Source organism: Arachis stenosperma, chromosome 4 (genome assembly GCF_014773155.1).
Source record: "Arachis stenosperma cultivar V10309 chromosome 4, arast.V10309.gnm1.PFL2, whole genome shotgun sequence".
Taxonomy (NCBI): domain Eukaryota; kingdom Viridiplantae; phylum Streptophyta; class Magnoliopsida; order Fabales; family Fabaceae; genus Arachis; species Arachis stenosperma.
In genome coordinates, this window is record NC_080380.1 from 7,851,572 (window position 1) to 7,923,660 (window position 72,089).

Sequence of the window (72,089 nt, forward strand, 5' to 3'; positions counted from 1 at the left end):
TTTATATACAAATAATATTATGTAATTAAGTTTTTTCAATTTATATCAATCAATTTTTTTAAAGTTATTTTGTTTATTTTAATTTTAAATTTTTAATCATAAATTTTTAACCCTAAATTTTAAATTATAAATATAAATACCAAAGTTGACTAATATTAGTTAACTAAAAAATATATCATTTTTTTATATAAATACATGATGATTTATCTAGTAGATAATATTTTTTATGTATAAAAAATATTTTTTATTTGCAAAACTAATAATTTTGATGACCTAGAAATAATACAAGAGTTCAACTGACACATTCACTAAGACACATATTAAAGATATTATTAGTAAAGTTTTTAATAAATGTACATTAAAAATGAAATTTTTTATTTTTTAAAAAATTTAATTTATATGTATCCGAAAATATAAGTTAATATTATTATTAATGAAAGATTTTAACTTTTTATTTTAATAAATACACAATAATTACATTAAAAACTTAACTTTGAATATTTTTCTATAATAATTTTTTTATTAATAATTTTAATTTATAGTCTTAAGATACATGTTAGCTATTTTTTTTTATACCAATTTTGTTATTCTTAGCTAAGCCCATAATGCAAATTGTTTTGGATAACCCATCTCTATTTCCCAAGCTCCAAAAGAAATGGTAAAAAGCTAAAAACAAGGCAAGTTGTATTGTTTTGCCTTGTACTAATTGGTATGGTCTATAAATTGTTACCACTTACCACACCACACTGTCCCTTCAATGATCAGAGATATTTTTTTCTTGGGACATGAAAAATGTTACTTCTTTCTAGACACCATAAACATAAAGGAGCACTAAAAACCACATTTTCTTCCTTCTTTCTTTCTTTTCATTTACCATTCCCTTAAATGCAAAACCAGACCCTATTTAATGACCCCTTATGTGTGTGAATATGAAGTGCCTTTGTCATTTGTACCAGTTCACTATTCTCAGTCCTCACACCCTCAAACTTTGACCACTTGGCACAATCTAAGCTCCACACACCATTAGTACTATCTTACAAAAACTTAAATGTATAATTGAAACCTGTGTCTATTTAAGTGGTGAAGAATTTAGTGGTTGGTGTTCATCTCCATTGTTTTCTTTTGCATTGTTAGTGTCTAGAGAAAATGAGTTATTTGGGTGTAGGTGTTAGTCCTGGAACAGTTCCAGTGTACCATAGCACAAACCTGAAATTGTTGGATAAGAGGATCAAGATAGCTGAGTTGGTGTTAAGGTTTATGATTCTTGGTCTTGGAGTTGTTGCAGTTGTTCTTATTGGAACTGATTCACAAGTGAAGGTGTTTTTCTCTTTTGAGAAGGAAGCTAAATTCACTGATGTTAAGGCTTTGGTGTAAGTATCTATTAATCTATGTTCTTATGTTAATTTCTAGCAATAAAAGTGTTGCATGTTTTGTTGTCCTAATTCATTAGTTTTTGATGGATTAAAAAACTTTGCAGATTTTTGGTAGTTGCTAATGGTTTGGCTGCTGGATACTCTTTGATTCAAGGACTGCGTTGTGTTGTGAGTTTGGTTAGGGGAAGTGTTCTCTTCAACAAGCCCTTAGCTTGGGCCATTTTTTCTGCTGATCAGGTACCCTTTTATATTTGAAAGATCACATCCTATTTTGTTTTTTTGTTGTCTTAAAACACAAGATTATCAAGATTCTTGCATCAACATCTTGCTTTTTCCTCAAGCATTTTGTTGCCATGTTGATTAATATCACTTATTTTTTTATAAATTCATGCAAAGGCATAATAAAAAAGTAATTTGTCATTATGTCCATAGTGATATAACATGAGTGACAATATATTTTTTTTTGTTTTATAATTTTAAGTTTTCTAGGTTCCACAAGTTTAGGTAAACTTTCAAGTTTGATAGGCTTAATTTAAAAAGGAAGTTTTATTTGTTTGCTCTGCACATCAACTTGGTGTATGAATTATGAAATGAGGTGGTGAACCCATGTGAAATTAATTAGGCAAAACTGTCATAGGACATAGTGTGAATTATTTGATTGACTTTTCTTATTGACTTCCAATACAAGAAATATGATCTGATTTAATATGCTATGGAGACTCAAAGAGAGTAGGGTCAGTTTGGAAAATATCATAGACAAGAGACTCTGTTTCTCTTAACCTTTCAATTTTTCAGTTTTCACACTTAATGTTTTAGAAGAAGTTTGATTTAATCTTTACAAATAAAAAAATTATTAATTTGAAAGGAGTTAGGATAACATATCAGAAAAATACATAGTGAAATGTAAGAGGTAATGATGACCCACAAAATTGAGGTGTTTGAATATCAATCATGAAATATTAATGTATGGCCCATTGAGGGACCACTTTGGTTTTAGGTACCATATATCATAACATAAGATATACTTAACCTCAAGGTTTGGTATGTCACAAATGCCTTCTGATTGTTTAGATTTTTAATATGTGGTTGGGAATTTCCAAAGCAATTACATTTCATGGGTATGGTAGATGTGCCCTGCCCCACAACTTGTATAGACTTTTATTGTACAAATATTTTTCTCTCTTCTAAATACATCATTCCCAATTCCCAAAGAATAGGTCCCCATACAGTGTTACCAATTATAAGAAATTTACCATCTCAATTATTTTTACACACATTTAATAGATAAAAAAGTGAATGAATAAATATGTTTACACTTTGATAAAATTGTGAAAGAATAGGGAAAGCAAAGAAAAGAACTTTTATTGATTGTTGATTGATTGAATTGTATTGTAATGTTATTGTAAACTATGAGGGTAAAACTAAATATATATAGAGCATTGTCTTATAAAAGATAAAAACAAATAAAGATAAGATAAGAACAACTAAAGATAAGATAATAAAGACTAAAATTGTAATTGAATTTATGTATTCTGGGTGAAAGAGTAGTTTAATACACTTTACACACATTGATATTACTAGAAATTAATATATTTTGGGTATGTATGCAGATAATGGCATATGTAACAGTTTCAGCAGTGGCGGGTGCAGGGCAATCAGCAGTGTTTGCAAAGGAGGGGCAGCAAGAACTGCAATGGATGAAAGTATGCAACATGTATGAGAAATTCTGTAACCAAGTTGGAGAAGGAGTGGCTAGTGCTGTTGTAGCTTGCATCAGCATGGTGCTCCTCTCTTGCATTTCTTCTTTCACTCTCTTCCGTTTGTATGGTCCTAACAAAACCAAATCTGCTGCTTGGTAATAATAATGCATCACTTTGCAACTAAGAAGTAACCTAGCTAGCTACCTCTCTTTTGGACCATTACAACAGTTATTTATGTAATTTAGGAAAGAAAATTGTTTTTCTTTTTCTTTTGTGTACACCTCTTTGTATATTTTTCATTTTTTGGTATAATATCAAAAGATTAAAAATGTACAAAAGAGATGTACACAATCGTAGTGCATGTAACATTCTTCTTTTTGTGTATATGTATGGATCTAGTTGTGGTGAATGATGTTGTTATTTGATAATATGAAAGGATATTTTACTGGTCAAGGGCTTAATTATTTATGCCATTTAAGTTGAAGGTTGTTCACTTCTTTGTTATGTGCGTGGAAGGTTAATAATCAAGAGACATGATTCTGAATTAGAATATATGTGATAGATGCTAGTTTAAGTAATTTTGATATTTCGTTCTAAAATATCAATGGAGCATATATGTCTATGATCAATACATAGCTACTCATGCCAATCTTCACTTTTTAACACTAAAAGTTCTTATTTGCTTTCTACTTTCTTTTCTTTCACTTTTATTGTTTTGCCAGATTATTAATAAATTAAAGGATTTTAGAGAAAAAAAAAATCTTAATCAAAGGAAAGAAGAAAGTAAGAAAGCCAAATTTTGTGGTGAATGTTATTAATGTGCACAATTTGTAAATGATATGGCATATAATTTGTGGGTATCTAAATCCGGATGAGCTAGCGAATGATGCTTAGCACACAAAATCTTGTTTAAAATTTTCTGTCTCATTTCAAATTTTCAAGAAAGTTTTAAGCAAGAAATTTATTAAATAACTAAATAGCAAGTGTAAACAGTGTAAAAATTAGTCTTACCTTAAAAAAATGGTAAGAAAAAGTAAAAAATATAGTTTTCAAATTCAGTTCGATTTGGTCGGTTTGACAAAAAACCTGCTCACCCGGTTACTTGGTCAGGCCAAAGCCACTCATTGGACCGCTTATGTTTCAGACCCGGACCGGATCATGTTTAATTTTCTTTTGGGGGGATAAAAATGGAAACGACGTCGTTTCGAAGCCAACCTCCCACCCCAAATGTCCTAATTCCAATGTTCTGAAAATCGGACTGGACTGACTGGTCGAACCGGTTCAATCGGGAACCAATAAAAAAAATGGTCCGGTTCAGTATATAAAACCGCAAAATTAAAAACCACTGAACCGGCCGGTTACCGACAGGTCGGACCGGACCGGAACCCGGACGGTTTACTGAAAACGACGTCGATTCCATCCTTGAAAGGGAAAAATCCACGCGTTATCCTTATCCCCAATTCCCCCCTTCTTCAACTCCTTCCTTCAGGCAAAGAGCAAATTGCCCTAGCCTCCCCCAATGAAAGCAAACACTAGCCTCCACCAATAGTTGTCCCCGTCTGTCGGAGTGAGAGACTGCTGCCGCCGTCTGTCGCACTCAAGAACTTCCGTCTTCGTTCTCTCGGGCCTCTCGCCGGATCCTCCACGTCGGGTGCTCGCATCTCGCCGTTCTCCTCTGTGCTCGGCTGCTCGCGCCTCCCTTCGCCAGTGAGTGCTCGAGCTGTGCGTGTAGGTTGCTGCTCGTTGTCCGTGGTTGTCTCTGCTCGATTCTGCCTCCCAGTCTCACTCGAGTCTCGTCTCAGTCACTGGCATCTCGTGGTTCGTCTGTCTCGTCGCCGGCGGCAGAAGCAGCTCGTGGGGGTGTCTCTTGCTTCGTCGCCTTCCGTGGGGTGGTCGCCGACTCGCCGTCGACCGTTGGTGAGTCCCTGCACCATCGCTTCCCTCTCTTTTTCAGATTTTTCTTCTCCCTGTATTTTTGCATGTTGCTGAATTGCTAATCAAATTTGCCTTGTTGCTAATCTAAATGTTGCTGTAAATTGGGACTTTACTTGGATTTGTTAAATTTGTTGCTGTAACTTGAATTTGTTGCTTCTCAGTCACAGAATCAGAACAGAATACTCAGTCAGTGCTTGGTTGATTGGGTTGAAAACGGTTGAATCTTTTCACTGTTTCTTCAGTACTTTTTGTTGTTGTTAATCATTGTGATGAGCTTTATTAAAATTGGGTTGAAAACTGTTGAATCTTTTTTCATTTTTCATTGTTCTTAACTTCTGTTCTTATTAAAAAATTTGTAATTGGTGATCTTTTGATTTATTATATGCTTCATGTTTTTAATTTCACTCTACTTCTAGGCTTTGAAATCAGTTTATGATAACTGTGATGCAATTATTTTGTTGGATAACTGATGTAATTATTGAGTTCAAGAGATTGAGTTTTTGATTTGCAAGGTGATTTTTGGTTGATTTCTTATTTAATTTGGTAATGGTGTTTATGATTGGGGTTATCTGGTTTTCATTCTTTTTGAATTCGGTAACAGTGTGATTACTTGTTGCTGTTTGTAATGTTTGTTGCTGAATGATGATTGTTCTTTCTTGCCTCTGTTTAGTAATGTTTATTGAAATTTTGTACTTTTTCAATGCATATTTGTATGTGTTATTAGTCAAAGTCATGTCAAGGCCATGCAAATTTATTCAATGTAGTTAAGCATTGCTTGCCTAGTCCAGTATGTATGCTCTCTGGTTCCCTAGAGTAAACATTTTGCGAATTCATGAATATTACAATGTTTCTTAGAGACAAATTCACAGGGGGAGCATTGTATAATCTCATGTTAACAACAGAGACAAAAACTCACCTCACTACACTATATAATCATGCATCTAAGCTCATATCTATTTCCAGTTAGTTTGTAGTTTTGTACTATACATGATTTGTACATATCATTGTAAAAGAAAAAATAACACTGGTTACAATTGTTTGTTGAAAATGTGCAAACTTAAGTCATGAAAGTTGTTCGTATGATGTGAGATCTCAATGAATAAGTACCTTTGCATTGTATTCAATGATTATGTTGTCTGAATGACAGTATTGTATGAGACAAAAAATGGGACGTTATATTTTAGGATGTTTATTTATAATTTATTTATTATTTTATTTTAAAACGGTTTTTCCGGTTGAACCACGGTTAGACCGGTTGGACCAATAAATCAGTGAACCAGTAGCTAGAGCGGTTCGATGACCGGTCCGGTTCTCAGAACCTTGCCTAATTCTGCAGTGCCGTGATCACTCACGACCAAGCCTCAACGTCTCTCTTCTCTAGGGTCTCTTTCGCGCCACTCTCTCCCTCAAGCTTTCTCACCTCTCTCACGCCACTCTTGTCTCTGGTGTCTCACTTCTCTGGCAGTCACCGTTTCAGACTCAAGCTCGTCGCGCTGTGTCCTCACCGTCTCAAGCTCAGTCGCCGCCGTTCTGCGCTCGCTTCGACGGCGGCAGAACCAGACGGAACTAGTATCTGGTCCCTCGGGTGGTGGTCGTTGTCGTCTTCTTGCTTCTGCCGCCAGTTCAGTTGGTCAGCTTCCTTCCTTCGCCGTCAGTTGGTCCGTGGCAGGTGCTGAGGTGAGCTTCCTTCGGCCCTGTTATTTCTTTTTCAATTTTAATTGCTGTATATCATCACTACACCTTGAATTTGTTGCTGAAAGTTGAATTTGTTGCTGGAATAATGATTTAGTTAATTTTTTTTGTTGCTGTAAATCATATTTGTAGGTAAAGATTTTGTTGCTGAAAATTATCATAGTTGATTTGTTGTTGAAAATTATCAATGAGCTGAATTTGTTGCTGAATATATTGCTCAGCAAATTTTTTCGTTGCTGGAAAACATGTTGAATTGATGAAGCATTTTATTGTGACAGATGAGTATGATAGAATACCTATCTTTATTGCTTTTAAATTGTTGCTCTAAGTTGAATTTGTTGCTGAATATCACTTAACTAAATCTTTTATTGTTGTAATTCTTTTATTTCTTTTGTCCCTGCATTCCCCTCTTCTATCTTTTTCAATTTTTCCTTTTCCTTTGTCCCTGTCAATTTGTTGTTGTAAATCATTACTGAACCATCTTTTGTTGCTGTATTGAGTCAAATTTATTGTTGTATTGAGTTGAATTATTGCTGTATTGAGCTAAATTTATTGTTGCTGTTGAGTTTAATTTGTTGCTGTAAATCATCTTTTGAATTATATTTATTTTTTGTTGCTGAAAATCATCGGTGAGTTGAATTTGTTGTTGAAAATGGTCACCAAGATGAATTTATTACTGTAAGAATAGATAGTTTCTGTGTAGAGACTCATTGTCTTAGTCTTAGCCTTTAATTGTAATAAGAAGAGTTGATTTAATATTGAATATTGACAATTACATAGGCAATATTGGACTATTTGTATAATGGATATTTGATGGATTGATTTATAAATTAGTTGCATTTATGTTTTTGATTAGTTTGTTAATCATTAATTTACTGAGTGTGTTATGTTTTGCTTTTTTTTTTTAATTTAAATTGAGAAAGTATTTTATATTAGTGACTAGTTTATTATATATGTTTATATAGTTAGTTACGTGAGTTGATACTTGATTATTATTAGTATATGTTTGTAAAGATATGTATTTTAACTTTTGATTTTATTTTTTTTATAATTTTATATTTTTATTTAATTATGACTGAGTCAACCGGAAAAATCAGTGACTCACCGGTTGAATCAGTGATTTAGTGATCTAGTCATATGACCGGGTCAATTATCAGTTCGATTTTGATAACCAATGGTAAAAAATTTATAAAATAAGAGACCCATTAATTTGACATTTTAAAGTTTTGAATTGGATGTGGTATCTACTTATCTTATGTTCTCTTATTTGATTTTTTTTCAAAATCTTTTCGGTGGTCGAGATAATTTCATTTGTACAATTTCTATTTTATATTTTTTATTGTATAAAAGAATTATTTATTTCTCTTATTTTTTATCAATTATTTTAACACTAAAAATAAAAATAAAAGCCGTTAAAGAATTATACAAATATATAATATTATTCTTATTTGGGATTAGGATTCTATTTCATGAATTAAGTTAGAGAAGTTTTTTAGAAAAATAACTTAATTCAAAAGTAAAATTTGATCTTAAATAATTACATAATGTTTTTTTTCTTTTTTCTCTTTTCACCAAGAATAATTAAATGTAAAATCACAATTAGGAGTTTTAATTCGTCCTCGTAATACTGAAAAAAAATTTTGTTTATATATAAAATTTTTTTCAAAAAATAAAAAAGATAATTAAAAAATAAATTAGAACTCCTAATTAATAATTATTGTTGTCTATTACATATTATTTTGGATCTTACTAATACATGTCTTAAAGATATATTTTAATAATATAATAAAATATTTTATTAAAAATTATTAATTTTTTTATTTTTTATATATTAAATACATAAAAAATTTAAATTTTTTTCGAGCTTATTTATATTCAAAACTCCTAATCATTTTTCTTAAACATATTATTGTTGCTCAATACACAATTAAACAATAAACAAACAGAAAAATAGTTATATTCGTTTTTAAAAAATCATTTATTTTTTAAAATGGTCTTCGAAATATTTTTTAATAAAATATATGTCTTTCTAAAATTTTATATTAGTCATTCTGTTATTTATGTTGCTAACAATGTCAAAATTCACTTATATAACACGCTAGATAAAACCAAACTACAATACATACTTGATGATTAGCTATTAAGTACTAGCATAATAAATTTATGCAATTAAATTAAGTTAATTTTAAATTAAAGAAATTTTTAATTTGTGATTGATTTTATAATTTTATAAATTTATTATATTAGCTGTTAATTAAAAATGTTATATATATATATATATATATATATATATATACTGAGGTGTTATTTAATATAGAATAATATTATATATTTAAGTCTTTTTATTAATTAAATTTAACTAAATTGATCTAATAATAAATCAGTATAATTAGTGTTATTTTAAGTTTTATTATTTAAATAAATTAGATTTAGTTCATAAAAAAATTTAGATATATAATATTACTCTTTAATATGTCATATCATGTTATCAACAAACATTTAACTAAAGTAATGAAAAGATTTAAAATCTTTAGAAATCATTTAATATGAGAAAAAAAATTCTATTTTTTTAAAAAAAATTATTTCTAATATATTAAATTATTAATAGAATAGAATTTAAGTTTATAGAGTGTGTAAATAGATTTGGAAATTAGACTCTTTTTATTCTAATATATAAATAAAAAAATAGGAATTAAAATTTTTAGAATAATTCAAATCATTCATTTTTAATGATTTTAAAATAAAAAAAATTTAGTTGTTGAATAAATTTTAATTCCTAACTTTCTAAATTCTTAAAGAATAAATTTAATTAAAAAAATTTGGTGATCAATTTACAAAACGAGTGAACTTTTCGAGAAGGGATTTGACATTTTATTCGACGAAACAAATGAATACTGAATCGATCATCTTCACTTCTCTCCCTCTTCTTCATTTGACCGACCTAACTTAGATCCCTCTCCAACTTTCTGGGCGCGTCCCAATATTTGTTTCCCTCCCAAAACCCTAACTTTTCATCATTTACAGACACCCTCTACCTCCTTATCATCAATCAACTTACCGCGTACCGCCACCTGACCTCTCTTTTTCAGCTTCCCCAACTACAAATTGTTGATCATGTCGGAAAAATTCTCGGCGGTGCTTCGGATTGGGGACCTCAACGATTTCATAGCGCCGTCTCAGGCATGCATAGTATCGCTCAAGGGCTTGAAAGCAAACGCCAACAAGCCCGATTCCGAGGTAACTTCCGCAACTCACTTTTCAATCCTTTTCTTGTTATAGAAAGAAAATAAGTGTTCTTTTGTTTAAAAAAAAGCTCTTTTTCATATTCAGCTGAAACTTTCATTGTTTTTTTCTTTTGGGTCTTTATTCATATATAATTTTCGTTATTGGTGTGACTGTAGGTTTCAGTTGGCAGAAACAAGCAAGTTCAGTCAGAGCCTGTTAAGATTTCTCTAAAGGATTGTTTGGCATGCAGGTTTGTCCTCTCTTAACATTCAGCGAGTGTGAAGTGATTTTTTTTTAGGATTATTATTACTTTTTTTCCCATGACCTTGGACATCTAGCGAACTTTCACTAGGAAAACAATGAAAAGTACAGTAGTTGATGATTGAATTTAGACCTTTCATGACATTTTTGTTCTGTCAGTAATATTATGATTGTGATAGGGCTGTATTGGGATTTCGGACTACGGGATTATGGAATTATCAGTTCACTTTGCATCAAGATGAAAACATTCTATGAATTATGAGAGAACTGATATACAAAGACATAGTAGTTTGTTGTTGGAGATATAACCGTACAGTTCATGCTTAGGAGTCTTAATCTTATAATATAGCTTGAGAGTTGGTATTTGGATTTATGTTAAAGCATTTATTCGTTTTGGCTCTTAGAACAGAATGCAATAAAGGGTGTATTGGATGAAACTATTTTAGAAATTACTTCTAAGACACTAATCCAAGTTGTTCTTTATATCAAAAGCAACTCTTTCCAAATTCTCTAATAAGTCGAAAATTGCAAGTCTGAGAATCAGAACATTCTTAAAAATCCAATGATCAGAATTCCACAATGCCTAAGCAATTTATTTATTATCCAAACAAAACCCTTAGCACCATAAAGAAGTCTTCGATCTTCCATAAAGAATTCATTAAAGCTGAAATTTATATAGAAGGATTAGATATTAGCATTCTAAAATAGACTTATGGGGAAATATCCTGAAGGTTCTGAAGGCCAAACATGAGAATCTGGGTTACACCAAGGGAAAGTTTTATGACTGACCATCCAAGATACCTAATGTCAATAGGTCATACGTGTGGTTATTTTTTAGCATTAAAAAAAATAACATATTCCCCTATGTTTATGGGATGGTTAATAAGGCCAATATGGCTTACATAATGAGTTTTTCTGACAATACAGTGGCTGTGTTACATCTGCGGAGACAGTTATGCTGGAGAAACAAAGTTTGGATGAGTTCTTGTCTAATATTAATAAAGGAAAAGCAGTGATTATGTCGGTTTCTCCCCAGTCAAGGGCCTCTCTTGCAGCTCATTTTGGCATTTCTCCCCTTCAGGTGATGCTTTAGATATTTGCTTTTAGTCTATGAATTGAAGTCTATGAATTATGTGGCTATGCTATTATTTAGACAACCATTTTGAATTCTAGCTTGTTTGGTTTATCTTTGTACCAGACTGCTTTTCTCTTATTCTTTTACTCATGGTTTAAATGTGAAATATTTGCTATTACAGGTTTTCAAGAAGCTGACAAGATTTTTCAAATCATTGGGAGTGAAGGCAGTTTTTGATACAAGTTGCAGTAGAGATTTAACCCTTATTGAATCTTGTATGGAGTTCATGTCAAGGTACAAACAGAGTCAACTGTCTGATGATGAGAAGAATAAGTCGAGCCTACCTATGATTGCTTCTGCATGCCCAGGTATATAAATTTAACTCTCTATTAGTTTTGGTAACAGCTACATTTAAGGCCTGGTTGTTTAATCTAATTAAACGAGACCAATACAAACTTCTAAGAATTATATAAATATTTGTGAAAAGACTAAAAGTTTGAGAGCAGTTCCTATAAGCTAAACAAAGTACCTTATGTAATAGACTCTTACTGAAAACTATATGATAAAAAACATTCCTTTTTCTTATCTCGACCAAATGCAAAACTGTCTCAAGCACGTAGACCTGGATGCTGGACAAAACGATATTGTGATTTGTGAAAGTACTTGGCTTATATTTAATATTACCTGGAGAAGAATTGAAGAAATATTGGATTTGCAATTGTTTTTGGTACTGAATTTGGAAATAGGAACTTTAACTGGGATCTTAAGTTATTAATTCTGTAAATTTTCTGTGTCTTGATCACAAAAGAAAAAATGAAAAATGGCTTCTTTCTTTAGTTACTAGTGGCTTTATGGTATTGCATTTGGAGTTTGAGATAAGGAAGGGGGAACTGAAAATTTTACTTTCAAAGTATTTAGAATAGGTTTTAGTGAGGATTCAAGTAGGAGGGAGAAATGCTAACTGATTGCTGTGATGTGAACATATGTTTTCAGGTTGGATATGCTATGCAGAGAAGCAACTTGGGTCGTTTGTTTTACCAAATATTTCAAAAGTAAAGAGTCCACAACAAACAATTGGAGCCATCATAAAACACTATTTATGCCAAGATATGGGGCTTAGGTAGGGTGTTCACTCAACATAATAAAGTTTCTACTGATGAAAACTGAAAATGTCCTCTGTTATTTTTATGATAATATATGATGTCTTAATTTTTTTCTCATGCTGAAAAAGAAGCCAACTTTTCCAGTTATCTATGTAGTGAAATGCTTGGAAATTTTTTAACAGGCCTGAAGAAATTTACCACGTCACTGTTATGCCTTGTTATGATAAAAAGCTTGAGGCTGCTAGGGATGACTTTGTTTTCCAACCGGAGTCCCATGATGAAGGGAGTGGGAATGAGGATAACACAATGACAGAGGTTGATTCGGTACTCACAACAGGAGAAGTTTTGGAATTGATTCAGGTTAGTATTCTCCATGCATCTCATCAGTTTTGTGAATTCATTCACTTCTATCTAATGATTTGTGAATAATTTTCTGCTCTGTTTCTATTTTGCAGTTAAAAGAAGTTGATTTTCAAAGCTTAGAAGAATCTCCTTTGGATAGACCGTAAGAAACTAAAAACTGCCTCTATCTTTTAGTTTCTTGTGTTTGTGAAATAGTTTAGATGTGATGCACTTTCTTGCAGGTTGACAAATATTAATGAAGAAGGTTACCTTTATGGGGTCCGTGGAAGCTCTGGAGGTTATGCAGAAACAATTTTCCGATATGCCGCTAGAACTTTTTTTGGAAGACAGATTGATGGCCCTCTGAACTTTAGAAATATACGGAATTCAGATTTTCAGGAAGTTACACTTGAGGCAAGTTCTTGTGAAAATATTTATATGGCTTATTTTGTTTATGCTTGAGTATATGAAGGTTGTCAAAGTATTTAAGATATTGCATATTCATGCATAATAACAATTTATGGAATATATATCATTATCTTCATATAGTGATATAAATTGTTTTCTAATGTCTATGCAGGTGGAGGGGAAAACAGTGTTGAGATTTGCTCTCTGTTATGGTTTCCGGAACCTGCAAAATGTTGTCAGAAAAGTTAAAACTGGTAAATGTGACTATCATTTCCTGGAGATCATGGCATGCCCTTCAGGTATTGCATTTTCCCTTTCCATCTCAAATGTTTTTTGATGGAGCCTTTTATTTATATGTTGATTTAACATGCTACTGATTTTAAGCAGGTTGCTTGAATGGCGGAGGTCAAATTAAACCAAAGAAAGGGCAATCTCCCAAAGAATTGAGCCAGTTGTTGGAAACTATTTACATGGAAAATGTAAGAACTGTTGCAAACTTGCTGTTAGTTTTCATGAATGATATAATTGTGGGGCATTGAAATTTAAGTTTTTTCTGCATTTTTCTCCTTACAACATTTCTGAATCAGTGAATGACTCAATTTCTGTATATGCTAGGTTTGTGTAGCAGAACCATTCGATAACCCCATCGTAAGAGGCTTATATGACAAGTGGCTCGAGCAGCCTGGCTCCAATAAAGCCAAGAGACACCTTTACACGCAGTACCATCCCGTCGAGAAAAGTATTACCTCTCAATTGCATAATTGGTGAGAAAATTTCAGAAGTGAAGTTTTGAACAGAAATGGGGTTGAAAGGAACAGGACCTTTTTCCCAGTATTTTTTCTTCAATTAATCTTGTGGTATCAGAAGGTTCAATGGGTCATCATCATCCAATTTTGGTAGTGGGCAGTTTTTTTTTTTCTTATGTATATATGGTTTACACCCTCCATATTTATACCAACCCCAGTCACCACCAGTGAGTTTTGTATTGTATACCCTTCATCTCAAGTCTTAACCCAATTTGATTGCAAATGGAAAAATCACTGAGATATTTGTTTAGTTTTTTTCCCCTGGAGCCACTATTATTTGTGGGATCCAGGTTTGTCAATAATTTCAATGTGTAGATAACTAAACACACTGTTTTGTGTGTTGTTCCAACACATCTGCCGGTTCATTCCATGTATTAACTTCTAATGACAGTTGAGTTTAGTAAGGAAGCAAGTAAATCTTGACTATAGAGTCGAATAAGAGGCTATGGGGTTATGTGTTACTCTTTGCTGTAAGCTTCTTTAATTGATATGTACAAAGTTTTATTAAAATTTAAACTGTTTCTAAATAAAGACAATCTTTTTTTCATTCTTTAATACTCACTAATTTGATGAAATTCCTTTACTATGATGCTAAAGTTATTTGCAACTATACGTGTATATAAAAAAAATAGATATACGTTAGAATATAAATTACACATTAAAAATAATGTAATATATATAATAATTAATTTAGTAGATAATTTTTTGTGTATATATAATATTTTTTATTTATTTGAGATAAAAAATTGCATAAATAAGTTTTTGGTTCTGCAAAATATATGGACACGTATTTTTTGGTAAATATAACTTAAGGTATTTAGTTTTGTTTTTTATCGATTTTTTCTAAGGCGCTTTTTAATTTGAATATGGAGGCAACAATGGGGTTGGATTGGGTAATTGGACGGTCCGATTTGTTAAGGGAAAAACGCACGGTCTGAGTTGTGACGTTCCAGACACGTGTCCCGCAACGGTGTTCTTAATTTCAACATAGACCCATGCAAGAGACCTACACCCACCATCCGAACAATTACTTTCACCTTTATACCAAAGAGCAGTCACTCCTTTTTTCTTTCTCCACTGTTTTTTGCTTTGAATACTGAAAAAAAAAATCAAAATGCCAAAGAAACACAAAGATAGAGATGTTGATCGTCCCAAACTTCATATTATACATTATCTCAACTATTCTGATTATGTAAGTTTTTTTTTATTTTTTTAATATTTTATAATTATAATTATTATTGTTAGAAACTTAATTTTTAATTATAATTATTGTTTTTAGGAAGTAAATTATTATTATTATTGTTAGAAAATGATTTTAGGAATATAAATAGAATGATTATTATTTAAAAAAAAAACAGTTTTTTTTATTTTTTAATATTTTTTAATTATAATTATTATTGTTAGGAAGTTAATTATTATTATTGTTGTTAGAAATTGAATTTTGACAAAAGTTCTAAAGATATTCTTAAATTTTATTTTGTTTCAATTTTGTCCTAAAAGTTTTTGATTTGTATCAAATATATCTCTAACGGCTATTTTTTCAAAATATTTAAAATCAATTTAAAAATAATTTCATAAGAACAACCCTCAACGCAAACAAATCAAGCATAATTTTCATACATTATTATTATATTAGTCTTAAATTTTTTGAAAATTTAGCCATTGATAGTATATTTGATGTAAATTAAAAACTTTTCGGACAAAATTAAAAAAATAAAACTTAAGAGTATTATTTAAAATTTTTGTCAAATTTTATAAAGACAAAAAATATACTTTATCTTAACATAGAAGTATAAAAACCTGAAATGTGATATTTCATGTACCAAATGTTTGTTAAATAGGTATTTGTCTTGTAGCGAGTGTAGAAGTGACAAAAATAATTCCCGTTGTAGAATTGATTTGTCACAAAACCCAACTCACAAAGATGACTTGGCCATAATTGTTGTGTTCAAATCCAATTTTAATGGAAGTTGATTTCCGGTGGGTTTATATATAGACAATATCATAAATAAATTATATAAGTTAATATAATAAAAAATAGTTATAATTTAATATTTTGAAAAGTTTAATAAAGCGGTAGCTCATTAACTATATTATATGTTATACTAAAAATTAATTACTCACATAAAATATATATTAAAATATAAAATATATTAAAAATAAATTAAATATTATATATATTATACAAAAATATATAATAATTAATTTAATAACTAATTTTTATGTATATATAATATTTTTACATAAATTATAGTATTAATATGCATAAAAGAACAATCGATACTAAATATAATGTGACTTATTTATTATTCGTTTAGTATTAAATATATTAGCTTATTTTTAATATTTGCTAAATTATTATTTAATTTGATAATTAAATTAGAGAGTTTAATTCGAGTTTATTTTTAAGATTATTTAAAACAGGCAAATCCTTTTTACTTACAGATCAATATTTTGTTATAAAACGATTTTAAGTCTTTTTTTAATTTGTTTTTCTCATATGAATTAAGCAATCAAACATACAATAATAAAATTTTATCTTATTTTATTAAATTCTTTTTTTCTATCCTAATCATCTATCTTTGAATAAATAACAGATGTATAATATTAAAAACTAAAATTTATTAGATATAAATGTCAAATTTTTAATTTTAAAATTTTAATTTGAAATTACATGTTTTAATACTTAAGAGATCAAAATAAATTTAAACTAGTATATTTAAGGATTATCGAATTTATACAAATTTATGCAAATTTATGGAATCTATTCGAATTCATTTTAATTTATTTAAATTTAAATTATTAGTTATTAAACTTACTGGTTTTATTAATCTAAATTCGATAACTTATAAGAATTTAAGAATTAACTCAAAAATTTAACAACTTTTTTTAAAAAAATAAAATCCTTTGATATATATTATAATACGTAAAAGCAAATTATGAATATATTAATCAAAACTTATAAGTATTACTAATTTGGTCTCAAAAGATAAAAAAAATTAACAAAATTATATATGAAAAGAATATTTTTTTATTTGTTAATCTTAAATACACACTTTAATTAAGATAGAACCTTATTCGTAATGAATAAATTATATGGTAAAAAAATACATGTATTAAATACATGATATATATTAAAAATAGTTTTAAACATGAATAAAATTTAAAGACTAATAAAAATAATTAAAAAAAGATAAATAGGTCCGTTTTAGTTTGAAGACACGTAAATTTTTTATTAATTAAAAATATAAAAATATTTCTCATTTTTTAAAACATGAACATTTAAGTTTTTTTGTTCAAAATATATAAAGATAAATAAATCATCTAATAGGACTTAAATGCCTTATTTTTTAAAAAATAAAAAATATTTTTGTATTTTTAATTATTCAAAAATTTACTTGTTTTCGAGATAAAAGATCAATTATCTATTTGTCATTTTCTCAAAAAAAAACTAAGATTGTGAAGTAAAAAATATAATTCAATTAATTCAATCTTAAAGTACAAATAACAATTAATTCAAGCCATTTGACATTTTGATGTAATCCTTGAGAAATGGTTAAGTAAAAAATAAAAAAAATTACATTTAACATAGAAATATAATTTTTATAATGAGACTCCATTTTTTTTAATTTTTTTGTTTGATTTAGATGTGTATATTTCGCTTATATAAAAGCGAAATATTTACATATTTTTCATACATAAAATTATAAAATATAACCAAAATTTTTTATATATATTTTATTATTTTGTTACCGAAATATGAAAATAATATATAAAATAATAAATTTTAAAATTTTACACAAAATTAAATATTTTAAATAAATTAAAAAAGAACAAAATAAAACATTCTAACATTATTTTTCATCGATTTTTTAATAAGTTTTCAATCCCACAATATTCATGATAATATAATATACATGTATTTAAGAGGCCAATTTAAAAAAAAAAAAAAAAAAAGGTTAAACCCACTGGGAACTAAGTTGAGCCGAACTGCCGAAGACTCATGCTTTGGAAAAAAGAAAAAAAAGGCTTGACAAGTCATTGACTCATCAACAATCTAATGTAAATTAGACATTTTCATCCATTCCAAACTAAAAAAAAAAGAAAAAAAAAATCTGTTGCAGGTTTTTTTTAGACTTTTTATATTTTTTTTAGGTTAAGAATGAGACTTAATTTCAAGACCTTTAAATAAAAATGAAAAAATTATGTCATTTAAATTATAATTTATTTATAATTTTTTATAATTATTTATTCACCAAATTTTAACCACATATATTATTTAATATAAATCTCAATGATTATAAAAGTTGAAATATTATATTCTAAGTAAATATAATGGCTTACACGAACATCTTCCAAAAGTATATTTGATTTCTCAACTTTAAATGACATGTTAATTTTTAAAGATATTTTTGTAGGTGATTTTAAAATACTTTTAAATTTTCAAAACTAAAAAAACACGCTATATTTTTTTTTATTTATCAAACATGAAGTATATCTGACAAAAAAAATTGACCAAATCAATCTGCCTATAAGTTATTATGTTACTTTTTATTTCATTTTCAACTAAGTGTTTTCTTTTTAATTGTTTTTCTATAATTTTATAACTTATTTTTTGACGGTAATGTTTATAATATATTTTCTTTAAGTCAATTTTGGATGCAGTTCGATCATATGTTTTAATGTTGTCAAATTTTTTCATTTGACTCCATTTCAATTTATTTTCATTCCAATTTTGACATTCAACATTATATCAGGAAAAGGATGAAATATACATGCACCTCACATAGACACCAAAGCAATACGTGTACCTCACATTAGTACTAGTACTAAATATTGCACTTAAGATGGTATTCACTGCACCTGACTTTTTAGTTGATATGTGTTTTAAAAATTTATAATAAAATTATTATTAGAGTTAAGTATGATTTTAATTTTTTAAGATATAAATTAAATATTTTTTATTTTAAATCTCTTTTTTTATTATAAAATCGTCTATAAAATTTAATTTTATTTTAAAATCGTCTATTATTTTAGTAACCAAAACTGTACAGAAGTAACGACGGAAACGAAAATAGAGACAAATTGTGGATCGTTTTTTCTTTTTTTTTATATATTTTCAGTAGCAGAAATATTTTTTTATTATAAATAATTTGGTCCAAAATATTTTAATATTTAAATAAAAATAACAATTTTAAAATTTGATTTTAAACCTTAAAAATGATTTTATATATAAAAAAAATTGGAGATGAAAAAATGTTTGATATATATAAAACCAAAATCGTACTTAACACTTATTATTACTATAAATTTTAATTTTTTTTTTTACATTTATAACTTTAACATCAACCGTTAGAAGAGACAAATTTGCTAGATCAAATAAATATTTAATTAAAAATTACTATTTTATTTAATTGTGGTTATTTAATGTTCTTTTAACACATTTGCTTTTTTTTTTATAGCGATAACTCGATTTGCATTTAATTTTGGATAACAACGGTTAGAAATAAAATTTTCACTTAACCATTAAAAGTATGAATTCATTTTATTAATAAGTAAAATGCAAGATATTTATTTATTTATTTAATTAAAATAATCATATTAATAAATCATTTTAACCTTAAATTATGTTAATATATACTTTATTTTGATTTTTGTTTTAAACATTCTTTCTATATAAATAAAAAAAAAATAGATTCAATTTATACTGTTTTAATGTGAATCGAATTAATATATGATGTATATTAGTAGTAAATTAAATTTAGTTAATTCGATTTACTACTTAAACAATATATACATGCTAATTGATTCGATTTATTACTAAACAGCACATATATAATAAATTAAATCAATTTGATTCGATTTACTATTTGTAGATTATTGACATTTATTACTTATAATTTGAGAAATAATTAAAATTCTAGTTATATATTGTATAAATATAGTTGATTATTTTATATTATATAACTATCTGTTACTTCTGAAATTTGAATAAATTTAAGTTTTAAGTTTTAACTTCTATGTCACCTTAAAAGGTTATACTTTATATTAACTTTTTTAACATTAAAATTCTGGTAATAATTCTTTAGTTGCTAATGAATTAAATGATGATTTTTAATGAATTTTTAAAAATTCTTTATTGTTCTATTTTAAAATCATAAATATATAAAAATATAGATTTTCTAGAATTTAAACTAAAATATAAAAGTTAAATTTTTATTCTTATTTGTTTTAATTTTTTTGATATTTTATTTAATTCAAATAGGAGTATTTTTTTATTAATATTTATATTTTAAAAATAATAAATATCAATAATTTGTATAAGTAGTAAATCAAATTAAACTAATTTGATTTATTACTGATACAACATTTGATTTACATCCAAAAAAGTATAAATTAAATCTACGTAATATATACAAATAAAATATCTATATAAATTGTTTTGTTTTAAGAGATTGGTGTAATATAGAGGTTATTTAATTTGTTTTTGTTATTTATCTATTTAATTATGTTAATTATACATAAAAAAAAGTAATCATCAATTACTTATTATATATAGATATATGTACTTAATATTTTATAATTTTTTTATTATATTAATATAAATAAATTTGATCATACATAAAAAAGATTAATCACCAATTACTTATTGTAATTTTGTTATAATATATATAATAAAGGATAAGTTACCCAAATAAATTAATTGGGAACTAAAATTACCGTATTATAATTTTTGAATATTGCATATACAATTTTTATAAATCCATAGAAATTACGAGAGAGGTTTCGCGGATTGTAAATCGTTACACTCTTTGAGTAGTTTACGTCAAATTTTATAATACTCAAAATTATTTTTAGATAAAAAATTATTTAAAAAATAAATTTAAATTATTATTTTATATTAAATATTTAAATAAATTCTAATATTTTTTATAATTTTAATATTATTTTTATGTTAATTTTTTATTTAATTTAGTCTTTCTAATAAGATTAATTAAATCACAATACAAAGTAAAAAAAATTTATAAAAGAAAAAAAATAATAAAAAATAATATGAATAAAAATAATAAAAATTATATAAAAAATAATAACATGTATGAAGAAATACTAAAAAAATATTATAAAAAGAAAAGACAACAAAATTCCTGATATAAATAGTAAAGGATGAGATTAGTTGATAGAAAATAAATTCTCTCAAAAAGAAAGATAGTATAGATACTGTCCATATGAGAGAAATTGAGGAGATGGGTAGATTGGCAACTCACACGAGTCATCTTTAGGCGTTGACATATAACTTAAGATTCCAAAAACAATAACACCCTTCTCTGAATTCAGTTTTTTCAATTTACTTATTTATTTATAAATTTATAATTGAAACTAGGGATGTTGTTGGGCTGCTCAGTGTGAAACTGTGGTTACATCTTGTTTGGCTATCTACTTTGCCCTACTAATGGTAAAGATTTTCACTTACTTTTTGTCCTATTTTCTATTTGTTTTTATTTGGTAATTTTGAATTAGAATGAAATTGTGATATGTATAGTAAAATATATTGATCTTGACAGCGCAGAAATTTTGTTAAATTTAAAAGAGTACATTAACCTTGACGCTTCAGAAATTCTTTTTTTTATTCATTAAATTTTGACCACATCTATTATTTTATTATTTAATATAAATTTTAATGATTATAAAAGTTAAAATATCATATTCTAAACAAATATATTGACATACATGAACATCTTCCAAAAATATATTTAATTTTTTAACTTTAAAAGACAAAAGTTAATTTTTAAAGATATTTTTATAGGTATTTTTAAAATACTTTTAAATTTTCAAAATTAAAAAAACATGCTATTTTATTTATCAAAGACATTTGATTTTTTTTATTTATCAAACATGAAGTTATTATATATCTACCAAAAAAATTTGACCAAATCAAGCTGGCTACAAGTTATTATGTTATTTTTTTTCATTTTCAAACAAGTGTTTTCTTTTAATTGTTTTTCTATAATTTATTAATTTTATAACTTTTTTTTATGGTAATGTTTGTAATAACTATTTTAATTAATTGTGGTTATTTAATGTTCTTTAACACATTTGTTTTTTTTATAGCAATAACCCGATTTGCATTTAATTTTAGATTACAACGTATCTGTTAGAGATAAAGTTTCCACGTAACCTTATGAATTCATTTTATTAATATATATAAGTAAATAAAACCTATTACAGTATTACCTATATATTTATTTAGGTCAAATACATTAATAATTATTTTAATTTTAAAATTATGTCAATGTTTTATTTTAGTTTTTGTTTTTTTTTTAAATATGTTATATTTTATTAATTATTGAAAAATGAAATACAAATATGTCCAAACACAGGATAGTATAATAAAAAGTGGGGAATTTTTAAAATAATATACTAAGGTATTTATCCAGCGGTGCATATTCGAAAAACGAAGAAAAATCTTAAAAAAGAAAGAATGATAAATCAAATTGAATAAAACTAAGAGTTTGTCTCATAGAGATTTTATATATTATTTTAATTATTTTAGTTTTTGTTATAAGTATATTTTAAATGATTCTATATATTACAAAGATTATTTTTCTTATTATTAATGTTGATGATAATTAATTATAATAGGAGCACATAAAGAGCACATAAGATTAATTATAAAATATTTTTTTTCAGTTTTTTATTTTCATTCATTTAAAATTTTTAAAATGAGAAGAACCAATTTTTCTCTCTCTCAACAAAAAATATATTTTGTGATTAATCTTATGAGAAATAGATCCTCTCCCGTATTCCTATTATAATTAATTACCATCAATATTAAACTAATAAAAAATAATCTAGATAACATTATATAAATCGAATCAATTAGTCACTAAAAAAAATCAAATCAATTAAATTGAATAATCGATTTACTACTGTTATAACATATATATACTAAATCGAAAACAATTAAATTGATTTGATTTACTATTTGTATAAATTATTGATATTTATTACTTATAATTTGAGAAATAATTAAAATTTTAATTACATATTGTATAAATATAATTTATTATTTTATATTGTATAACTATTTGTTATTTCTTATCTTAAAAAAAATTCAAGTGTAATCTTTATGCTACTTTAAAAAGTTATACTTTATATTAACTTTTTTAATATCAAAATCTTAATTATTCTTTAAATGCTAATGAGTCAAAAGATGATTTTTTAATGAATTTTTAAAAATTATTTATTATTCTATTTTAAATTCATAAATTTATAAAAATACAAATTCTTTAAAATTTAAAGTAAAATACAAAAATTAAATTTTTATTTTTTTTATTTTAATTTTTTTAATATTTTATTTGAATCTAAATAAAAATATTTTTTATTGACATTTATATTTTATAAATAATAAATATTAATAATTTATATAAATAATAAATTGAATCAAACTGATTTGATTTATTACTGATACAATATATACATACTAAAATGAACTCAATTTATATTAAAAAAATATAAATTGAATCTACATGAATATAAAAACGAGATATACATATAAACCGTTTTATTTTAAGAGATTAATGTAATACTAAAGGCCATTTAATTTGTTCATGTCATTTACCTTCCAAACGCATAATTTTCCATTGAAAATAAATACAAAAAGAAAGAAAGTATATATTGTCATAAGGCAGAAATTGAGGAGGTGGGTAGGTTGGCAACTCACACGAGGCATCTTTAGGTGTTGACATATAACATAAGATTCCAAAAACAATAACACCCTCCTCTCAATTCATCATTCATCTTCACCTCATTTGTTTTTTCAATTTATTTATAGGTGAAACTAGGGATTTTGTTGGGCTGCTCAGTGGTTACATCACACATTATTGTTTTATTAGGGAACAAAGCCGAACTATAGTAAGCTGCTTTTGTTTGATCTTAGAACATTGCATTCTTCTCTCCAAAGAGTTCTTTGGCTATCTACTCTGCCCTACTAATGGTAAAGATTTTCACTTACTTTTGTCCTATTTTCTATTTGTTTCTGATCATTATTTGTTGTTTTAATGCTGCTGTGTGTAACTAATATGGAGGTGTTTTTTTTTTTGTTGATTCTCAATTTCTCATTTGAATGCCATTGTTTTATCTCACTTGATCATTTTTCTGTGTATTTTTCAATAGAAAATAATTGTTTTTTTTCCTGCATTTTTTTTAATTTTTGATTCCATATTTTTTTGCTCTGCTGAGCTGATTCTAGGATGGCAGTGAAGATAGATTTTTCAAGCCAGTTAATAGCATTTGAATTTGAAAATGATGAAACTTTGTAGTCTCTTTTCTTTTCTTTCCTTCAAAAAAATATTACATAGTCTCTTTTTTTTTTTAATTCTAAGTGGTTTTCTCTGTTAGAATTATTTTTGTGCAAAAAAGACATATAAAAGCCGCAAAAAATCCTATATTTACAGCATGCTAAAAAATAGATCAATCGCGCTACGTATACCCTCTTAATTTTTTTGGTGACTCGTATACCCTCTTAATAATCATATACCAGTTCTCTTTGTTTTTTTAATTAAAAATAAATAAATACGCCATTTTTATAGGTTTTTATACGGATGTGAAGAGTGTTTGGTTTATAAATAATATTTTTCGAAATCGAAAATAGTATTATTCTTGTGGGATGAACTTTCGAGATATAGTTCGTTCCTTGAGTTGTTGTAATATGTGTTTTTTTTTTATGGGGGTGAGTATAACTTAAACACCAAAAAACACTGTGGGTGGTACTTTCTGGTAAGTGTTTAGGGGAGATATAAGAATTCTATGAATATAGAATGTTAGACACATGAAATAGAACTTATGAAACTTATCATGTGAGTTTTTTCTCGAGATATAGAAATAGTTGTTTTTTTATAGGTATAGAATTGATGAATAGAATTGATGTTATGATCGTTGGTCGTTAACTCGAAAATAATGGTTATTATGATCGTTCGTAACAAGTTTAGAATGAAGGCAAATGAAGTCGAGTAGACAGACTTATAATATAATGGATCAAGTATAAACAACATGCCTATGAAGAAAACACTTTAATTTTTTTTTCTCCTAAAAATCTCATCCTTTTGGAGTTTTGGTGTTTGTACTTTGTAACATCGTATTTGTACATGGCAAGATTGGACATGTTTATTGTTAAAGATATCATGTTTCTGAATTAGATTATAGTGGGTATGGTATGTATGTACTTATTGGTTACTTCAATTCTTGGGATATCATATCACAGACTACTTCAAGGCGCGTAGCAGACAGGAAGGTTGCAAGGTTTGAAAGGAACATTGCAAAGAGATGTTCCGAAAACAAGAAAGGATTCTTTCCTTATCCAATTCGCCACATCTTGATTGGTTTCCTTCTCTCCATCCTCATCGGTTCATGTAAGCTATTGCTCCCTTTCCTTCCCTCTCAAAATTTAATAAATTAAAATGTCTGTCCAATTTATTAGAATTTGTTTGTTTGCAGCTCTGTTTGTGATCATTAGGACCGCATCAAGCCGAGGGTTGTGAACGTTTACTACTGTAGTCTGTGTAGTTTATAAAACATCCAACAGGTTTCTAAAAGAAATGTTATATTAGAGTCCACCTTAGATCAGCTGAATGTTGATCCAGAGTGAATTCAGAACTGCTTTGATATGATAATGAATAAATAGTGAGTTTCTAGTTCTGTTAAAATGCCCTGTTTTTATTTAAGGCCTGTGCCCAACAAGCTAACTTGGTGTAGTGAAGTCATAATTCATAGCAACATTTGATTCTTACATGTGTGGATGCAGTACTAAAATTATGTAAAAGAATCTTGCTAAGAATAAATTACTTTATTATCCTATAAACCCAAATATCTTTGGTTCAGTGACGGGTATTTTGGTAATATTTGTATTGAGTTTCATGGTAATCTCGTTACCTTATTCTCTGTGATGTTTGACCATATACAACTAGCAATAATTTACTCTTCATGTTTAAAGAGACAATGTCCAATATCTGAAACAGACATGTGTAATAACAAAACTGGAAGATGGTGACAGTGAAGAAGAGATAAGAAATCTCTAACAAAACATTTGAGATTGTTTTATTTATGCAAATCTGTGGTTCACTCTACCTCCATAGGCTACTTTGCTCTCATCAGATCTTCGACCTATAAACTTGATTGTTGTTGCCACGCTTTTCTTGGTGGAGTTGTGGCAACAATCAGAACTCTTGGAGAACTTTCTGTCAAAAGAGCTGAAATCAATCTCAGGATATACTTTAACATTAACATCCTCCTCAGATACAGATAAGCTTTCATCAGGTAGAGAGCCTGAGCCGGACCCCATAACCTCAGAATCCTGTATAAAAGTTAATTTGATGAGAAAATTGTCTCAAAGTCAAAGGCCTCATTTAGTAAATACCTGTCTTGCACCAAAATTTATCAAATGTTTTTGCTCTATCTCTATCTCAGTGTCTATGTATTTCTATTTTAAAACTACATTTTTTCAACATATCACTAGAGAGGGTGTGCGAGTTACCCTTGATCTTGACTTGGTATTGACTGGTGTTAAGCATGGATTTAGATCCTTAAGTAATAAGTCATCTGATTGGTCATCAGAGCTGAAATCCTGCATTAAGTGTTGAGCCAGATGAACCAAAACACTTGTCAGCTCGATATAATTGCCCAAGAAATATTGACAGTTCCCATTAATCTTACAGTAGGACGAGTGAAATTTGGTGTATGATAAAGTAACTGATTTAAAGGTATATCAAGATCCATGATGATAGATTATCTTAATGCATGATGCATCATAGCATTGTATAAAGTTCGAGCTTAGTTAAGCTTATCATGGGAATATTAAAGTTGTCACATCTCAGTCCAATTTTTCTTATTCAAAGACATGAACTCAATTTTGCTTACCCAAGAGTTACAAGAGTCTTCACGGGCATGTGTGGGTGTTCTTGGAGAACTTGCATAGCCCTGGAAGCTTGTTTTTGCTGAATACTTATCGGCCTTAACCTTCAATCACATCAAATACAGAGTTACAAACAAATGAAGAAGCAACAAAGATGATAGATTTGTTGAAATAGTTATACCTCTGCAAGATCCTCGGCAAGGGTTTGAAGCTGACCAGTGAGAGAAGTGACCTGCTGCTGTAGAGTTGGAATGACCATCTTAGCCTGCTTCAGCTCTGAGCTTTGCTTCTCTACAAGTTCCTGAAGCTCAGAATTCGTTGTATCAGGGAACAGTATTGCACTCTTCAATGACTTTATCTCTTCTCTTTGCTTTAAGCACAAATCCTTCAGCTTCTCCACCTGCAAATTCATAACCCTAACTTAATTCAAACAAAATCACTATTTCATTTCCTATAATTGGAAATCAAACACTTATTAAAGACTTACTTCTTTGTTCTTCTCATCGAGCAAGATCTTGAGCTGAGAAATCTCCCCTTCCTGCTCCTTATTCATGGTGAGAAGTTCCCTCTCGCTTCTTAGCACCATTGCCAGTGTCCTGGTGTTCCCCTTGACCTCCGTGAGCGCCTTCACCTCCGACGACCGTGGCTTCCCGCCGAAGAGCTTCTTCTGCAGCGACGACAGCCCTGTAGCCTTCTTTGCGTCTTTCTTCAGTTGTTGTGCTATCAAATCGGAGGGAACAATTAGTTTGGGTTGGTGGTTGGTGGACTTGGGCTTCTTCTGCATGATGAGCTTCTTCACCATTGTGGTTAAGCTCGGATCCACCTTCTTGGTGGCATTCACGAGCGCGCGAGATGAAGAGTGGGGTTTGGTGGTGAAGTCGGAAGATGAAGAAGGGTCGGAAAAGTGCGAGGAAGTTGAGGAGCGAGAATCGTAGGTGCTGTACCTTGAAGATGGCTTCATTGAAGACGCCATTGAAGAGAGAGAGAGAGAGAGAGAGAGAGAGGTTTGAATTGAAGTTTGAGTTTGAAGGAAGAGGGAGTGAACGGGGTTATAGGGTTTGGAATGAGGACACGTGGCGGATAATTGAGTGGGTACCCTATTTTGGCGGTGTCTTAATTCAAATGTTTATACTTTATATTTTGATTTCACGTGTTGGGCGCGGCCACTGTGGTCTTTAGTGTTTATGTGTTAAATAATAATCATAAGAAAAAATTTAACAGCAATAATTTTATTAAATTTTAGCGAATATATAATTATAAAAAAAAGTAATTTTATATTATTAGATAAAATTTTATATTATTAAAAATATTATTAATAATTATTTAATAACTACTAATCACAAAAATTATTGGTCTTTTAATACTTCTCTAATCATAAATCATAATCTGTGAGGCATGACATAATAACACATTACAGTAGTACTGTACTGTTCTGCCTTGCTATGTTTGGAAATTTGAGAAAGCAAAAAGGTGAATGAAAAATTGAAAATTGAATGCACACTACTCAATACTCATCACCGCCTAAGAGTCACAGGTATGTATTTATGAGCTGTCATTTTTGTTATTTATGTTTATTGTTTTGTATGTGCTTGTATTAGGTTAACGCATTTTGTTGGCCATCTAAAATGTATACTAGTAGAATCATCCAAGCTGCAAAACCATTATCATAGATTGAAGCGCTCTGCATATACCAGGTTTGGATCTGTTACCAATCCGTACGTGCTTACTATGACTTTGCTAATGTAATGGGAAAATGATGATTTGACTGATGTAATTTAACATGTAACTTGTTATGAATGTGATATGATATACACTAGTTAAGGAATTCAAAATCAATCATCATTGTTTACAATTTATCTACCAAAATACCATGTTCAATGACTAATTAATACTATGTAAAAGCTTGAAAAATAAAAACTTAATCATTGACTAATTGTTGTAAAAATAATAAAGCTAATTTTTTATAAAAAAATTATAAAGATTAAGGAAAACAAATTTAAACAAAATGAAAGGAGGAAAATTCTCCTACTTATAAGTTATTAAAAATTAACGATGAAAAGTAATATGCATTATTCATCAATTATTGTTGTGTGGTTAAAGTGAGAAGAATTTTAATATAAATAAATAATTCCATTAGATAACAATAAGTATTAAACAAGTGAAAAATTATCCTAAGAGAAAAATATAAGAATTTTTTTAGAGATTTTTTTATAGAGAAAGGTAAATTTTCCTTTCGCTAAGAGAGAGTGTTATTGTAATCTCCTTGTGATTGAGAGAAGTTGTAATTCTCAAAGAAAGTTATTCAGTTGTTTCCATATTTTATGCAAATTTCTAATTTTTCATCTCTATATTTTGCTGTGTTATTTGTCTGGTACCTAACAATTGTATCAGAACCAAAGGTTGCTGATTGATTTTTTTTTCTTCCGCTGCTAGTTACCGCGTAAAAAAATGACAGCAAAGTATGAAATTCTAAAATTTAGTGGGAGTAATTTTTTCGTATGGAAATTGAAGATAAAGCCATTATGAGAAAAAAAGAATTGCGTGGCAGCAATTGAAGGTAGACCTACTGGAATTACAGATGAAAAATGGAAGGAGATGAACAACAATGTTGTTGCAAACTCACTTGGCACTAGCTGATTCAGTTTTATCAAGTGTGGCAGAAAAAAAGACAGCAAAAAAAATTTGGGATGCTCTCACCAAATTATATGAAGTCAAGTCACTTCACAACAAGATATTCTCGAAGAGAAGACTTTATACTTTTCGAATGAGTGAGTCCACATCGCCAACGGATCACATCAATAATCTAAATACGCTATTTTTCCAACTCTCATCGTTGGAATATACCATAGCAGAAAACGAACGTGCAGAGCACTTACTTCAAAGTTTACTAGATTCATATGATCAACTTATCATTAACTTAACTAATAATGTTTTGACTGATTATCTTTCTTTTGATGACATGGCTGCTGCGGTTCTTGAAGAAGAATTTAGGCACAAGAATAAAGAAGATAGATTAAAAAGCTCAAAACAAGCAGAGGGAAGAGGGTGATCAATGGATCGTGGTTCCAATGGGAGTCAAAGTAGACCAAAATCACAAAGTAAAAAGCAGGTTAAATACTACAATAGTGGTAAGAGAGGACACTTCAAGAAAGATTGTTGGAATAAGAAGAGTATACAGAAGGTTCCAGAATGATCAAGTTCTCAACGATGTGTTGCGAGTACCTCTAATGAAGGAGAAATCCTGTATGGCGAAGCAACAATTGGTTCTAAAGGCAGCAAACAGCTCATTAATGTTTGGATTGTTGATTCAGGAGCAACCTGGCACATGACTTCTCATTTTGATTGGTTTTGTACATATGAACCTGTCTTGGGAGGATCTGTGTTTATGAAAAATGATCATGCCTTAGAAATTGTTGGAAGGGGTACTGTCAAAATAAAAATGTTTGATGGTTCTATTTGTTTACTTCAAAGGATAAGACACGTGAAAGGCTTGAAGAAGAATTTGTTGTTGATTGGGCAATTGGATGAACTTGGTTGCAAGACCCATATTGAAGGTGGGATCTTAAAAGTTGTTAAAAGAGCTCTTGTAGTAATAAAAGTAGAAAAGATTGCAGCCAATCTATACATGCTTGTGGGAGATACTTTGCAAGAGGCAGAGGCATCAATTGCTTCAGTAAGCCAAGAAGAAATGACGATGACATGACATCGCAAACTGGGTCACATGTCAGAACGATGCTTAAAGATTCTTGTGAAACACAATCTCATTCCTGGGCTTAAATCGGTAAACTTACTGTTTTGTAAGTATTGTGTTATAAACAGGCAACATGATTGACGTTTGGAAGATCAACTGCTCGGAGTAAGCACATATTGGAATTGATTCATTCTGATATATGAGAGTCACCAGAGACCCTAGGAGGAGCAAAATATCTTGTATCATATATTGATGATTATTCCAGGAGGCTATGGGTGTATCCAATCAAGAAGAAGTCAGACGTATTTGCGGTGTTCAAAGAGTTCAAAGCAAAGTTAGAACTTGAATCTGGAAAGAAGATCAAGTGTTTAAGGACAAATAATAGAGGAGAATATGTCGGTGGTGATTTTCAAATATTTTGCAATCAAGCAGGTATTCAATGGCAATTCACAGTTGCATATACATCTCAGCAAAATGGTGTAGCAGATCAAATGAATAGGACTCTCCTAAAAAGAACATGAGCTATGTTGCAAACTGTAGGTTTAGCCAAGTCTTTTTGGACCGAAGCTATTAAAACTGCCTGTTACGTGATAAATCGGTCACCATCAACTGCAATTGGGTTAAAGACACCAATAGAGATGTAGCAAGGTAAGTCACTTAATTATTCTTCTTTACATATATTTGGTTGTCCTGTGTACGTGATGCACAATTCTCAAGAAAGAACAAAAACTAGGCCCAAAGTCTAAGAAATGTATATTCTTGGATGTGCTGATGGAGTTAAGGGGTATCGCCTGTGGGATCCCACTACCCGCAAGGTAGTTTAGCAGAGATGTGATATTTGCAGAACAAGAAAATGACAGCACTGTTAAAGAGATAGCCACTGTACAAATAAATGAGAAATGCAGAGAAGATGATTTTTCTAAAGCAAAACTAGAGCACGAAGAACAAGAAGCAGAGGCCAATGACATAGAAGTTTATCGATCCACTCGACAAAGACAAAAATCATCGTGGCACTCAAATTATGTTTTGACAAGCCATGATGCATATTGTCTTCTAACAGAAGACGAAGAACCAATAACTTTTATGGAGGCTATGCGCAATCCAGGCGCTTCTATGTGGATAACAGCAATGCAAGAAGAAATTGAGGCATTACAAAGGAACCATACCTAGAAACTTGTTGAACTTCCAGCAGGTCGGAAAGCCATTGGTAACAAATGGATTTATAAGATCAAACGAGATAGTAATGATCAGGTGGAACGATATTGTACAAGATTGGCTGTCAAGGGATATGCTCCGAAAGAAGGTGTTGACTTCAATGAAATATTTTCTCCAGTGGCAAGACTAACTACTATTAGAGTAATTTTGACTATGTGTGCTGTATTTGATTTTCATCTCGAGAAATTAGACGTAAAGACTGCTTTTCTTCATGGAGAACTTGAAGAAGTGATATATATGCTCCAACTAGAAGGTTTTGAAGAACAAGGAAAAGAAACCTTGGTTTGCAGGTTAACTAAATCTCTGTACGGTTTAAAGCAAGCGCAATGTGTTGGTGCAAGAGATTTGATTCTTTCATTATTAGCCTTGGATACAACAGACTTAGTTCAGATCATTGTACCTATTACAAGAGGTTTGGTGATAATGATTTCATCATTCTGCTGTTGTATGTGGATGACACGGTGGTAGGTTCCAACAAAGATCAAAACCAAGAATTGAAGGCACAGTTGGCTAGAGAGTTTGATATGAAAGACTTGGGACCAGCAAACAAGATTTTAGGGATGCAAATCCACCGAGACAAAAGGGATAGGAAGATTTGGCTATCGCAAAAGAATTATTTGAAGAAGATCTTGTAATGCTTAAATATGCAATAATATAAGCCAATTTCAACCTTACTTCCTATTAATTTTAAATTATCCTTAAGTATGTGCCCTAGTAGTGAAGCAGAGAGGATGAAAATGTCTCGAGTACCATATGCATCAGTGGTAGAAAGCCTTATGTATCCCATGATTTGAATAAGGCCAGATATTACTCAAGCAGTTGCGGTGGTAAGTCGATTTATGGCAGATTCAGATAAAGAGCATTGGAATGTTGTTAAGATGATCTTTAGATACATCAAAGGGACCTCGAATATTGCATTATATTTTGGAGGATCAGAATTCATTGTCAATGGATATGTCGATTCAGACTTTGAAGGTGATCTTGATAAACGAGAATCTACTACATACTATGTGTTTACACTTGCAGGATGAACTGTGAGCTGACTATCTAAATTACATACTGTTGTAACTTTATCTACTACAGAAGCTGGATATATGGCAGCTACACAAGCATGCAAGGAAGCTATTGAATCCAAAGATTGATAGAAGAACTCGGACACAAACAACAGAAGATTTCTGTATATTGTGATAGTCAGAGTGCCTTGTACATTGCAAGGAATCCTACATTTCATTCAAGAACAAAACACATTGGAGTACAATATCAGTTTGTTCGGAAAGTAGTAGAAGAAGGAAGTGCTGATATGCAGAAGATTCACACTAAGGATAACCTAGCAGATGTCATGACAAAACCAATTAACACTGAAAAATTTGAATGGTGTAGATCTTCATATGGCCTATCGAATATATGAGCAACAAGAATTTTTTGAAAATTTACCAAAACTAACTTAAAGTGGGAGATTGTAAAAATAAGAATAAATTACCATATGTACGCATAAAAGATATAAACGTTGACAAATGTACCCATTAAATAAGAAAACAACCATTGTACTCATAAAAAATGGGTTTCATGTGACAGAAATATCCAAACCCTAAAAAATTATTAAAAAATCCCTAATTGCCCTTCTCTCCACCACTGCTACCATCTCTCTCTCTTCTTCCAACTCTCCAGTGAGTGTCCCAATTTCAAAACTCCAATTTCAAAGTCAAACCATAAAGCAGCATTTCCAAATTTACTTCACCCATTGTAGCCACCACAGGAACCATTGTGACCATAGTAGCAACATTAGGAACCGAACCTTCATCACCACCACCATTCAACAAAAGCCCCTCAAACAGACCACAAATCTCACCAAAAAGTCTAGCACAGCGACAGCGTGAAATTGTCCGACAGAAATAAATTGAAAAAACACAACTTGAGCAGCAATAAAGAAAGGAATAAAGGAACTGAAGTGAATTGAATTTACCACAAAATGCAAGTCTCTGTTCCCGCTACAATGGAATGAAATGAATGTGAGGGATGTGAGCAATTTATGGCCAATCTTCCTGTGTTTGTCTTGCATCTCTTCTCCAACTTAGGGCACTTCTCGATTAATAAAGTATGCAAGTTTGTCAGTTGCTGGAAGCTACTTAGTGATTAAGCGGGTGGTGAGAAGATTGACAAGATCTAAAGGAAGTAGGAACTGAATGAAAGGGTAGGGAAAAAGAAGGAATGAGAAAGGGAGGGGATTGTCGGCAGGATACTCACCGAAGAGTTGAAAGAAGATGTTGGAAGAAGATTTAGAGAGAAAGAGAGAGAGTGAGTGAGTGAGTGAGAGAAGATGATAGTTTTTAAGGATTTGGGTATTTCTGTCATACGAAACCCATTTTTTATGGGTACAATAGTCGTTTTCTTATTTGATGGGTATATTTGTCAGCGTATGTATCTTTTATGAGTACATATGGTAATTTATTCGTAAAAATAATAAAGTTAATTTTTTATGGAAAAAAAATTATAAAAATTAAGGAAATAAAGTCAAACAAAATGAAAGGAGAAAAATTCTCATAGTTATAAGCCATTGAAAATTAGCAATCGAAACTAGTACGCATTATCCATCAATTATTGTTGTATGGTTAAGGTGAGAAGAAATTTAATATAAATTAGTAATTTCATTAGATAACAATAAGCATTAAATAAGTGAGAAGTCATCTTGAGAGAAAAATATAAGAATTTTTTTGAGAAGTTTTCTCCTATGTATAGAAAGAGTGTTATTGTAATATTTTTATGATAGAAAGAACAAAGTTGGAATAAGTTACCATTTGTACTATAAAATATACAGACACTGACAAATGTACCCATATACGAATAAAACGACAATTGTAACTACGAAAAATGGCCTTCGTATGCCAACAGTACCCTAACAGACCAATTGTGTAACCAACATCCGGGTACTCTTGGCACACGGAGACCATCTTCCGTGGTTATAATTGTCGTTTTATTTTTATATGAGTACATTTGTCAGCATCTGTATCTTTCATGAATAAAAATTGTAATTTATTTAAAAAAGTTGTAATTCTCAAAGGAAGTTATTAAGTTATTTTCATATTTTATGCAAATTTTTAATTTTTCATCTCTATATTTTACTGTATCATTTGTTTAGCACCTAATAATTATAACGTGATGAATGCAAATTGAACAGAATGGTATTAGAACAATGTTCTTGCTAAAGCATCCAAGTAGAAAACATCACCCACACCCAACCTATAATTTATTTCCCATAAACACCTCAATGTTTCATATTCATATCATGATATATATGGAGTGGGAACCAAGAAAAGATTGTTCTTAATTCCAGACACAGATCCAAATGTTTCACTGACATCCAAATCCTGTGCTTTGATTCCTTTTGGAACTTGCCAATCGAAGTGGTAAAGCAACTTAGCCAAAGCATACTCAACATTTGATAAACCAAAGGAAATTCCTGGACACATTCTTCTTCCGGCGCCAAACGGAATGTACTCGAAATTCGAACCTCTGAAATCAACACAACTGCCATGAAACCTTTCCGGTTTGAAGCTCAACGCATCATCCCAGTGTTTAGGATCTCTCCCTATCGCCCATGCATTTACTATCACTTTCGCCTTCTTCGGAATCTCGTAGCCATTAACCTTGGTTGCTTCAGTGCATTCTCTTGGAAGCAACAGAGGAACTGGAGCGTGTAATCTTAATGCTTCTTTGATTACTGACTTTAGGTAAACAAGTTCTTCCACGTCATGCTCGCGTAATAGTGTTTCCCTTCCTCTGATTTCAGCTTGTAACTTCTTCATTGCTGGTGGGTTTCTCATCAATTCCATCATTGTCCATTCTAGTACTGTCGATGAAGTATCGGTCCCTGCCGCAAACATGTCCTAAATAGGTGTCCAAAACATGTTTTTCATTACGGAAAAGCTCTGCATACAAGCCATTAGGGCTTGTATGCTTTACAAGTTTATTAAATAATAAATTTAAAATACTCGCTCCTCCAGCTACGTTGATCACACGCGCTATATAATATGCCGCGTATATCTAACTTCCAAATTTAAAATATTTGTTTCCTTCTTCGTTTTCGTTATTTTGAGATTTGGTTGTTCTTCTTCTCGCGCGTTTTCGCTCATTCTTCTCCATCGATCTTTTCCTCTTCTTTTCTCACTGGTATGTTCTTCGTTTACGTTCTGTTTTTCTCTCTCTGCAACTCGAGCTTCGTTTTCTCTGTTGATTTGTTGTTTTCTGAAATCAAAGTTCGAACTCGTTTTGAAGATAATGGATCCTTCAAGCTCAGATTGCGCTGAATCCAGGCGATGTGGATTATGAATTGAATCTAAACGAAGTTCCTGAGGTTTGATTTACAGTAATTTGTATAGCATTGTGTTGTTTAAAAATTGCTGAACATTGTTTAATTATCTGGAATTTATAGCAGACACTCGGTGTAGATCAATCTCTTCTTTGGGTGTATTTTAGCTATTAGTGTGGGTGTATATACACTTACTGGTTTTTGTTATTTTTAATTGAGTTGTTGTTGTTCAGTTGTATTATATGTATTATATCAGACATGATTGTGTGTGTTTTAGTTTTTGAGATGTATTCTGCAGTCTGTGTATTCACAGTTTATGGCTTTAAAGGTCATTCTGTAGTTGAGTTGTTTCGGTTCGGGTGTATCATATAAGACATGATTGGGTGTATTTTGTATATATCTATGGGTGTATTCACAGTTCTGACACGGTTTATTGTGCAGCCTCTCTCTGTTGTTGATGATGATTGTTCCGAAGGTCGGAATGACCTTTAGGACCCTTGAAGATGCCGGAAAATTTTACAGGAACTACGCCAAGGCTGCAGGTTTCTCTACAAGAGTTCGGTGCACAAATAGGAAGGGAAACGAGATTAAGAATCAACTGATTACATGTAGCAGAGAGGGAAAATGGAAATCTAAAATATCTCCAACCGAGAAGACCAATCCGACAGCCGGTTTAAACTGTCCTGCAAGAATTTATATACACACATTGAAGGATGTCGGTGCTTGGATCATTTCAAAGGTTGTGCTGGATCATTCACACCCCTGCTGTCCAAGCAAAGCAGAGATGCTCAACAGCACAGGGAACTAAGCATGTCCATTCGTCGTACGATAGAGAATAACGACGAGGCCGGTATCAGACCAAGCAAAACCTACCAATCATTTGTTGCGGCTGCCGGGGTCACGCGAGTTAAATTTCATCGAAAAGGACGTGAGGAATTACATTACCAGGGAAGTGCGGAATGTTTCCGAACAGAAGATGCAAAGGAATTCGGGAAATATTTGTTAAGGATGAAAGAGAAGAATCCGAATTTCTTTTCGAGCTCCAACTCGAGGAGGATCAATCGATTAAGCTGGCCTTTTGGGCCGACGCAAGAAGCAGAGCGGCCTGTGAGTATTTCGGAGACGTCATTTCATTCGACACCACCTACAATACAAACAGGTAACAAACTGTCCCTTTTTATGATGCTAAATTAATTTTTTTTACTAATCCGCAGCAGAGGTGTATATTGGCCGTGTCATTGGGTGTATTCTAAGCATTTGTTGGGGTGTACCTAATGATTTTGCATTCTGGACCATGGCACTTCGTTTCAGGTATAATTTGGTCTGTGGTTCTTTTGTCGGGGTGAATCACCACGGCCAGTCAACACTTCTCGGATGCTTTTGATGAAGAACGAAGAAATTGAATCATTCAAATGGTTATTCAATGCTGGCTTCGTTGCATGGGGGAGGAACGCTCCGAAAGGGTTTCTCACCGATCAGTGCGCATCAATGAAAAGGGCTTTAGAGGCCTGTATGCCAACAACAGTTCACCGCTGGTGTATTTGGCACATCATGAAGAAGATTCCAAGCAAATTAAACGGGTACAAGGCACATGCCGATGTCGAACAACAAATGAGCCATGTTGTTTGGAACTCTCACAGCAAAGACTCATTCGATAGGAATTGGAACGATTTTCTGGTGAATTTTGGTCTTGCGGACAAGTGGCTCTCAGGTAATGTGTTTTTAAATTCTGCAGCAGAGGTGTAAATTGTACTGTCTCTCGGGTGTATTTTACAGTGTGTGTTTGGGTGTATTATGCAGATCTGTACGAAGACCGTCACATATGGGTTCCTATCTATCTGGACCACCACTTCTGGGCAGGGATGAGAAGCACACAAAGGAGCGAGAGCATGCATTCATTTTTTAACAAGTACATCACCCGTAACAGCTCGCTCATTCAGTTCGTCAAACGTACGATAATTGCCTCGGAAGCAGGGAGCAAGCAGAGAGAGAATCAGATGCTGCAGATTTTCATACGGTCATACCATGTGCAACCAAATCCCCCATCGAAACTCAGTTTCAAGATGCGTACACCCAAGCAAAGTTTAGGGAAGTCCAAGCCCAATTCAGAGGAAAGGCGAATTGCATCACCAGATTAAAGAATTCTGCTCTAGGCTATTCAGTATACGAAGTCGGAGAACAAGTTTCCAGCTCAATATTGGACAAGTTCGCGGTTACCTACGACTCAGTTGCAGCCGAGGTAAAATGCCAATGTTTATTATTCGAGTCGAGAGGGATACTGTGCCGTCACGCACTAAGCGTGTTAAGCTTCGAACAAGTAAGCCAAGTCCCCTAGGTACATACTGGAACGATGGAGCAAGAAGGTAAAAGAGGCGACACACACACATCAAGAGCAGCCACGACGAGCCACTAATTGAGCCAAGAAGCAAGAGGTTCGACCAACTTGTTTTCCGTTCGCAAAATATTTGCGAATTTGCCTCCGAATCAGAGGAGCTGACTGCAATTCTGCACCGTGCGTACGACAACGTCATGGCCGAGATGGAAGCAGTAAAAGCCAAAGGAAGGGGACATCTTCTTTATCCCACGAAGACGCCAACTTGGAATCCGTTAACGAGCTTCAAGCCCGCCAAGGATTCGAACAAGAGGACGTCCAAAAACAGGCTAGGTTCAAAGCTGGAGAACAGATTGCAAATGCCACAAAGAAGAAGAAGACAAAGTTTTAAGCGAGGTAAATGTGATGTTCTTTAAATCTGTGGCGATTGAGTTTATTTTTAGTTAATTGTTTAGCTAATGCGTGAGTGTTATATTCAGATAACCTGTTTGATGCTGCATCAGCGGGCGCATTCAAGTAGCAGCCAATACCAGGGACAAGTTATAAATTATCAGTTCAGGGTACCAGCAGCAGGGGATAACTCTTTGGGTGTATAGTTATAGGGAGTATGGGTGTAAAATCCTGTTACCTTGGGTGTATTTTTTGTTAATAGACAATTTACATATAGACACATATATAGATACATATAGAACAAAAGCTGTAAAAATTCACAGGTTATGGGCGTATTTTTCAGTTGATGTTTTTTTTTTTTTCATATTTTAGTAGTTGTAATTCATTCATTTTGAATACTGCACAGACAGTTGGGTGTATATTATTACTCAACCTCGGGTGTATTATTAGACTAGCGTTGGGTGTAACAATTTATAATATGCGTATGCCTTGATTTTTTGCTTTATGTTTTACCACCTGTAATACAGTTTTTAATACATCACAGACAGTTTATTAGCACAGATAGTTTAACTATGGGAAAAAATATACATTGAATAAATTGAATGGCAAACATTTACATCATTTGTTCAATTTACAAACTACCCAGTTTCTATATCCTCAGAATTAATCTGACAGAACGGACTCAATAATACAGAGGATGGCTTCGACAGCCTTATAGCCTAGTCTCTCTAATTGCCTGATCTCTCTGTCTATTCAACTCACTAAATAGTATCCGGGAAGCATATTCCACTCTGTAGTGGTCCACCTCTCCTACAATTAAAAAGTATGTTATGTTTAAACAGAAATATTAATTCAGTAAAGTAATAGAGTTATATACTTCTAAAGACAGTTACCTGTGTTATCCCATTCATACTTCCCCTTTTTAATGTTTTCCGGCTCTATTAACTCAAGCCACTTCATTACGTAAATAGCGCAGTCATAGCTGAAAACGAAGAAAATAAATTACAAATCTCATTTAGGAAAGTTTAAGGTTCAGAGTCAATCTATACCTTGTTTTTTGGCCTGAAATTTTAACATATGGGGCTTTAATTTCCTTCTCCTTTTCGCCTTTCTCGAGAGGTTTCCCGCGGCATATGCTATCAATCTCGAAAATACATATCCCTTAAATACCAAAACAAGTCAGTAATACACCCGAGTCAATTGACAAGACACACCCAACTTAATATGGAATATACACCCAATTGAATATGGAATATACACCCAATTGAATATAGAATATACACCCAACTCAACTTTCAAAACAGACGTATCTTAAAGTAAAGAAGACAGAGGGAACTTACAGTGAATTTATTAATGTCTTTTCTCTCATGGCTTGGAGCTTTTTTGTGCAGCGGGTCAAGTATTTGACTTCCGCGTTCTTGTATTTATCAGCCATAACCACCAATGTCCCGAGTGGCAAACAGGAGAGCAAAAATCTGAAATTGCCACATTTCAACAGTTTGTTATTTTACTTGGCATATAAGTAATAAGCGTACTAACAAATTTACGAACAAAAACTTACATGGATGCGAACTTAATTTTTCCTTTGCATCCTCCTTCAGTCTTGTCCCCAGATGTAGCACTTTTCTTTCATATCATCCGGAATTTGATTTGTTCCCCCCGTTTCAAACTTAGCAGAACTTTCTCCCCCAGTCTCCCTCCGAATTTGCGGACTTTCGTCTTTTCCCTTTGCTAACTTTGGACAACTGTCCAATTGTTCCAGTATAGTTGCAGTTTGGAGATTTTTCCCTTTCTGTCTCCTGTTGACGCTCCCTCCTGGCTTGAATCTGTCAACCGAGGCTGAATGATCGGCAGATCTGTTTTAGGAAGCTTGCTGTCCGTGCCATCATCAACAGGGCAGCAGCGTCCTCGGCGTCTGGATGACTGCATCAGTATGTATAGAATGAGAGTAAGAATAAGAATACGGATGACAAGCAAGGATTGATTCTAGTCTAATTAACTTACATTTTTGTTGGAGCTGGGGAAGCTTGGGTGTTGTTTCTTGATGTTGTTTGGGGGTTTCAGGAGTGCTGCACAGTTGCACAAAATCGATCAGGAAGAGTATACACCCAAACTCTTAGCAAATATACACCCAAACATTAAGCAAATACACCCAATACTATTTTCTTACGTTTCTCTAGCCCCTTCAATCTGTAGCATAGGGGTTGGTTCGGAATCTGCGTCAGGTTGTTTGCTGGGATGGCGGCACAAAAAATTGGATCGGGACTCTAAACAAGAATAAAATGAAAGGTTAACAACATTTGAAAATATTAAGGTTAAGGTTGAAATATTCTTGCATGTCTCACATTGCAAGCGCTTCCGACGGCGTTTGTTCCCTAACAACCATCATATTCGAATCGTCGGAGTCAACCTAAATACACGCAAAAAGGTCAACAAATACACCCGAACAAAAAAGACGGGCTTTGTTTTTTGAGAACTTACATAGTTGCAGTTTTTGCTTTTTTTGCTGCCTTTTTTTCTTGAATAAAATAATAAAGGGCTTTTTTTCTAAAAAAAATATACAGAATTAGAAGTAGAAGTTATTAGAAGAAGAAAGTAACGGTTATTTGAAAGAAAATTACATGCTCTGAGACGGCAGGGTTACACTACTCTGTTCTGTGCGTCTTTGAGAGGAAGTATCATCACTTCCCAAGTTGACAGCCGGTAGTCTAAACAGATTTCATGTTATTCAAAACAAATATACATCCAACTTAGTGAACAAGATACACCCAACTTGATGCACAGAATACACCCATATTGTTTCACAGAATACATAACAAGATTTTATTAAATAATAAAGCTTCTTACGTTTCAGAGGACACATAGCGATCTTCTGTCGATCCCAGGTCAGGCTGGTTGTCCCTGCGAAACAAGATACAATTATTAGCAAACAAAAGACACCAAAATCTCAAATACACAGCACAGCAAGACATACCCCTCTGCAGCAGATTTACGAACGTTTTCCCCTAGCCATTCATCGAGTTCGTCACTCGATATTTCATATGTCTCACTATTCATAAAATAAGACGTTAACAAAATAATTACGATGATAGACCATAGTATAGCTTACGAGGTACTGTACCCGTCAAAGTATTGATCTTCTTCAGGAGGTGAATCCTCCACAACTACTTTTTTCTTTTTTTGTGGTGTTCTGGGTGGAAAAAAAAAACAGTACCAATCAGAAATAAAAAATTAATTTTATCACAGAATTTTATCCAAAGAAGTGCTTACTCTTTTGGAGTTGTTTTTGTTTCTTTCTTTTTCTTCTCCTTCTCCGCAGGCAATGATTCTTCGCTCCTATAAGTCAATAACAGACGCTTCAGTTAATACACGAAATCTTTATAACGAAGCCAAAAGAAAGGAGTAATAATTTCAGGACATTACTCGTCACTTGGTTCAGATTCAGATTCTGAATCAGAATCCGACTCCTCTTCCCTCTGCTTTCTTTTTCTTGAGTCCATTCTGCAGGCAAACAATCATCATTTAGAACATACTAAAAATACACCCAATTGAATTCATGAGACACACCCAACTGAGTATACAATATACACCCAACGCAGCAAAAGAAACACCCTGCTTAATAAGCTACATACACCCAACGTGGACAAGCAAAATACACCCAAACCCTATAAAGAAATTACACCCAAGTATGGTACCTACTTTTTCCCCTTTTTGCCGGGTGTTTAATTCCCGAATCCTCCGAGTCTTCTTGAGCCTCAGACTCAGAGGTAGAAGTGTCACTCTCGGTAGTTTCTGTCTCCGAAGACGATGTTGAGCTCGCCTTCCTTTTTTTTTTTTTTATTTCCTGTTCTTTTTTTTTTTTTTTTCTTTTTTTCTCATTTTTTCTTTTGTCTCTGCCAAATTCAGAATCCCCTGAAACATGAGATATTTTAGTTAGCACCATTAGGGTAAATAAAGTACACTAACTTGTTATGATTACTCACCAAAGTTTCCTCTCTCTCTTCATTCATTCTTTTCACCAACTGCTCCTTAGTCCAGTTGGCAATCCATGGCTTTGGTGGTCTTTCACCCCTGTTGTTGCGTTTGTTTTTTGAAAGGTGAAAGTAGATTATCATCAGGGCGAAGAGGCAGCCATTGATTGCCTTCTTCTTCTTCTCCTGGTAGTCTGTTATGCCCCTGATCATGAAGGTCAAGACATGCCCCCCCAGTTTCTGTCCTCTATGCCCTCCATCTCAAAAATCGGGACCAGGTGCACCGGCGATATTTTGTTTATCGTCGTTGGCAAAAGGAACGCCATCTGTATGTAGAGGATGAATATCCTCTTGAACATCAGGCGTTCCTCTTCGTTGCCAACGCCGATTTCCATCATTTCATCGGTAAGACTTTTGAGGGTCTTACCCTGGAATCTTTTATAAATTATTTTGTCAGATTCAGAAAGTTTCTTGTAGTCAACTTTCTCAGGAAATAGATCTCCTACAAAAAGGAAAACAACAAAGCAACCAAGTCAGTTCAGATACACCCAAGCATCAGGTTAATATACACCCAAGCAACAACTTAATATAAATCTATAATTTTGAGCTAATTACCTGTTGCATTGATGCCAAGCGCATCACCTATTTTTTTCGGGGTTATATGGAAAGAACCATATCCTGTCCTCAGTTTGTTCTCCCCAAGTTTGAAGTTTTTTGCCAACTCTCTCAAGAGTTGGTGATCCACCCTCAGTGGTGGGATGTGCATCAACCCACCGAATCCAAGATCCCTGACAATGGCCTTCTTCTCCTCAGTCATGTTTCTGAACTTATCATTCAGGAGATGTGTGGCACATTTGAGGTCTTTGGTTTGGTTTCTTGCTGCCATTTTCTCTGAAACTAAAAATACACCCAAAGACATCAGTAATATACACCCATATATATATGACTCAGATACACCCATTGATAACAACTAAGATACACCCATTGATAACAGTAAGATACACCCATATATATGAGTCAAGACAGCCAGATATTCGCAAGATACACCCATTCATAACAGTGAGATACACCCATTCATAACAGTGAGATACACCCAAAGATCAAACAAGATACATTGATTACAGTGACATACACCCATAGATATTATTCAGATACATCCATATAGATATCAGACAGATATCACTCAGCCATGCTTCAATATAAAGCCACATTACAAGGTTAAGCAGTTTACACCCCCGAATATACGCAATAAACCCCCAAAAATCAACAAAAATAGCAGGAGAACTTAGAACGACGTAGAACTAAGAAGAACGACGTATAACTCAGAAGAACGACGTATAACAAAGAAGCAACAGTAACAGTAAACCCTATCAGAACGACGTAGAAGAAAAGTAAAATATACAGTATTTCAATGCACTTACGTTGAGTATTCTTGGTTTGTTTTTTCTTCAGATTCTTCTTCACAGAGAGGTTGATGGTGTTTTGATGCAGTTTTCGAACTACGATTTCTATATTTTGAAAGTTGATCTTCGCTCGAAAATGAGAGGGTTTCGTTGATTTGAAAGTGCCTTGAGAAATGGAAGAAGTGGAAGAAGTGGAAGAGTCTCCCATACGTAACCGTTCGAATGCTGAGCGCGTGATTTGGACGCGGCATCTTATCTCTCTTTCGTGCGCGTGTTTCGTGTTTGGGCTGGGCCAACTTGGTTGCTTGTATGCTTGTATGTGTAGCAGGCCCGTAAAAAATATTTGAGGAGTTGAAACAATTAGTGCACCTACCATATATTCGGCCATTAAAATGAATAAAAACAGAAAAAAAATAAAAAGGCCCATTTGAAAACTGGAAGATAACTTAAAAACACTAAAGCACACCATGTATAGCAAATTATACAAAGCTTTTCAAAAAGAACTACACTAAACAGTGACGGATTCAGAAAATTTTGATAGTGAGGGCAAAATAAATATAATATAATAAAAAATTTTATAATAAAAATATTATGTGTACATAAAAATCAGTTATCAAATTATTCATTAATCGTTATATATTTATATATAAATATATGAATTTTTTATTTCAATATGTATACATGTGATTATTTTTTATGTACATATAATATGATTAATCTTTAAAATATATAATTTATAAATTAAAATACTAAAATAGTAATTTAAATAATAACATATTATTTAAAATTTTATTATTTAGGTTTTATATTTTAAAAAAATTGAATAATCTTTTTCTTAATAATACAATCGAAATATATCTCTTTTTATATAGAATAATACTACACATTCAAATTTTTTTTGTTAAGTAATTCTAATCAAATTAGTCTAAGATAACAAAAATCAGTTATGGCTAGCATTATTCAGAGTCTTATTGTTTAACTTGATTAGACTTAGTTTATAAAAAGACTTGAATATGTAGTATTACTTTTACATACACATATGTGTAGTATTACTTTTCATATAATTAGAAGCCAATTTTTATTGAAATTCATAGTTGAAAAAGTTATTTCAATTAATGGAATTGTTACAGATAAAAATTAAAACTAATATAAAAAAAGATAAATAATACTCTTTCGAGTCGATTTCTAAGAAAAAACACAAATTTTATTTAAATTAATAATTGATCATTCTAACGATATCTAATATAAAATTCTTAAATTGACTATGAAGTACTAAAAATTGAGTAAAAAATTATCGTGGGGGCAAATAAATTTTATTATCATATACTACTCAAAAAAATTTCAAATTGTAGTGGGAGGACTTGCCCCCACACTTGTACATGTGCATCCGTCCCTGACACTAAGTCAAAGGAATGAGAAAAAAACTCATTAAAATTTAAAAAAAAAAAACTATTTTTAGTCCAAATAAGAAGAAAAGTAATAGAATTTGACAAATTACATGATTCTCTTTGCTCTTATTTTATATTTTTCGTGTTATCCTCCTTGCGCTAAAAATCTGGTGTTCTGGTGCCGAAACCATCACACCTTCCTCAATTAAATGGAACAACAACATTCACAACTGATATATCATTAATATATTATATTGAAATTATTAACTTTACAGTCCTATTATGCCCTTCTTTAGATAAAAGTAGTGCCTTCTAATCATCCGTATAAAAGTAGTGCCTTCTAATCATCCGTTGCTAAGTATTTTCTAAACAATGATGCCTTAATCATAAGTTGGAACATAAAAAAACCTAAAGATAAATTGTAAAAGTTTATGACATTATGTTGATTTCTCAAGTTACTTACAACTGAATTGCTGAAAGAAATTAAGTGAGTAAACATGCTAATTGCTTTTTAAATAAAGAACATAATCACAAAATCCTTAATGGTTTACAGTAAATTGCAAAGAGCTTCCTAAAGCATAAACATCATTACAAAATGTCCTCATTGTTATGCAATTCAAAAGCTGAATTATTACTTTTTGTGTCACTAAAAAGGAACAAATGTGGAACAACTAACCTCACCCCAGAATCACCATGATTGAGAGCAACAACTCATTGTTATGCCTTCTCTGTTTTTTTTATGTTTAATTTTTCGTTACTGAAGTAGAAGACAGGAATAAAGGTCGTAGTTACAACTTACCAATACTATGCTCAGAATAACTCCCTTGCACTGCTTCTGAAAGGTAAGCCTCCCCTGAACCAAAGAAGTGCACAACACCATGACACAAAGTTTCACATATCAATTTTCAACACAAAATTCACTTCACAATCCACCTAAACCGTGGGAAAAACCAAAAGACAAAAGGGATACCACAAAATTGTTAAAAAATGGCTAGAAAGCTTTCACTTACCAGCATAAGTTTTCTCCAAAACTCGCTTAATTCACAGTCTTCATTTTGCACTTGATCTTGTTCTCATCCTCCACTGGCTTCTCCTTCCTCTTATCTTCTTCTAAACCAACACTCTCCATACCCAAATCTCAAAGCTTCCAATCGTACGAAATACTCAAAGCCATAAACAAATAACCACAGAAATCTCCCAAAATGAAAAAAAAGATCCAAAAACCACAAAAGATGTTGCAGTTTATTCCCTCAGCCAGAGAGTAGTGAAGATGGAGCGAGGATGAATCTGCATATTATACACAATAACACATTGAAAAAAGGAAGAAGAATATGTTCCATCATATTTATTGGGTAGAAGATTTTGCTAACAGAGGACAGAGTAAACTAAAATACTAATAATACCACACTACAAAATACAGTGCCGGAACACTTACCGGAACATTGCACCAGAGCTCCGGCGTTTCCTCTGATTGCATCCCGAACTCTAATGGCATTATCTGCAACCTTTTTTTGGTTAAGAAAGAAGAAAAAGAAAATAAATATCTGTTTTTAAAGAAGAAAAACTACCTCTGCTGCACCACCGACGACAGAATCTCGGAGCTCTCCAGTCTTAAAGTCGTCAACTTGTTGCCAGCTGTTCCCTCTTCTCTGACGGTAGTAGCACCACTCACCGTGCCACTATTCTTTCTCCTTACAGCTGCACCAACAGCCACTGCCACCTTAAATTTATTGTTCTTCATCTTTGCTACTCGCCGGAAACAGATTCGGAGCCTCTGTCATCGTCTTCTTTTTCCTTCGACAGGCTCTCTCCTAACCCGCAACACTGAGTACGCCCATTCTCTATCTTCTATGCCAGTTACTGTTTCCATCACCGGTGAGCTCGTTCTTTTTTCTTTTAGAGAGAGAGAGAGAGACAGAAAATCAATGATTTGAATTATAAAATCCTAAGTTTAAATTTATTCACTCACTTCTGATTTGGAATGCTCATTCAAATTTTGTGTTTGAAATTTGAATTTCAACCCCAAAAAGAGAAAGAACCCGCTCATAGCCAAAATCTCCTTCTCAACTTTCTTTTGTCGAACCCACCTTGTTCAGAGCTATTATTTCACGTTTCAATGTTTACATTTCACTTTTTTGGTTCACAATGTAATTTTACTTACTGAGACACGTGTTATTTAACTGGTCATGACACTTGTCAATCAATTAACTAAGTACTGCTCTCCTATTATATATAGAGAAATTTGATTATTTTAACATAACATATTTAATTATTTTTCATAAAACATATGATTATTTTAGTGATTAATTATTTTATTATAAAACATATATAAATATACATATATAAGTGGTTGTTAACTTTTCCTTTTATTATATTTTTTATTTTCCTGAAATGAGTTGATATCTGTAAAATAAAATTTGATAGTCTAACCAAGAATAAAAGAATGTGTTAACTCGGTCCATGAAATGCTTGCTAATTATAGGCTTTCTTAAACACCTCCATTTAAAAGAAGAGTTACCACTTATATATATATATGGTAAAAGCTCAAAACCTGCTAATTTGTTTGTTACGTCTAAATTCAAATTTTCATTGTCATTCACCACACAAAACATTTATCTATTTTAAAATAATATTCATTTCTTCGACAAAAAATCACGATGCATACAGACATTAATACGGACACAGAATACATAAAAAATAACACAAAATACGTTTAAATTTTTATAAAATATAAGGACACATTTATGTAAAATATAAAATATTTTTTAGATAAATTATAATAATATTTTATTAATATTAAATTATAAATTAATTTTTAATATTTTATTTTAATTATATAAAATATTTAAAATATTTTTTATTTTAATAAATAATAATATATGTTAGTTTTAAATTTATTTTAAAAATAAGACTGAACATACTGATACTTAACGATATTTAAGTATATCTAAAAAAATTTATTTTTTTATTAAGACACAGCTGAATATAACAGACGTGCGTATCCAATGAGTATTGATAAATTATAAATATCGTATTTAAAATATATTCGACACACTGGTACAACAACTCGGTAAAATGTCGGGTTTCATATGCCAAAATTAAAAAACAAATTAAAAAAATAATACTAATTACCCAAATTATTGCTTTAATACTGTCATCTGAAAGTGGAACTTGAAGATCTCCACTTTGTTGGATCCTGAGCAGAACATCGATCAAGTTTTCATGCCTTTTTTCTCCCACCACCATGGCTTCTTTGGATCTCATCTTCAAATTCACTTTATGCTCTCTCATAATATTCTCCAAGATCAAGTCCTGCTTCTTTTGCAGCTCCATTTTCGCCTTGTCCATTGTCACAACTTTAAGGCAAGGAAACAAGTCAACCAAGTCAAACCCTCCAGTCATCTTCGCCACTTCTTTAACCACACCTACAAACTCTTCATGCTCCTTAGTTTTGTTACCAAACGTTGTCCTTGAAACTATTGTGCTAACCATAGAAAACACTTTCTCACTAACATTAACTTCAGAACCTACACATGAATGAATAGATTCTATGAGGTTACATACTTCTTGCTCCCTTATGAAGGCAAAAGATTGAACCCTCTTGGAACTTAGAAGCTCTAAAGTGCATATTTTCCTAATTTGTCTCCAATAATCACCATATGGGGCAAAAGCAACATCTTTTAAACCATAGGTGAAGATTGCAACAGAGTGAAACTCTGGCCTTTGGAGAAAAGCATGATCATGTGTTTTCATAATCTCTTTTGCAACATCTGAAGATGAAACAACTACAGCAGAAACTTGACCTAGTTTTAGGTGCATGATGGGGCCATATTTGAGTGAGAGATTTTGGAGAGCATGGTGTGGAAGTGAACCTGCTGATGCTAGTTGATGGAGGTTTCCTATGAGAGGGAGCTTCCATGGTCCTGGTGGAAGTTTCTGGGTATGGCTATTTTGTTTTAGGTTCTTTGTTAGCCATAGGGTTGTTGCAAAGAGGATAGAGATGATGATTACGTAGGAAAATTGGATTTCCATTATTGCTTGGTTAGATGGGATTTGTAGGAATAGTTCAGAGAGTGAAGAAATGTACTGAAAAAATCTTCTCCCTTCTCATCTGCGTATATATACTCCATAACAAATATTGAGAAACTCTTGGAAAATTTAGTCAAAATTTGAGCAGTTAAAAAAAATGAATAATTTTATATTATTAAATATAATTATATACTATTAAAAATATTAATAATATTAATTAATAATTATAAATCACAAAAATTATTCACTTCTAACACTTCTTAAAAAAATTTTCAAATGTTAGAGAAATATTAGTCTTTTGATAATTTTATCTATTGATCTTTATTATAAAATTTATTATAAGAGTTTAATACAAGAGAAATTATTAGAATTTATTATTTTGCTCGTTACTTAATTATCAACTTAATTTTTTTGTTTAGTAATCCAATAATATTTTTTATCCCATACTTTTAAATATTAAATACTAATTAATAACTAAAATAATAAATTATGGAGTATATACCCATTTTGGTCCTCAAAGAATTTCAGATTGGACACTTTAGTCCCCAACTAAAATTAATTACTCGATTGGTCCCTAATAATTAACTACGGCAGTCACTTAGGTCTTTTACTCCGTTAATTCTAACGGAGGACAAAATAGTCCCTGACAACTCTAATAGGGAACAAAATAGTCCCTGATCCCCTCTGTTCGGAAACGATACTGTTCTCTCTCAATTTCCATCATATCTCGCATAACACTAATAGTCTAACACTATAACTTCAAACTACACAATGCACATTATAAATTTAATATTCACAAGAAAAAAAATTCTCAACTTGTTCTCAACCAATTCATACTCAGGAAACTAATGCCTATGTCTCTCAACTAGTTGTCGTCTTCCATGGATCCCATGAATTTAGACAGCAAGTCTGATTTGTTAAGACCGGTCGTCGTCGTTGCCATCTCCCTCCTCCTCTGTCCTATCATCTCCATGACCACATTGTCCACCACTCCAATCGCTTCCTTCAGCTTCTTCTCCGAACCAATGTTCAGTAATCGCTTCAGTTTCCATATGAGCGGCAACGGCGACATTGCTCATTGTACTGATAGCTTGGATGCGAGGTCGAAGCTATCTGCCAACTTGGACTCCGAAAAAGAAGGAATGAAACACTCGGTGTCTATTTCAAATGAGAATTTGCATATGATGTCGAAGGAGAATCTTCTCATAATGTCCTAATGTCTAACAATCTATATTGCTTGTCGGAGAGTGGAGAAAGGCGTGCCCTTCGAGTAGTTGTAGAACTTGGTCTTGAGGATGTCGTGGACGTTGTCGGGATTGGAGGTTATGTTATCGAAGACGTGGAAGTGGATGCTTTTGATGGGTGAAGCGCAGAGGAGGTGGATGTACCAGTCACAAAGATTTAGGAAGTGTGTAGTCCATGACATGTTGAGGTAAGTGCGACACGTGTGACAATTACACCATGGCTTAATCTTAGAGCTAAAGACGAGGAAAGAAAAGATGGAAAAGAAGGTTGTGAAGGTTTAGAAGGAGAGTATGAATGTTAGGGTTATACGAGATATGATAAAAATTAGAAAAGAACAGTGTCGTTTTCAAATAAAGGGGTCAGGAATCATTTTGTCTCATCTTAGAGTTGTTAGGGATTATTTTGTCCCATGTTAGAGTTTTCAAGGATTATTTTGTCTTCCGTTAGAGTTGACGGAGTCAAAGACCTAAGTGACTGACGAAATTAATTGTTAGAGACTAATCGAATAATTAATTTTAGAGTAATACCCCAAATAGGTCCCCAAGAAATTTACCATCCGACAGTTTTGTCCCCCACAAAATTTAACTAAGATTTTGACCCTGAGGTTCTCAGATATCCCCCAAATACGTCCCCAAAACCGTTTGATCCGGTTAAAGTGGTGACGTGTCAGGTCAATTGTGACATGTCACCTTTAGGACATTTTGGTCCCCATCCACGCTGGACAAAACGACGTCGTATTGGAACCAGTGGCAAAACGACGTCGTTTCGGGGAGGACAAATTCGTCCCCACTTAGACAGAGAATGCAAACGGCGTCATTTTCATGTTGGGGACCTATTTGTCTTATAATAGTATCTTAGGGGACCTATTTGACCTATAATTCGTGATGTTAAAAAAAGTTATATTTACTTCAACGCAAACCCCTTAAAAACACATTGACATTGGTCTGTTCATTTATCAAAATGGTAACATAAACCTGAGAACTCAAACATGTTAACCACACAAATATTTGGCTTCAATAGCAACACAAACTAAATCAAGTCAAAGAAGGTTTATTTTCTTTAACACAAACTAAACGAAACCATTCTAAATAACATAACGTCTTCTTCCTCCAACATAACAAAAGGTGGTAACATAACTAAGACAACAACTTTCACACTAATTCTTAGAAGTATCATTTCTTGAAAGAATGGTTCAACCCTCGTGTGCAACAAGTGGCACAGTATCTAAGTTGTTCAAATTCATTCCAATACGAGGGTTGAACCAGTCTTTCAAGAAATGATGCTTGTAACAGCCCAGACCACCCGCTAGCACGATATTGTCCGCTTTGGCACACAAGGCCTCACGATTTTACCTTTGACGATATGGATGCTAGTCGAAACCCCCCACACCCACTCGTCAAAACGCGTCATGCTAGGGAGAGGTATCCGCATCCTTATAAGGCATGCTTCATTCCCCTCCCCAACCGATGTGGGACCTTACAATCCACCCCCCTAAGGGAGCCCAGCGCCCTCGCTGGCACATCGATTCGGGCTCTGGCTCTGATATCATCTGTAACAGCCCAAACCACTCGCTAGCACGATATTGTCCGCTTTGGCACACAAGGCCTCACGGTTTTGCCTTTGACGATAGGGATGCTAGCCGAAGGCCCCCACACTCACTCGTCAAAACGCGTCATGCTAGGGAGAGGTATCCACACCCTTATAAGGCATGCTTCGTTCCTCTCCCCAACTGATATGGGACCTTACAATGCTTCTAAGAATTAGTGTGAAAGTTGTTGTCTTAGTTACGTTACCACCTTTTGTTATGTTGGAGGAAAAAGACGTTATGTTATTTAAAATGGTTTCGTTTAGTTTGTGTTGAAGAAAATAAACCTTCTTTTAACTTGATTTGGTTTGTGTTGCTATTGAAGCCAAATATTTGTGTGGTTAACATGTTTGAGTTCTCAGGTTTATGTTACTATTTTGATAAATGAACAGACCAATGTCAATGTATTTTTAAGGGGTTTGCGTTGAAGTAAATATAACTTTTTTTAACATCACGAATTATAGGTCAAATAGGTCCCCTAAGATACTATTATAAGACAAATAGGTCCCCAACATGAAAACGATGCCGTTTGCATTCTCTGTCTAAGTGGGGACGAATTTGTCCTCCCTGAAACGACGTCGTTTTGCCACTGGTTCCAATACGACGTCGTTTTGTCCAGCGTGGATGGGGACCAAAATGTCCTAAAGGTGACATGTCACAATTGACCTGACACGTCACCACTTTAACCGGATCAAACGGTTTTGGGGACGTATTTGGGGGATATCTGAGAACCTCAGGGTCAAAATCTTAGTTAAATTTTATGGGGGACAAAACTGTCGGATGATAAATTTCTTGGGGACCTATTTGGAGTATTACTCTTAATTTTAATTGAAGATTAAAATATCTAATCTGAAATTTTTTGAAGACCAAAATGAATATGTACTTTAAATTATGATAATTTTTTAATATTTCTTTTTTCTTAAAATCTGTTCACTTTGACAAAATTTCTCCATGATTGTTGAAAATTTGATAAAGTTTACCAACCATCATTTATGGGCTGTTTTCTTTAATTGCATGTCTAATGTCATATCTTAGGCAAGCATTTATGTAATTGGGGCAGTATTTATGGACAATTAATTGAAATTGATATCAATAGACTAACTGTTATGTTAGGTTGTATTTGTTTCTGAGAATAGAACAAAAATAAAATATTAAAAATAAAATATAAAAAATAGAAATATAAATTTTAATATTTTAATATTTTATTTAATAATAAAATAAAATAAATTATAAAAATATAATAATAAAACGTATAATTATAAAATATTAATAAAACTAATAAAAAAAATAAAAAATAAATTGTGTTCTTTGTTAGTGTGTTTCTGTCCTTTTTGTCAAGATAGACATAAAATATACTAATTCAGATTCAGTGTCTCTAGAGTCTAGACACAATATCTCTGTCTCATTTGCCAAACATGATTTTATATCTCTGTTAGGGGTGAGCATGGGTAGCGGGTATCCGATTATCCATCCGAACCCGAACTGAACCAATTAAATTGGTTCTGGAACCAACGGGTAATCGGGTCCGATTCGAACCAAACTACCAACTCTCTCTAATAATTAGTTCGAGTAACAGTTCTTGAAGTACAGAATCCGAACCAACCCATAGACCCGACCATGTATTAATTAAATAAAAAAATTTAAAATACATATGCCTTTTAATGATTTTGAGTTTTTTTTCTATTACACTTTTGTATTTAGCTTTTAATGTGTATGGTGTTTAACATGTTTGGATTTTAATCTCTTTAGTGTTTAATATGTGTTTCGATTTGAATGTGTTTAATTTATAATAGATTTGGTGTTTAACATGTTTAAATTATTTCTATTGATTTTAAATGTTTATTGTACTTACAAAATTTTTAAGATAAAAATTTTGTTTTTTTATGAATTTCTGTTTCATAGGGTATCCAATTACCCGAACCGAACAAATCCGTTCTTAATCGGTTTGGTTTGGTTCGGATACATATACAAAAAAATATAAATTCGAACTAAATCAAACCAATTACAATTTAATTAGTTCGGTTCTAATTTCATTCTAAATTCGAATCAATCCGACCCATATTCACTCCTAATCTCTTTCTCAATATCCCATTGTAAACAAAAGCAACCTTAAACATCCTGTTAATACATGCTCATTTATTATGTTAGACACTTTGTTAACACATGCTCATTTTATTAAAGAATAATTATTGTTTTTATTCTAAAATTTGATTCAAAATCAAAATTGTCTATAATATTTTTTAAATTAATAGTCTCTAAAATTATATTTAATATTAATTTTTTAAATCATCTATAAAGATTAAATTAGAGAGCTTCTTAAGTTCCAATCTAAAATTATCCCAAATCAAAACAATGATAGAGCCGAAGAACGTGCAATTGTCATCGTCGTTGGAGAAAAAGTCATCATCATCTAGCGTTCTAACTGTAGTGAAGTGGAGAAAGGGATGACAACAGCCGTGGAGGTGATGGCGTGGATGGAGAAGAAGCGACCTCCTTCATTGATTGCGATCTTCTTCTCAAGGCTCTGCTCTCATGCCAGAAACGGTGACTTGAGAGGGAGAGATTTTGTTAAAGAACATTTTGGTATTAGTGGCATAGTGGGGTAGCTCAGACAATAACTCGATGACTTAAAAGGGGCGAAAATGGAAGAAGAAAATGAGATCGAAGTAGTGGAAGAAGATGAAGAAAGATGATAGAAGAAGAAAGAGGTGATGGGACAAGAAACTGTTGAAACATTATGGTAAAAATTCAGGTGCAGTCAACTTCATGTTAACTGAGAGTAGTTAGATAAAAATTTAGTTAAATTATTTAATTTATTTAACGGCTCTTATATATTAACTTCACGTAAAGTTAACTACACTTGAGTTTTTACTTAAATATATTGTGAGAGACCGTCTTAAATTAAAAAAAGATTAAAGACAACTTCACCTCAAATATAAAAGATTAAAATAATACTTATTTTTTTTATTAATTTGAATTTTGTGTAGTACAAAATTTTTCTTATACTAAAATGGTTATTTATTCTAAGAAATCAGCAACCAAATTATGATTTCAATTTTATAAAAGGATATATTCTAGACCTGTTAATTTTGTTATTATACGATAAAATGTAACTTTTAAAGTAATAGCTATACTTTATTTGATCGTAAGAAGATAATAAATAATGAAGGAATTCACTAAAAATATATTTATACAAAAAATCCAAGATCAATAATTGGATTTTGACAAAGACGCTTGGTTATTGGCTAAAAATATCTAGCCAATAGTACAATACAATGATACATGATGAAAATCAGAGAAAAATTTAATTTTTATTAAATAAACAACTATTTATATTTATAAATTTTATAGACATTGTCAAAAATATTTATTAAATAAAAAATTAATGTTGTATCTATGAAAAATGGATTTTGTGTGACAGCAGTACTTAAATCTTATTTTTTTGTTAATTTTTAATAAAATTTTTAAATTATTTCCACCCTTTATATAACACCATTTCACATAGAGCCTTACGCTTAAGTCGTAAAGTAGAGGTGACGAGATATTACAACCTCTAAAAATAAAATACGTACATAAATATAGTTAAAAGAAATCATATCTAGGAGTTTTGAAAAATAAGTTAAACAAAAACGAAAACAGAAAAACGTGTCACACTCGAACGGATAGTCATAAAACGGATAGGTAAGATCGAAAGAAGCCTAAAAATATAATATACAGATCAGAGTTTCAAAACATAGATATCAAGCTCCAGGCTCGACCTGCGAAACTAAAGTCGGCCAGAGTATATGATTATATATATTTATACAACCCAAAACATAACTCAAACTACAGAATAAACACCTGCTTCTCCAAGTCAACCTCTAGGAGGGACAAACATAAAATATATACAGAGAAAAACCTATATACATATATAAATAGCATAAATACAAAATACAACATCCCAAAATAACCACACTTCGCTTGCACAGAAAACTCCATACACTCAGCGATGTGCCTCTTGACCTGCATCTGAAAAACAACTGAAATCTGGATCTCACAAAATAGAGTTTCGTTGCAAGAATAGTTCTAAACCAACAATTGACTCTCAATCAAAGTTTAAATAAAGATTTATCACAATCCAAAACATATAAATCGGGAGTTTGAATTCCCGGGTCGTTCTCCCTAGAAATTGCAATGAAGTGCTCAATTATTGACTATGAGAAAATAGGGGATTGATGGCAAGAGACAAGAAATACAAATAGCATGGAATTAAAGAAACAAACAATAACTAAATATCAAAAGGAGTCAAACTCAAGGCAATTAATCAAAAGAAAGGAGAATTCAAGTGCTAAAAAACCTCTTGGTAAAGATTGAGAGTTAAGGTTACCTATCCTAGCTATTAACCACAAACATATATCATTATGAAGAGTTAATCCTACTTAGTCAACCCTAACATCGAGAATAAGTCAAATAGGTATAATTGATCTCAATCCACAAGTCCTAGCCAACTCACTAATTAGCTTAGTGAAAACTAAATCAACTAACTATCATAATCTATCAATCAAGAATGGACATCAATGACTCAATGTCACCTAGGTCCTCAATTCCAAACCAAGAGTGTGAAAAACTACACTAAGTCTAAGTCAAGCATTTTATCAAACATTTGGTATGCATGAAAATAAAAGCATATTAAATTGTAATAAAAATAAAATCTAAAGCTACCAAATGTAAGAAATTAATAATAACAACTCAATTAAACATCAATAAACATAAAAATATCAAATTACATTAATAGAAATTAAAATTAACAAGAGTTCATCAACAATAAAATAACCAAATAAAAGAAATAACAAGTAAAACTAAAAGAAGTAAGATGCTAGAACAAGAAATAGTAAAGAAAACTAAATCAAGACAAGTATCAAAGCATCAATCTAAGAGAAATTTAACTAATCTATCCTAAATTCTAGAGAGAAGAAAGAACTTCTCTCTCTAAAAATGACCTAAAACATGTTCTAAACTATACCTAATTGCTTTCCCTCTTGTTCCCTCTTAAATTAGGCTTGAAATAGCTTTAAAAATGAGTTGGATTGGACTTTGAAGAACCAGAATTTGCCCCAAGCATATTGCATTAAATGAAGTCACGTGTTGAGTGTCATGCGTACGCGTCGCTTGACGAAATTTCTGGTCACATGTATGCGTCGCATGGCAGATTTTCAAAACTTCATTTCTTCATGAATTCTTCACTTTTACATGCTTTTTCTTCACTTTTTCAATTCATACTTGCCTTATAAACCTGAAATCACTCAACAAACACATCAAGGCATCAAATAGAATTAAAGTGAATAAAATTTAGCAATTATAAGGCCTAAAAAGCATATTTTTACTTTCAAGCACAATTTAGGAAGAAATCATGAAATTATGCTATTTTAATGAATAAATGTGAGAAAAGGCAATAAAATTCACTCAATTAAAGCAAATAAATACCATGAAATGTGGATTTATCATTGCACTTGCAAAACTCGTTCCATTGCCTGAAACCAATTATCAGCCTTTGTAGGATTTGTGGTTCCTCTAAAAGTTGGTGGGTTTATCTTCAAAAAAGTTACTAAGGTCATCGGCCCATTTCCGTCGTTACCTTCGTTTTCGTTATTAACTTGCTGACCAGGACCTCAGTCGCTGTCTGCATAGCAACCGCCATGTTCTCTCGAGCGTTCGTAAAGTTCACGGGATTTTCATAGTGGTTTCAGGTTCTGCATTACTATTTCAGCCTCTGCCTCGACCGCGTCCACGTCCACAAGTCATCATGTGGTTCCTGTTCACACCAAACAAGTGATATCAAGGTGATCAGTTTCAATATCTCAAGTCTAATGCTTCAAAGTCCCAAATGCATGCTCATAAACAAATATGACACATATCAGTTAGATATCCTAATTAGCATATACACATACCTAGAGTATGCCGAGAAGCATAGTCAGTCCATTCCTCAGGCTCTACAAGAACGAACTGCTCTGATACCATAATGTAACACCTTATCATACAGAGCCTTACGCTTAAGTCGTAAAGTAGAGGTGACGAGCTATTACGACCTCTAAAAGTAAAATACGTACATAAATATAGTTGAAAGAAATCATATCTAGGAGCCTTGAAGAATAAATTAAACAAAAACAAAAATAGAAAAGCGTGTCATACTCGCACGGATAGTCGTAAAACGGATAGGTGAGATCGAAAGAATGCTAAAAACATAATATACAGATCAGAGTTCCAAAACAAAGATATCAAGCTCCAGACTCGACCTGCGAAGCTAAGGTCGGCCAGAGTATATAATTATATATATTTATACAACCCAAAACATAACTCAAACTATAGAATAAACAACTGTTTCTCCAAGTCAACCTCTAGGAGGGACAAACATAAAATATATACAAAGGAGAATCTATATACATATATACATAGTATAAATACAAAATACAACGTCCCAAAATAACCACACTTTGCTTGCACAGGAAACTTCAGATGCTCAGCGAAGTACCTCTCGACCTACATCTGAAAAACAACAGAAATATATATGGAATGAGAACCGAAGGTTCTCAACATGGTAAAGGTGCCCACATAGTTAATATAAAAGGTCCCGAAAAAGCCAGAGGCATTCTTAGAACTTTGACGCTCAAATTTCAGCTTAAAGACCCAACTAAACCATAAATTAAGTAAGTTATCTAAGTTATTCAAGTTCTAAATCTGACTTTAACTTAACACTTCACTTTCTATCTTCTTCAATCCTCCGAATCACTGGTGGAACAACCCCTTCACACCTCCGCCAAGAGTGGTCTCTCAGAAATCATACACATACAATTCAAGCAAGAAAAATACAGACAGAGGTATAATTATAGCAAATAGAACAAATAACAGATAAGCAGAATTAAGCAAACCAAAACAATGCGCACCCAAGCAAAACATACAAATGCACATGATGTATGCCTATCCTATGGCTGATGAGTCTCATCTGTCGGCTATATAACCAATCCGACATGTCCTGGTAGTTAACCATTGGACAATCCTTCTGTGTGCGCATCCCCAAGCTTAAAAATAATATCCATGGAGTCAAACTCCAAGCTCAAATATAATATTCCATGGAGTCAAACTCGAAACTTGATAATATTTCATGGAGACAAACTCCAAGCTCAAATATATATATATATATATATATATATATATATATATATATATATATATATATATATATATGCCCGTGGGGGACCCTGGAGAGTTAAAGTGTCCAGTCACATCTTACGACAGAGGGTCAATAAATAGTCTCAAATATATGAGTCACATATTAATATTTTTCTTTTTTTAAAATAACACTTCACATCAAAACTCCAATTTTTATAGAAATTTTGACAATATCTCCTTTAAAACTCAAACTTCTGCAACCCTTCAAGAGTCCCAACCACCAAACCAAACACCTCTCAATCCTTCAAATCATTTCTGGTATCAAATTATTTTAAAATCAAACCAATTCCAATATTAAATCTTTTCTCAAAACCAACCAACTCCAATAACAAATTATTTACAAAAACCGAAGCACACATCATATACCATATACACAATCCATCAATAATTCGTTCAGTTCATTCCTATCTTAAGGTCTTCTAGCCTAAGTTTTCACGTGACATTAAACATTAACTATGAGAAACCAAAACTATACCTTGGATGATTCCTCCCTAAGCTCAGAACACCTCAAAAACCTCTCCTTTCATAAGCTCCAAGCTTTCAAACGTCAATTTCTCAAGTCTAATTATCCGGATTTCATTCCAAATCGCCCAGTTGAACTCCAAATCAACCAGAACACAATCTATTTCACACAATATCACTATAATCATCATAGGGTTTACTAACTCAATAATTCACAAGGGTTCAACAGTTTCTTACCTTATCCACCGATTCAATTGGACAAAACCCATTGATTATCCGCTGCTAGAGTTCACCTAAACCATAAAAATTATTCAATTCCTCAATACCCAAACTCTAAAATTATGAAATTTAGGAAAAGGAGAACTGGATGAGAATGCAAATTTCTTACCACTTTGTTCGAATAAAATTGAAGAGAATTTTGAGACAAACACGTGGCCGCTGACGGCTCATCAATCGGAGCTCCGGATTGAAAGTTATGGACAATTGAATTTTTTGGAGGTGAAGTTAGGGTTTTAACCGATTTTCTCTCTTCTTCGGCGCAGTTCACGGATGAAATGAAGAAGAAAGCTTCATATCAGTATGTTATAGGTTGGGATTTGGGCCGATTTGGCCCGGTTCATTCGGTTTGTTCCGTTGGTCCGATTTTGGGCTAAAATTTTTTAAATTAGTGTCAAAATTTGTATTTTTAATATTTCTACTCTTCTAAATTATAAAAAATAATTTTTCTAATTTCTTTGAATAATAATTAATTTATTAGCTAATTATTTATTAATTTTGTGAGGTTTACACCGTACTTTCTTTCTCAAATTTTAAATTTTTACAACCCTCTCCATCACTAGCATCTTTTATGATTATCACTGCCTCCCTTCTCCTCTCCACTATCATCACACACAGTCACTATCATTACTGCCATCATCCTCACTCTCTCTCTCAATTGGTAGTACTAACACTCAAGAATCCTCTTCTTCCCCACCACCTCCCCCGATTTCAAAGTATTTGAGGACAAAGTAATTGTACAGGGACTTGTAGAGATCCAAGGGCTTACTCTTCTTCGTCGCGTCCATGTTGACCGTGAAGACATTCGAGTTGGGTGCTGACCAAGCCGCTGTGGTACGAGATGGAGGTAGTGATTGGCTCAATGGAGGAAGGCGCTATCTTGACGTTCCTTGCTCCATGGCCACCTCTGTGCAGCGAGTTTGCTTCATCAAAGAGAAGTTAGTTCTGCACCCACTAAATGGCATGGAGATACTCCAACAGCAATCCCTTTTTCAATTGATCGATGACGCTGAGCAGAGCTTGGAGTCACCGTTGGAGAAAGTTTGTGGCCGCCAGGTTACGTGTGTTGATTGTGGCAATGGCAGTGCGGGTAGTGGTGGTGGTGATGAAGGATTTTGAAAATTTTGGAATCGGAAAAAAGAGAGATGGAAGTTGGGGATAAAGGTTAGCTACCAGTAAAGTGCTTTTATGATCTTCGTGAGTTGCTTGCGGAGGAGGATGGCAGATATGGCTCGAGTCTCCTAGTGAGAAAAGGAGGTGTGCGAACTTCAAGGAGAAGGTGTTGCGATCGTCTACTTGCAGAGGTTGAAGAGCGCCTCGGCGTGGGAGCGCTGCTCGTTGGAGGAAGACACCAAGTGCGAGATTAGGGTGATACATGCTTTAAATCTTCATGATATAAAGAGTTCAAGTTTTATTTAAAAAATTATTAGTTTATATTTTTAGAATATTTAATTTAATTTGATGTATTTTGATTTTGTTTATTTAGTTACTAAATTGGGTTTATGTTTGTGGGCATATGTTTTTTTTAACCTAATCAGAGGTTATAAATACCTCCTAAACTATTGTAGTCATCATACGGAGATATTAGAGGAGTGCCAAAGCACTTTTTAGTTTCGTGATGAAACCATAATGTGGACAAATGAGGTTGAGTAAGTCCCTCCTTTGTTGCTCGGGAAATTGGATAGAAAGTTGAGGTCTTGAGGAGTTCCTTCGATTCAATTCCCAAACTATGGTATGGACAAGTTAGGTTGAGGAGTCTCTTTCTCATTGCGTCGAGAAATTGAGTAGAAAGTAGAGTGATTCTCTTTGTATTCAATTTTAATCTATCACTTTTGTTTCTATTTCAATTTTAATGTATCCTTTTATTCAATTTGAATTTTTATCTTCTTGTTTATCTTTTATTTTGTATCATTTGGTATCAGATTTTAGATATTAGATTAATTTTTATTAATCTATATTTGTTCTTCTTATGTTCTAAAAAAAAAGAGTTCTAGTGTCTTGATAAACCCCATTTGTATGGCTTATCTTATGCTTGATTTAGGGGATTTTATAACCTTTTACCCACATTTATGCAATGAAATAGCATGGTTTTGTATATTCTCCTTTAATTGTGCTTAAGAGTGAAAACATGCTTTTTAGGTCTTAAAATAAATAAATTTAATTCACCTTGATTCCATTAGATGCCTTGATATGTTTGTCAAGTGATTTAAGGTTTAGGAGGCAAAGGTTGGATCAAGGGAATGAAGAAAGAAAGCATGAAAAGTTGGAGAACTCATGAAGAAATGAAAGAACCGGAAAGCTGTCAAGCTGACCTCTTCGCACTTAAATGACCATAACTTGAGCTACAGAGGTCCAAATGATGCGGTTCCAGTAGGGTTGGAAAGCTAACATTCGGGGCTTCGAAACGATATAAGATTTGCCATAGTTGCATTGCGCATAGGGGCGCGCACGCGCACGGTACGCGCACGCGCCGATGGTGGCACATGACCCACTTAATGCAACACGTGGCCAGCGATTTTAGAAGCCTTGTGGGCCCAATCCAACTCATTTCTGATGCTATTTAAGCCAAGGATTGAAGGGAGAATCAACATACTTTACATACTTTTAATCATTAGCTTAGTTTAGTAGTTAGAAGTAGTTTCTAGAGAGAGAAGCTCTCATTTCTCTCTAGGATTAGGATTAGGATTATGTTTAGTTCTTAGATCTAGATTTAGATTCATCTTCTTCTACTTCTATCTTCTCAATTCCTTGTAGTTACATTCATTCTTCTCCTATTCTTTTGGTGTAATCTCTTTTATGTTGTTCTTATATTTTGTTGTAGATCTAGTATTGTTCCTTCTACTTTCTTTCAATTCAATTCAAGGTAATTCATAATAATTGTGTTTCTTTTGATTGTTGTTGTTAATTTCTTTCAATAATTGTTGTTAGATTCTCTTCTTGTTGTCAATTTGCTTTGCTTTTCTTTTGTGCCTTCCAAGTGTTTGATGAAATGCTTGGTTGGATTTTAGTGTAGGTTTTGTTCCTCTTGGCCTAGGTAGAGTAATTAGTGACTCTTGAGTTATCTAATTCTTTTGTTGGTTGATAATTAGAAGTTGCTAATTGATTTGAATGCCTCTAAAGCTAGTCTTTCCTTTAGGAGTTGATTAGGACTTGAGGAATCAAATTGATTCATCCACTTGACTTTCCTCCATGGTTAGAGGTTAACTAAGTGGGAGCAATACACAATTCTCATCACAATTGAGAAGGATAACTAGGATAGGACTTCTAGTTCTCATATCTTGCCAAGAGCTTTGTTAGTTGTTAGTTTATTTCCTTTGCCATTTATAATTCTTGTCTATAATCTCAAAAACCCCAAAATAACTCACAACCAATAACAAGACACTTTATTGTAAATCCTAGGAAGAACGACCCGAGGTTTAAATACTTCGGTTTATAGATTTTAGGGGTTTGTACTTGTGACAAACAAATTTTTGTATGAGAGGATTATTGTTGGTTTAGAGACTATACTTCGACGAAATTTCATTTGTAAAATTCTAAACCGTCAAAAATCTAATCATCATGTCTCTCACCCCTTCTTTATGTTCTTGTCGTCCTTATCTTTCTTGTTTGTGTTTCGTTATTGTTTATTTTGTCGTTCTTGTTGATTTCATTATTTAAAAAAAAAATATACCGTGCAAAAAGAAAAAAATTATCTTTCTTATATTTGTTCTTTTTATATATTATTTTTCTAACTACAAAATTCGAGGACGAATATTTTTTGAAAAGAAGGAGAATGATGCGTGCTTCAAATGTTCATGATTTGAAAAATTCAAGTATTATTTAAGAAAATTAGTTTATAATTTTAACATAGGGTTATAAATACCCCATAAACTATTGTAATCGTCATACAAAGATATTAGAAGAGTGCCAAAGTATTCTTTGATTTTGTGATGAAATCATGATCTGAACAAATAAGATTGGGTGAGTTCATCTTTTGTTGCATTAGAAAATTGGATAGAAAGTTGATCGGTCCATTCGATTCAATCTCCAAACTATAATGTAGACAAATTAAATTGAGGAATCTTTTTTTATTGCATCCAGAAATTAGATAAAAAATTGAATATTTTTTTTATTTATTTCATCCTATATTTTATTTTCTATTTTATATCAAATATGTATTTTTATTTAGTTTTATTTTTTTTTTACTCTTTATTTATTTGTCATCGAATCTCAAATAGGAACTGTGGCTGACGGAGGCGGAAAAAAAAAGGGAGGGTTATAAAGTTTAGAATTTAAGAAAAAAAAAACAAAAGGAATGATTTAAAAATTTTATTAAAAAATTAACAAAAATTAAGATTTAAGTATTGTTATTATATAAAATTTATTTTTTATAGATATAATAATATTTTTATTTAATGGATATTTTTGTTAGTATTTACAAAATTCACCATTACAAATGATAGTGTATTTTTAAGGTGTCTTTCATCGTAGTAAATATCTGAAGTCGGTTCAAATTGTATTTACTAGTGTCCCTTTTTCATTGTGTCTTGGCATAGGATTCGATGGTTCCAAAATGTTTAGACCGGTAAATAGTCTAGTAACAAAACATATTTTTTTAAGTTTTTTAATAATTGTTAAATAGTCCTTATTTAATTTTAGCTACAACTTAATCATTTATATATTATTTAATTATTAAATCTATCATCTATTTTATAAATTAGTATTTTATTATTCATTTATTATATTTATTCAATTAGAAACAAAAACAACAACGAAATAAATCTTTCATTAATTGTGATCTTCATAAATATTTTGGCTATGTGAATCAACGAATTTTTTTGCCCTTGATTCGTTACATCTGTAAACGCCATAAAAATTGTGTTTCTTGATAATTCAATCGATTGAAATTGTTACACAACAGATTGAATTGCACGGTTGGTAGTGTTATTCAATCGATTGAATTTCATAAAGTAATAAGGATATTTTCTTATTCAATCGATTGGCATAGTAACACAATCGATTGAATTGTGCTCTAGAATGAGTTTTCTCAAAATTCAATGGATTAGTTTTGTAACACAATCGATTGAATTGCGGAGTGCAATATATATTAAGCCGTTATAACTTTTTCGCCACTTTTTTATAAGTTATTATCTTATTCTTCATCTATCTTATCTTTAAAATTTTATCTTCAATTTTTTAAGTTTTTATTTTGATTTAGATATCATAATCTTATCTTTTTCAATACTAATATTAATAATTGGTGAATAATCTATCGTCAATTTATTTTTTAATTATCCAATTCTACAATTGCAATTGTTTATCAATCATTTGTTCATAATTTTTGTTTATCGTTTATTCATCTCCTTACTATCTAATTTTTTTTTCATCGTCTATCCATCTCCTCAATATCTAATTTTTTAGAGAATTCTATTCCAAGAGTTAATCAATGTAAAACACATTACTCTAAAGAATGGTAGGAAATTAAAAAAATTCTACGTAAGAATTAAAATCATCTGACATAAAATTTTCTGACTTTTTTTAGAGTCTGTTCTTACTGAGATTGGCCGGTGTATAGCTCGTCCGTCGATGAATGTCTTCAAGCTTCTCGTCGGGATGAGTTATACGTCGGCAAGGAGAGAACAAGGGGGTGAGTACCTGCAAAAGACACTCCGACGCTCAAGTCAGTAAGTGTTTAAGAGGTATATAATAATTCTATGAATATAGAATGTAAGACATGAAATGAAAGTTATCATGTGTTATATTGTGTTTATAATAATTCTATGAATATAGAATGTATTGTTTATAATAATTCTATGAATATAGAATGTATTATTGAGATTAGATATAGAAGGTTCTTTTTATAGGCATAAAATTGATGAATAGAATTGATGTTATGACCGTTTGGTCATTAAGATAGAAATGATGGTCATTAAGTCGGTAATGAAGGTGTCAGTTACAAACAAAAGAATGAATGATAGTTAACACCGAGTTATAACTCATAATGCATAATAAAGACTGAGTTATAAGGTGACGGATCACAGCCCCCAAGCTTTGTCTGCCGATCATATGATCCAGGCTAAGCTTAGAAAATAAAATGAGTTATAACTCGATTTAAAAGATGAGTGAATAATGATATGGTGAGCCCCCAAGCTTAGTCGGGTTATTATGTCGGCACTTATTCAAAAAATAATTGAGTGATAAAAGTCATTCAATCAAGATAGTTGTGTGGGGGATACTTTTCCGCTTAAGAACAATTTTAGCATTTGATTGTATATGAACTGAAAAGTTCAGAGATAGATATCCATTGACGGAATCGATTGTATGATCCGAGGATATAATGGTTAATTGTCTTGGGAATTTTTCCGACCCACAACAACTTATTGATAAATTTCTCTCTCAAAGCAATTAGTTATTGAATATTTACAATTTACAGTGAAGGTTTGACATGAATAACATAAATTGAGAAAATGAATAGGTATAAAGTCGTAACATATATTGAGTAATATATATTGTAAAAGTAAAATAGTTCAAAGTAAAAAAAATATACCTTAAAGTTGATAATTATAGAGAAGAAGACGACATATACGAATGTCATACATGCCAAATGTGAATATCTGAATTTTGTTTTGTAGGACATGCTTTAATTTGATAATAAAGCAGTAAGATAACAGTTATTGATGAATTATACATTTAGTATAATGTTTCTAGCAGTTACAGTATGACGAGGGATATTCCTCGTGTAATAATAGTAAATTGTCTGTTTAATTTTCTACATTAAACAAATAGTAACATAAAATTTAATAGTATAAAATGAATAGTATAACAGTTATATACAATTGATATATAATTAATTTTTTGATAGAATCCAATTTTAAGATTTAAACTCATCATTATTGTCATTTAATTGTATAAATGAAATTATTAAGCAATAGAATATAATACATAATGAAATAAAAATGCAATTGACATGGTTGTTGGTGGACGAAATTGTGATTCTTGATTAGTGGCTCCTTGGCATGTGCCAAAAAGTTAAACTAACTCAACTAACTGATTACTTCCTTTTCACAATTCCGTTCAACTAACCAGCAAGTGTACTGGGTCGTCCAAGTAATACCTTACGTGAGTAAGGGTCGAATCCACAGAGATTATTGGTTTGAAGCAATCAATATTTATTTTATTTGTCTTAGTTAGGATGTCACAAAATTGTTTGGATTACTTGAACAATAGAGTTATTTGTTTATAAGGGATTGTGGAATATATTGGAATAATAAAGAATACTAGCGTTACTTGTTGTGCAGTAATGGAGAATATGTTGGAGTTTTGGAGATGCTTTGTCCTCTGACTTCAACTCTTCCTTGAGATCCTCTTCTCACACGCAGGTTCCTTCCATGGCAAGCTCTTTGTAGGGTGTCACCGTTGTCAGTGGCTACTTCCCATCCTCGCAGTGAAAACTATGCTCACGCACTCTGTCACAGTACGGCTAATCACCGGTTGGTTCCCGCTCCTACTGGAATAGAATCACTCTTTTGCGTCTGTCACTAACGCCCAGCAGGTTAAAGTTTGAAGCACGTCACAGTCATTCAATCCCAGAATCCTACTCGGAATACCACAGACAAGGTTAGACTTTCCGGATTCTCATGAATGCCGCCATCAATCCGGCTTATACCACGAAGATTCTGTTGGGGAATCTAAGAGATATTCATTCAATCTGATGTAGAACGGAGGTGGTTGTCAGGCACACGTTCATGGGTTGAGGAAGGTGATGAGTGTCACGGATCATCACCTTCTCCACAGTTAAGCGCGAATAAACATCTTAGATAAGAACAAGCGTGTTTGAATGGAAAACAAAGGAATTGTATTAAATCATCGAGATGCTGCAGAGCTCCTCACCCCCAACAATGGAGTTTAGAGACTCATGCCGTCACAAAGTATGTAATTCAGATCTGAAAATGTCATGAGGTACATGATAAGTCTGTAAAAGTTGTTTAAATAGTAAACTAGTGACCTAGGTTTACAGAAAAATGAGTAAACTAAGATAATTGGTGCAGAAATCCACTTCTGGGGCCCACTTGGTGTGTGCTGGGGCTGAGACTAATGCTTTCCACGTGTGGAGGCCTTTCTTGGCGTCAAACTCCAGGTTTTGACGTGTTTTGGGCGTTCAACTCCGGATCATGACGTTTTTCTGGCGTTTAACTCCAGACAGCAGCATGTACTTGGCGTTCAACGCCAAGTTACGTCGTCTATCCTTGCGCAAAGTATGGACTATTATATATTGCTGGAAAGCCCTGGATGTCTACTTTCCAACGCCGTTGAGATCGCGCCAATTGGACTCCTGTAGCTCCAGAAAATTCATTTCGAGTGCAGGGAGGTCAGGATCCAACAGCATCAGCAGTCCTTTTTCAGCCTAAGTCAGATTTTTGCTCAACTCCCTCAATTTCAGCCAGAAAATACCTGAAATCACAGAAAAATACACACACTCATAGTAAAGTCCAGAAATATGATTTTTGCCTAAAAACTAATATTATTTAACTAAAAACTAATTAAAACATGCTAAAATCTACATGAAATTACCCCCAAAAAGCGTACAAAATATCCGCTCATCACAACACCAAACTTAAACTGTTGCTTGTCCTCAAGCAACTAGATGAATAAAATAGGTTCTAACAGAAATTAAGAAGTAATATATATTTTAGAGTTTTAATTGAAGCTCAGATTCTTATTAGATGAGCGGGGCATGTAGCTTTTTGTTTCTGAACAGTTTTGGCATCTCCCTGTATCTTTTAAATTTCAGAATGATTGGCATCCTTAGGAACTCAGAATTCAGATAGTATCATTGACTCTCCTAGTGTAGTATGTTGATTCTTGAACACAGTTATTTTATGAGTCTTGGCTGTGGCCCTAAGCACTTTGTTTTCCAGTATTACCACCGGATACAAAAAATGCCACAGACACATAACTGGGTGAACCTTTTCAGATTGTGACTCAGCTTTGCTAGAGTCCCCAATTAGTGGTGTCCAGAGCTCTTAAGCACACTCTTTTGCTTTGGATCACGACTTTAACCACTCAGTCTCAAGCTTTTCACTTGGACCTTCATGACACAAGCACATGGTTAGGGACAGCTTGATTTAGCCGCTTAGGCCTGGATTTTATTTCCTTGGGCCCTCCTATCCATTGATGCTCAAAGCCTTGGATCCCTTTTTTACTCTTGGCTAGTGCCCATGGCTTGTGAATATTGTTTTTTTTTTTTTTTGAACTGCTTTTTCTTACTTCAAGAATCAATTTCATGATTTTTCAGATCATCAATGATATTTTTCGTGTTTCTCATCCTTTCAGGAGCCAATATTCATCAAATTCAAAGTACATATTATGCACTGTTCAAGCATTCATTCAGAGAACAAGAAGTATTGCCACCACATATAATTAATTATAGTCTTTATTACTAAGAACTCATAAATATAGATTACTTCTTTATTCTAAAAAAATCTACTACTTTATTCATGCCTGATGATGATGAGAAAAATAAACTATAGCTTAATTGGAAATAAAATCAAAATAGACATACTAATTACTACTAAATATCTCCTAAGGTGAATTTTAATAAAATAAAAAGAACGCTATCACTAAATTAAAGCAGGAAAATTGGAACTCAGCAACCTGTTGTTTTGAGGAGTGGATGCTCCTCTAATTATTCTGAGTGTGGTTCAAGGATTAATTTTTGGCGCTTCAGCTCCCTTATATCACGCCCTTGCTCTTCCTGTTCCTTGAGCAGTTTGCAGAGCATGCTACTTTGATTATTCTGTTCTTCCTTTATTTGGTCCATAGCTTCTTGCAATCTGGAAATAGAAGCCTCAAGATGTTCCCAATATTCGAATTGGGGCAGTTCTGGGAGGGCTTCTTGTGCTCTCCTCTTGATTGAATCATCTTGTTGCTGTTGTCTGACCATTGATATTCCAGTAATGGGCTTTTCAATTAGGATATATTCAGTTATTCCCATCTTTACTCCAGCATCTTTGCAAAGCATATAAATTAGGCTTGGATAAGCCAATTTGGCGTCTGTAGAATTCTTGTTTGCAATCTTGTATAGCTCACATGAGATCAGCTGATGGACTTCCACTTCTTTTCCTAGCATGATGCAGTGAATCATGACAGCTCTTTTGATGGTAACTTCAGAACGGTTGCTGGTGGGTAATATGGAACGACTAATAAAATCCAGCCAGCCTCTAGCTACTGGTTTTAGATCTTCTCTTTTGAGTTGAACTGGGTTGCCAGTTGTACTGGTAGTCCACTTGGCTCCAGGAACGCATATATCTTCCAAGATCCTGTCCAATCCTTTATTGATCCTCATCATTCTCCTATTAAAGGAGTCTGGGTCATCCTTCAGTTGAGGAATCTTGAATATCTCCCTGATTTTGTCAGCATTGGTATGAATGATCTTTCCTCTGACTACGGTCTTGTGGTCAAAGATAGCTGCTCCAATGATTCTTTGCCTTTCTGTCTGCCATAGATTAGCATAGAATTCCTGAACCATGTTCCTTCCCACTTTCGTTTCAGGATTGGCCAGAATTTCCCAATTCCTGTTTCGAATCTGCTCTTGGATCTCCGGATATTCATCTTCTTTCAGATCAAATCTGACTTCCGGGATCACTGATCTGTGACTCATTATCTTGTAGTAATGGTCTGAATGTTCTTTAGTTAAGAACTTCCCTTGATTCCAGAGGGGCTTTGGATTGCTCTTTTCCTTGCCCTTTTGGGTGGTTTGCTTCCCTCTAGGGGCCATGATCAAGAGACACAATAGTTTTTGTGATCACGGGTAAAACACACCAAACTTAGAGCTTTGCTTGTCCTCAAGCAAAAGAGAAGAAAGAAGAGGCAATGAAGGAGAGCAGGTGTTGGATGGTGTTGAGGAGGAAGTCGCCGAACACAAGATATAGGGATGGGGGGTGGGTAAATTTCGAAAAAAATAAGAAAGAGATAAGATAGAAGATATGATTAGAAAAAGATATAATTTAAAAAAAAAGAGAAAGATATGAAAATTTTTTTTTTAAAAAGATAGAATTGAAATTTTTAATTTTGAAAAAGATTTTAAAAGATAGTAGATGTGTTGGAAACAAATTTGAAAAGATGATGGATTGAATTGGAAAGCCAATTGGTTTTATAAATTAAGATACATTTGATATTTTTGAAAAAGAGATTTTAAAAATTTGGATTTTTAGAACACTAATTTGGATTGAGGGGTGATGATTTAAAACATGTTTATGCAAGAAATCATGGTTTGAAACATAAAAAAAATAAAAAAAATTTGGATTAAAAACGAAATTGTACCTCCTCCCCACCATCCTGGCGTTAAACGCCCAACTGCTGCATGGTTTGGGCGTTTAACGCCCACATGTTGCTTCTCCTGGGCGTTCAACGCCCATTTGGTGCTTCTTTCTGGCGTTGAACGCCAGGAAGTCCTTCTTCACTGGGCGTTTTTCTGAACGCCCAGGATGCTAACAGACTGGCGTTAAACGCCCAGAAGGTGCATCTTTCTGGCGTTTAACGCCCACATGGCTACCTTCACTGGCGTTAAACGCCCAGTGAGAGCTTCTTTTGGGCGTTTAACGCCCAAAGTATTTCTTACTGGCTTTTTCATGCCAGTGAGCTTCCAATTTTCCCTGTAACTCTGTGACTTCAACCAATTGCTATTTCACCTTTGAAGATACTTGAACCTATATCTGTAAAGAAAAGAAAATTTATCTAATTAGTAAATAAACTTTGTAAATGGCTGGGTTGCCTCCCAGCAAG

The 72,089-nt window shown here is 32.3% G+C and overlaps 5 protein-coding genes and 1 long non-coding RNA gene across 9 annotated transcripts; 3 read left to right on the forward strand and 3 right to left on the reverse strand.

Annotated features, from left to right (window-relative positions):
* Positions 1 to 770: 770 nt before the first annotated feature.
* Positions 771 to 3,518, forward strand: LOC130976869 (CASP-like protein 2B1). The gene is made up of 3 exons (XM_057901816.1): positions 771 to 1,370; positions 1,478 to 1,610; positions 2,984 to 3,518. Exons 1-3 carry the CDS (start codon positions 1,147 to 1,149, stop codon positions 3,230 to 3,232), a joined length of 606 nt encoding a protein of 201 aa, XP_057757799.1. The 5' UTR covers positions 771 to 1,146; the 3' UTR covers positions 3,233 to 3,518.
* Positions 3,519 to 4,543: 1,025 nt separating this feature from the next.
* Positions 4,544 to 14,436, forward strand: LOC130974010 (protein NAR1). 4 transcript variants are annotated; one of them, XM_057898717.1, is made up of 13 exons: positions 4,544 to 4,990; positions 6,259 to 6,685; positions 9,725 to 9,937; positions 10,102 to 10,175; positions 11,114 to 11,267; positions 11,443 to 11,629; positions 12,255 to 12,381; positions 12,547 to 12,724; positions 12,820 to 12,869; positions 12,949 to 13,120; positions 13,287 to 13,413; positions 13,502 to 13,593; positions 13,730 to 14,436. In XM_057898717.1, the coding sequence occupies exons 3-13, from the start codon at positions 9,815 to 9,817 to the stop codon at positions 13,880 to 13,882; spliced, it is 1,437 nt and encodes a 478-aa protein (XP_057754700.1). In that variant the 5' UTR covers positions 4,544 to 4,990; positions 6,259 to 6,685; positions 9,725 to 9,814; the 3' UTR covers positions 13,883 to 14,436. The 4 variants fall into 4 exon arrangements, with proteins under 4 accessions (XP_057754700.1, XP_057754699.1, XP_057754701.1 ...); XM_057898716.1 differs by having other exon boundaries at positions 9,790 to 9,937; XM_057898718.1 differs by having other exon boundaries at positions 6,345 to 6,685; positions 9,790 to 9,937.
* A 9,202-nt stretch (positions 14,437 to 23,638) lies between these two features.
* LOC130973536 (uncharacterized) lies at positions 23,639 to 25,796 on the forward strand. Its single transcript, XR_009084172.1, has 3 exons — positions 23,639 to 23,914; positions 25,181 to 25,328; positions 25,414 to 25,796. It is a non-coding gene; the product is annotated as an uncharacterized LOC130973536 (long non-coding RNA).
* On the reverse strand, positions 25,748 to 27,833 carry LOC130973535 (uncharacterized). The gene is made up of 5 exons (XM_057898117.1): positions 27,315 to 27,833; positions 27,009 to 27,227; positions 26,833 to 26,931; positions 26,450 to 26,539; positions 25,748 to 26,269 (listed from the first exon to the last, which is right to left on the reverse strand). The coding sequence occupies exons 1-5, from the start codon at positions 27,798 to 27,800 to the stop codon at positions 26,018 to 26,020; spliced, it is 1,146 nt and encodes a 381-aa protein (XP_057754100.1). The 5' UTR covers positions 27,801 to 27,833; the 3' UTR covers positions 25,748 to 26,017.
* Positions 27,834 to 35,014: 7,181 nt separating this feature from the next.
* On the reverse strand, positions 35,015 to 49,589 carry LOC130974533 (cytochrome P450 71D8-like). The gene is made up of 2 exons (XM_057899407.1): positions 48,656 to 49,589; positions 35,015 to 35,617 (listed from the first exon to the last, which is right to left on the reverse strand). Exons 1-2 carry the CDS (start codon positions 49,553 to 49,555, stop codon positions 35,015 to 35,017), a joined length of 1,503 nt encoding a protein of 500 aa, XP_057755390.1. The 5' UTR covers positions 49,556 to 49,589.
* LOC130973751 (uncharacterized) lies at positions 42,651 to 44,416 on the reverse strand. Its single transcript, XM_057898404.1, has 4 exons — positions 44,154 to 44,416; positions 43,348 to 43,629; positions 42,745 to 43,234; positions 42,651 to 42,673 (listed from the first exon to the last, which is right to left on the reverse strand). Exons 1-3 carry the CDS (start codon positions 44,341 to 44,343, stop codon positions 42,951 to 42,953), a joined length of 756 nt encoding a protein of 251 aa, XP_057754387.1. The 5' UTR covers positions 44,344 to 44,416; the 3' UTR covers positions 42,651 to 42,673; positions 42,745 to 42,950.
* Positions 49,590 to 72,089: the final 22,500 nt, after the last annotated feature.

Bases quoted from the DNA above. Each gene is read 5' to 3' on its own strand.
- LOC130976869 (XM_057901816.1), top strand. From the start codon at position 1,147: ATGAGTTATTTGGGTGTAGGTGTTAGTCCTGGAACAGTTCCAGTGTAC. The intron at 1,371-1,477 runs GTAAGTATCTAT...AAAACTTTGCAG, and splicing joins ACTGATGTTAAGGCTTTGGT to ATTTTTGGTAGTTGCTAATG. The intron at 1,611-2,983 runs GTACCCTTTTAT...GTATGTATGCAG, and splicing joins CCATTTTTTCTGCTGATCAG to ATAATGGCATATGTAACAGT.
- LOC130974010 (XM_057898717.1), top strand. From the start codon at position 9,815: ATGTCGGAAAAATTCTCGGCGGTGCTTCGGATTGGGGACCTCAACGAT. The intron at 12,382-12,546 runs GTAGGGTGTTCA...ATTTTTTAACAG, and splicing joins TGCCAAGATATGGGGCTTAG to GCCTGAAGAAATTTACCACG. The intron at 13,121-13,286 runs GCAAGTTCTTGT...ATGTCTATGCAG, and splicing joins TTCAGGAAGTTACACTTGAG to GTGGAGGGGAAAACAGTGTT.
- LOC130973535 (XM_057898117.1), bottom strand. From the start codon at position 27,800: ATGGCGTCTTCAATGAAGCCATCTTCAAGGTACAGCACCTACGATTCT. The intron at 26,932-27,008 runs GTATAACTATTT...ATGTGATTGAAG, and splicing joins TTGCCGAGGATCTTGCAGAG to GTTAAGGCCGATAAGTATTC. The intron at 26,270-26,449 runs GTAACTCGCACA...ACTTTTATACAG, and splicing joins ATACCAAGTCAAGATCAAGG to GATTCTGAGGTTATGGGGTC.
- LOC130973751 (XM_057898404.1), bottom strand. From the start codon at position 44,343: ATGGGAGACTCTTCCACTTCTTCCACTTCTTCCATTTCTCAAGGCACT. The intron at 43,630-44,153 runs GTAAGTGCATTG...GTGTATTTTTAG, and splicing joins ACAAACCAAGAATACTCAAC to TTTCAGAGAAAATGGCAGCA. The intron at 43,235-43,347 runs GTAATTAGCTCA...TCCTTTTTGTAG, and splicing joins GCTTGGCATCAATGCAACAG to GAGATCTATTTCCTGAGAAA.
- LOC130974533 (XM_057899407.1), bottom strand. From the start codon at position 49,555: ATGGAAATCCAATTTTCCTACGTAATCATCATCTCTATCCTCTTTGCA. The intron at 35,618-48,655 runs GTAATTAGTATT...ACACCTATTTAG, and splicing joins GTATTAAAGCAATAATTTGG to GACATGTTTGCGGCAGGGAC.